The 72,089-nt window shown below is 34.8% G+C and overlaps 3 protein-coding genes across 5 annotated transcripts in view; all 3 read left to right on the forward strand.

Moving 5' to 3' along the window:
- Window positions 1–3,383: 3,383 nt before the first annotated feature.
- LOC109806465 (uncharacterized) lies at window positions 3,384–9,580 on the forward strand. Of its 3 annotated transcripts, none has more exons than XM_020368884.3 (15): window positions 3,384–3,725; window positions 4,436–4,538; window positions 4,658–4,769; window positions 4,877–5,032; window positions 6,030–6,134; window positions 6,618–6,701; window positions 6,838–6,953; window positions 7,056–7,157; window positions 7,241–7,354; window positions 7,689–7,745; window positions 7,965–8,031; window positions 8,120–8,173; window positions 8,261–8,335; window positions 9,069–9,104; window positions 9,269–9,580. In XM_020368884.3, the coding sequence occupies exons 2-15, from the start codon at window positions 4,480–4,482 to the stop codon at window positions 9,365–9,367; spliced, it is 1,236 nt and encodes a 411-aa protein (XP_020224473.2). In that variant the 5' UTR covers window positions 3,384–3,725; window positions 4,436–4,479; the 3' UTR covers window positions 9,368–9,580. The 3 variants fall into 3 exon arrangements, with proteins under 3 accessions (XP_020224473.2, XP_029128785.2, XP_082928492.1); XM_029272952.2 differs by lacking the exon at window positions 3,384–3,725 and adding an exon at window positions 4,119–4,258; XM_083072366.1 differs by lacking the exons at window positions 3,384–3,725; window positions 4,436–4,538; window positions 4,658–4,769 and having other exon boundaries at window positions 4,893–5,032; window positions 6,605–6,701.
- Window positions 9,581–26,879: 17,299 nt separating this feature from the next.
- On the forward strand, window positions 26,880–46,746 carry LOC109806153 (uncharacterized). The gene is made up of 12 exons (XM_083073446.1): window positions 26,880–26,904; window positions 27,049–27,383; window positions 27,470–27,740; window positions 27,825–28,065; window positions 28,168–28,417; window positions 28,894–28,956; window positions 29,783–29,886; window positions 30,638–30,641; window positions 30,965–31,060; window positions 41,486–41,714; window positions 42,251–42,340; window positions 46,472–46,746. Exons 1-12 carry the CDS (start codon window positions 26,880–26,882, stop codon window positions 46,744–46,746), a joined length of 1,983 nt encoding a protein of 660 aa, XP_082929572.1.
- A 24,428-nt stretch (window positions 46,747–71,174) lies between these two features.
- The window catches only part of LOC109793597 (SUPPRESSOR OF GAMMA RESPONSE 1), a 4,371-nt gene continuing 3,456 nt past the window's right edge, over window positions 71,175–72,089 (forward strand). The window contains exon 1 of the mRNA XM_020353070.3: window positions 71,175–71,406. Within this exon, the coding sequence (XP_020208659.1) occupies window positions 71,399–71,406 (8 nt within the window). The 5' untranslated portion in view covers window positions 71,175–71,398. The remainder of the gene's footprint in view (window positions 71,407–72,089) is intronic.

The following is a 72,089-nucleotide window of genomic DNA, read 5'->3' on the forward strand; positions in this document are numbered from 1 at the left end:
CTTTTGTGTATTAATGTAGGATAGGAAGGTAGTAGCCTATGCGTCTAGACATCTTAAGACTCATGAACAGAACTATCTTACCCATGACTTAAAGTTAGTGGCTGTGGTTTTTGTACTTAAGATGTGGAGACATTACTTTTATGGTTCTTGGTTTGAAGTTTTTAGCGATCATAAAAGCCTTAAGCACTTATTTGACCAGAAATCACTTATTTGACCAGAAAGCACTTAATATGAGGTAGAGGAGATGGTTAGAATTCCTTAAGGATTATGATTTTAGCCTAAATTACCACCCAAGTAAAGTTAATGTTGTAGCAGATGCCCTGAGTAGGAAGATCATTCACCTATCATCTTTGATGATTAGAGAGTTGGATTTGATTGAGTAGTTTAGAGACTTTAGCTTGGTGTGTGAACTTACCCCTAGGAGCATTATATTGGGTATGTTGAAGGTGACTAGTGGATCAATAAATGAGGTTAAAGAAGTCCAAAAGTTAGATCCTTTCTTAGTAAGCCAAGTGGAGAAGATTGATAGAGGTGTAGATAGCCCTTTCTGAGTAAAAGTTGATGATGTTTTGAAATTCAAAGATAGAGTTTGTATGCCTAGTAATCTTGAACTTAAGAAGATGATCTTAAAAGAAGGACACAAGAGTACTCTTAGTATTCACTATGAGTTACTAAGATGTATCAAGACCTTAGGAAGATGTTTTGGTGGCCTAAGATGAAGAGGTAGGTAGAAGAGTTTGTGTGCTCGTGTTTAGTATGCTAGAAGTCTAAGGTAGAACACCATAAGCCTTTAGGACTTTTGCAACCTTTAGATGTCCCTATTTGGAAGTGGGATAGTGTGTTTATGGATTTCGTGGTAGGTTTGCCTAGGATGTTTAAGAAGTATGATTTTATCTGGGTTATAGTGTATAGGCTCACCAAGTCTGCCCATTTTACTATTAACATTAGATATTTCTTGGAGAGGTTGGTAGAGTTGTATATTAGGGAGGTAGTGAGATTACATAGGATTCCCTCTAGTATAGTTTCAGATAGAGACCCTAGGTTTACCTCTAGATTTTGGGAGAGTCTTCATAAGGCCTTGGGTATGAAGTTTAGGTTGTGTTCAGCATATCATCCTCAGACTGATGGTCAAATCAAGAGAACCATACAATCCTTAGAAGACCTTCTTAGAACTTGTGCATTAGACTAGGGAGGTAGTTGGGATAGTTCTCTACCCTTAGTAGAATTTACCTATAACAATAGCTGTCATTTTAGTATTGGGATGACACCCTTTGAAGCTCTGTATGGTAGGAGGTGTAGGACACCCTTGTATTGGGTAGAATTGAAAGAGAACCTTATCTTAGGACACGAGGTTGTGTAAGAGACCACCGAGAAGGTGAGGTTGATTCAGGAGAAGATGAGAGTAGCCCAGAATAGATAAAGGAGTTATCACAATATGAGGAGAAACAATATTGAGTTTAATGAAGGCGATCACATATTTTTAAAATAAATCCTTGAACAAAATTATTATGTCAATAAGCATTTTATCCCTGTATTAACTAGTGTTAGTCATTTATTTCTTTTATAGAAATATATTCTTTAAATAAAGTTAATAATTACAAAATATTTTATATTTTTAATATTTATAACGATAATATTTTTAAAATTGTCTTTCATATAAAATAAAATGATAGAAAACATGCATAATATAAAAGTAGATATACTGATATTTATATTTTTAAATATATATGCCCACCTATTTACAAAAATTGATAACCCACTTTAGTAAATAAAAATATGAATATTGAAAAGAAAAATACGACGATTTCGCATAGCATCTACCTAAATTACAAAATATAATAAATAATAGATTGTATTGTAATATGATATACAATTAGATTTATATAATATATATATATATATTATTTGTACTGTTATTTGGTTGAATCGGAATATATATTTATCTTATTACTTTGAATGTTCAAAATTCAAATCATAAAATTTATTGATTATAGTTTCTTTAACTGCTCGAATTATATTTTGGAATATATATTACTACTATTAATTAATTTGAATTGAACTAATTTTATTAGTTTAAAATGATTAAATCATAAAAATATAATTTATTTATTATCATAATTATATATTGTATAAATAAAAATAATTCAATAATATTTTGACAGAAAAAAATGAATATCATAATGTGAAATTTGATCACGGAATCACACTTTAGTAAATAAGATGTAATAATAATCATTAATTATAAAATCAACTGCTAATATTATAATTAATTATAGATTTTATTATGCATGAATTTGATTTATGACAATTATGAATTGTTGCTTTTCTAATTAATATTTATGCGTGTACTTCATTCTCTAATATACTACCATTTTCAAAGAGCCAAATCTGGTGATGTTGGTCTTAAGTGACATTTGTCTATATGACAAACCTTTATTTTATAATAGATAATAATAAACAATAGATTTTACCTCTTAAAATAATCTTATTTAATTCAGTTTGTAATTTATTTTATACTTTTTTATGTAATTTAATTTTTATTTATCATAATTATTTATGAATTAAATATTAATATTTTAAAATAAATTATTAATAAATAAAAATAATTTTATACTACAATATAAATTATTTATCGTGAATTTAAAATATAATATATATGTTTAAAAATATCATTTTATATAAATTTTAATATAATTTATATATTTAATATAAAAAATATATTTTATATTTTTTTATAAAATATAATTTATATATTCAAATATAATATTCATTTATATATAATTTATTATAATTTTAATTATATACAATAAACATGTGCATCCTAAAATACTGATATTTATATTCATTCACTATTAAAAAAGATTAACTTGGTATTGTATCGTAGCATTTTCCAAATTGTATATAGTCAAACAATTTATTTTCGAAATTATTTAAGCATTAACTATTGAAAATTTTTTAAAACATGGAGAAACATTGATATGATAAGTAAAGTTTCAATTTCAATTTCTAATTGAATGAGAAATATTACAATTATAATGATTATAAAATTCAACTTATCTAGAAAAAACACATCTAATTGAATATATTATATTAAGATATAAATTTTAAGTCAATAATATTAAAATAATGAAATAATACCTTCTTTTTCGTGTCAAAAAAATCCCATATAAAAAATAATACTTTAAAATAAGTAAAAAATAAATTAAATACTCAATATAAAACTCATGTAATTTGACGAGGATGAGAAAATATCCAGAAATCAATCCCACCAAAATAAATATCTAAAAAAATATTTTCCTTAAATAGGAAAAACTTAAATTTATTATTTACAATATAAGAAATTTTTTTTTAAAAAAAAAGTACAAATACTCAAACAGACGTCCCAATGATTGGATAACGAGAAAGGTTGGTCCCGTACGGTAGTGGGGCCCACGGTGAAAACCCCTGCACCTGCTGCTGCGCCTAATGCCAATGCCATTTTGTGTTGCTTAGTCTCCTTTCTTCCCCCTCATCCAAGGACACTTCCTCTCCCACCACCAAACAACAATTCCGTGACATAACAACTTCAACATTATAAATTAATTTATTAATTAATTATCTTCAAAATCTGCAAAAATATTAAAATTAAAAAAAAATCCCAACCTCCTTCATCCTCTCTTTCTATATATTCATTCACCATTCTCTCTTCCATCTCATATTCTCTCATGCCAACACAATTCATCTAGGTATGCTTTATTATTATTATTATCATCTATATTGTTACTAATGTTATTAAAAAAAATAATTGGTATGTTATGTTATGTTATTTGATTATGGTGGTACAAGAATTATGCACTGATTATTCAATCAACGAAAAGTACCTTGGTTGTTACTTGTTGTTGTTGTTGGGTTTTGTTTCCCATTTGTGCATGTTTTCGTTCGGTCCTTTTAATTGAAGCCACGTATTTGCTTTGTGTAGTTCCATGTTTAATTCATGGTTTTGTTCGTTGGTACTAGATAAAAAATGTTGGGAGAGAGGGTGTAAGGAACCAATCATTACTCTTACTTGTAATCAAAGAAAATTTTCAGAGCGGAAATTGAGCCTAATGGTGTCTGAGCATATATTTGGGGTTATGACCAGTGGAGATTCCACAGCACATGATGACAATAATTTTTTGAAAGAAAAAAAAAATTAGTGTAGGTGTAGGTCTAGTGGAATTTCAGATGGGTGCTTAATGGTGAAATTGCAATCCCATAAGCTTCTTTCTGGTTTGTGAGGGTAATGTTTCATGTGTTGAAATTTATTGTTATGAAGCTGGTTAGGTTTTGTTAGGGGTTTGGCAAAGCATATGATGTTTTAAGAATTTAGGATTGTGCTATTGTATGGTTATAAGTTATAACTTATAAATGTCGCAAGTGATATTGAACATGGTTCTCTGCTTTTGACATGTTTCAGGGGGTGATCATTTGGCCATTCACTGATATTTAAACACTTGTTGTATGCTCAATGAGCGCAAACCTCAAAAGATATTGAGTACTATGGGAATTCCCATACGAAGGTGTGACATGATTGCATTTTCATGGCATGAATTGAGTTGCTCTCCCTGCAAGAGAAAGAGCAAAAAAATTTGCAATATACCTGATATGTATAATTTTTTTTTTCTTATTCTGGATGCAGTGGAAATACAAGAAAACAAAATGAAACAATGAGGCTCGCCATAGCAGCATTTGCTGGAATTATTGCTGGCTTCTTTGTGGGAGTATCATTTCCAACACTATCGTTGATTAGGGTGAATAATCTTTCCTCCATATCCTTAAACTCCTCTTTGCACAGCATATGAAGGGAGAAGTAACCTAACTAACACATGAATTTTTGTCCCATGTTATTAATTGACAGATGAATCTTCCATCCAGCCTTTTACCATCCATTGATCTCACTTATGTTGATGAAAATTACTCGAAAATTTCAACCAGGTCTTTATGGAATTCCTGGTCTTCAATTAGGAGTGATAGAAGCACGTACAATGAGCCTCACAATTTAAATGAGACAAAGGTATGGTTTTATAGTTTTTTAATATTTCATCACATCTCATTAATTTTTCACTTCATTTTATTATAAGGTTGGTCTTGTCCATTCTATTTCATAATATTGAGGTATTTAACCCGAATCCTGATTAAAAAAAAAAGACTAAATAAACAAATAAAACTTGAGATAGTTTTCTAGAATCCCCTGCTTACAATTATTGATTGAGGAGAAAATTGTGGATTGATGGAAATTTGTCTAATTTCTTCAGAAACTTATAGAAAATGCTTTAAGAAAAAGTTACTCTCAAGGTGAAAAGAATAACTTGATCAGCCTATTATGAATGTTTTAAGGAATTCATAATAGTTGGATCCTTTTCAGTTCTGTTTCTCAGTTTACCAAGATATAGTATGGCTACTTTATAAAAGGGATGATTAGTATTATGGCTCCCTCGCAGATATAATTTGAGAAAACAAATGTTAGAGACACTATTGTGCTTGGTAACTCTGCTTATTATTGGTTTAATCACTGTTATAATGAAAATGATGATGGTTTATAATGCAATTACCGGTTGAAATATGCCATTCGAAACTAATTACTATCGTGCAAACTAATTTTTAGTTCATTTAATACTCAAAACAAAGTTTATATATGTTTTTTTCAGTTGATTTTTAAATATTGCTTTCCACTATTCTTAAGATGATAATCACTCGTTTACCTGATGCAAAAAGTGACTAGTTTTGGATAGGCATTGTTGATCAGAGTTTTCAAAACTATTTACATTTTTGTCTGGCTGGTTAATGTGTAATCTTTATAACTCGCTTTCTAGATTCTTTAAAATTCCATTTGGTTGAGTGATACATTCTTACCAAATATTTAAATAATCTTTTGTCTCTTGTTTAATTTTTTCACAAGCTAGGATATATACATTTCTGTAATGCTATGCTTCTTGCCAGTAAACAACCATTGATTACCCTTTACAATCCTAGCCTCTTGCACTGAATAGATACATTTGATTTTGACGCAGATTTGGGTTCCTACAAATCCTCGAGGAGCTGAGATGCTTCCCCCAAGAATTGTCGAATCTCAATCAGATTTCTATCTTCACCGGTTATGGGGCATGCCCCATCAGGTGTGCATTTTCACTGGACCTTAATATAAAAGATGCATTTGAATAGACCATTATTTTTCACCGTAAAGGAAACTTGGTTAACAGTGTACGTGTCTACTATAGTGTCAAATTATTCAACCTTTTATTGAGAAAGTGAATTACATTCGTTTTGGGGGAGTGACTACCAAATATAACAAATATTTTGGTAGAGCAACAAGCATTGACTAATGGCTGGTCTAGTAAGCTTGAAGTTCACATATGAGCATTTGAAGAAACAATTTTGTGATATTAATGAACTCTTACAAAGATCAGCTGCATATACTAGCTTGTTGTATAACTAATGATTAATATTGGGTACAGTGAGACAGATATTCTCTGCATGCCAAAATAATTCATGCCCCTGATAAGGACAACAGGAATTTCTTAGATTTTTGTTATTACTGTAAGAGTTACAATTTTGTCTTGTCTAATCTGACTCTTTCCTTATGGAGGTGGCACTTGCAGGACCTAAGTATCAAACCGAAGTATCTTGTAACATTTACCGTTGGGTTAGATATGAAAGACAATATTGATGCTGCAATAAAAAAGGTCATTTCTGTTTTTGCCCTGCATCAATCTGTTCTTTGACTTGTCTACAGTCACTGATTGCCTTCTGCTTATTTTTCATATTGATTGATTTCTATTTGTTTAGCTCTTTATGTGACCCTTGGACTTTGTATTACAGTTCTCTGAAAACTTTACCATTGTGTTGTTTCACTACGATGGACGGGCTAGTGATTGGGATAAGTTTGAATGGTCAAAACGAGCAATTCATATCAGTGCCAGGAAACAAACTAAATGGTTGGTAGTGAATCTTCTAAGGATTTTTTACTCCATTTTGTAAATTGTAACAATTTTGATACGGTCACTTATTCATATGGAATCCATAAAATTCTGTTCAAGGTGGTTCGCCAAACGCTTTCTGCACCCTGACATTGTGGCTCCTTATGACTACATCTTCATTTGGGATGAGGATCTGGGTGTGGAGCATTTTGATGCAGAAGAGTGAGTATCTAAAGTCAAAACCAATCTTTGTGGGTATCAAGGTTCTGGTGAAAATTTTTCAAGCACTTGTCTCTTTGTTCCAGATACTTAAAATTGGTGAGGAAACATGGTTTGGAGATCTCACAGCCTGGTATAGACCCAAGTAGTAGTTTTACTTGGCAGATGACAAAGAAAAGAGATGGTCTTGAAGTCCATAAGTAAGTGAGAAAGTGAATAACTTTCTTATAAGTTTTAGTTGTGTATTATATGTTTTCACTTTTTAATCATCATCAACAAGAAGAACAAAGCCTATTCATGTTGTGTGCCACCGGTTACATGTATCAAAATATGCCCTTGTGCAATTGTGCTAAAAAATCAAAATTTTGGAAAGGATATTTAGATGAAGATCTTTTTTATTGGTTTATTTTGGAAATCTCCTGTCTTCTACCTCTGATTATCAGGATTTGCTCCATTAAACAATTATTTCTGTTTAGTCACTTTTGTAATTATTTCATCTTCTAGATTAAACTATATTCTGTCAATCTCTTGCAGGAAAGCTGAGGAAAGAAGTGGTTGGTGTCCTGATCCACATTTGCCACCATGTGCTGCGTAAGCAAATGATAACTTCTAAAGGATTCAGTGAATGTTTGGTTTAGCTTATTTTTGTAGAAAAAATTACTTAATTTTGTCAAAACCAATATTTTTTTTAAAAAATTGATTATTCCCCCCAAATGTGCACCATAACATGCACCTTCATTTTGTCTTGTGGGCTTCAAAAGAGGTCATATCATATGTATCTCACGCAGCTTTGATGTTTGAAATGCTCAGATTTGTAGAGATCATGGCCCCTGTATTTACCAGAGATGCATGGCGTTGTGTGTGGCATATGATACAGGTTGAGGGCTCATTTGTGTCTCCTATTTTTGTTTTCACCACATAATTCAATTCATACCTAACTCTTTTTTTCACATGCCACCTTGCAGAACGACCTAGTTCATGGATGGGGTCTTGATTTCGTTCTCAGAAGATGTGTGGAGGTTAGTAATTTATCTTTCTTTGGTAAGTATAGTACCCATTTTGCCACGATTGAACCTAATGAAATTTATTGTTTCAATTGGATGCAGCCTGCTCACGAGAAAATAGGAGTGGTTGACACTCAGTGGATTGTCCACCAAAGTGTTCCAACACTTGGCAACCAGGTAAATGAAGCTTAAAATATTTTTAATCAAGGGAATATCTGAAAGAACTAATAAACTTATTTAAACTTATTCTATCATATAAACACGCGAGATAAACATTAGAGGTGTTAGGGTAAGCTATAGAGGTAACTTGTAGAATTTAATTCTTATAAAGTGAAGATGTATACATTTGCTTTTACAACTATTATTAGAAAATTGAAAGAAAATTATATATATATATATATATATATATATAATAAAATTTAAAATTAATTATAATCTTAATTAATTTTTTTTAATAGTGCATTATTGTCTCACTTTATAAGAAATCTTTATTTGTAACTTTTTATAAGTCATTTTTTTTAGCTTTTTAAATAAGTTTAGCTGGTGATCAAAATAAACTTTTTGAAATTCCTTTATAACATAGAATTCATTTAGATAAACTTTTGCAGAAATACTTTTAGGAGAAAAATAAAAAAAAAATAAAATTAAAAGTATTTTTTAATAACTTAAAATTAATTTATACATGAGATAAAAAAAAGATTTTTAAAAAGTTTATAAAAAAGAACTTTTACAAAATAGTTTATACATACATAAGTTAATTTTAGTATATAAAAAAAATTCATTTTTCTTTCTTATTTAACTCTCTTAAGTGCTTCTGCATAAGTTTAACTAATCATACCATAATTACTCATGCATTAAGCTCTTATTGAATAAACACTCATACATGAATTGACTGGTGTTCTTTCAACAGGGGCAAGCAGAGAGGGGAAGGGCACCGTGGGAAGGGGTACGTCTAATTATTATTATTATTTTTTCTTTTTACCATAATCATGGTTTAATGTTCTTGTAATTCTTCATTGTTTTTTTAGCATTTTACCTTTTATACATGTGATAGAAACTTTTTGGCATTAATGTTAAAATCATTAATTTTAGGGTTTGCTTTTGCATCAGGTGAGAGAAAGGTGTAACAAAGAATGGACAATGTTCCAAGAGCGTATGGCTGATGCAGAGAGGGACTACTTTCAAGCAAGGGGGAATTATTCCCCTTAACTCCACAGAGTGTTGATTAAAAAAGATAAAAAAAAATAATAAAAAAAAAAACAAAAAAAAACTTAGAATTACCCGTACATGTAGCTTGAGCAGTAATAGCTAGATTATTGTTTCAACATTTTTGGATTGATCATATTTACATTGAAAATTATTTTTCCTTTGCTTTTATATATATGTTTATAGAAAAGTATATTCACTTTTTCTTCCCTTTTATTTTCTTCCTATTTCTATATTAATTCTTTACATCTCTATAAATTTATTTATTTTGAGGTCTACCTCAATATAATGGACAAACTTTATATATTTATTTTGAGGTCTTTAAATTTCAGTTAAATAAATTAAAGAAAAGCAATTGATGTTCAAGTTCACATGCTTTACTTTAAAATGAAAAAAAAAATGATTAGAGAAAAAAATGAGTTAAAGGAAAATGAAATTATTTTCTTTTTATTATTTAATATAGTAAAAAGGGAGAAAATATATCAAAGTTTGTCATCAAAATTCACAACATCTGAACATACAACAAATATCTAATACCACCAGAGTGGACCTAGTGGTATTTGATATTTGTTCATTTCCTTGGCAACATAAAGCAATGCAAGAGTTATAGATCCATTTCAAAATCCCTCATCCTACTACTCTGTTCATCCAAGTGATGGGATTTCTTCTGTTGCGATGACACCACCATTAAACGGGACAAATTATCATGCGTGGGTTAGATTCATAGAAGGGCATTGTCTTAACGATGGCACGGGGAATAAAAAGATTGAGAGAAAGAGAAATCTCATCTTGAAGTTTTTATCACTGAGTAGAGAAGAAAATGAATACAATATTATTTTTACTAGGTACTATATTACAATTTAGAGGCTACTATTTATATATGCAGAAACACAAGCAAAACTAATTACATTTATATTTATATTTCTATACCCCACTTAAGTTGGAATGTGAGGATTAAACATTCCAAACTTGCCACGAAAAGTAGCAAAAGGTACAAGCATTGAGAGGTTTAGTCAATATGTCTACAACATGATCAGAAGAAGAAATAGGAAATAGATGTAAGATTTCATCATGAATCTTATCACACTATATGACAATCTATCTCGATATGTTTAGTGTGTTACTGAAGAACAGGATTAGTGACTATGTGAATTGTAGCTTGATTGTCATAGTATATATTAATAGGACTGACATGATCAAAAGAGAAATCATGCAGTAAAGACAATAATCATTGGGTTTTATAACTGGCTTGAGCCAAGGCACAATACTCCACTTTAGAGGAAGATCATGACACAATAGTTGCCTTTTGCTTTTCCCAGAAATAAAGGAATTTCCCAAGAAAAAAATAGAAGCTAGTGATGGAATGATGAGTATCAAGACAAGCTCCCCAATTTGAATTAGTAAATCCTTTGATTGACAAAGAGGAAGTTTTGTAAGAAAGAACAAACCTTAACTTGGTGCTTCCTTTAATGAAACGTACAATTCACTTTACAGTTTGAAGATGAATATCAATCAAAGAATCTAAATATTGACTTAATCTACTAACTTGTGGAGAAAAGACACATAGTAGAAGAGGGGTTGAATAGTGTGTATAAAAAAAACTCACACATTTGTGTAGTAAAAAGAAAATAATTTAACAAACGAAGCACTGGAGAAGAGTTAGATGAAAAACTGAGGTTTTCATAGTGATTCATCTCAACCATCGAGACTACGTCCAATTCTCAATTCAAACAAATTGAGTTTCACTAACTTTCAACAAAGTTACAAGTATTCTTTTACCAAGCCACTTCTAACTCAATCCTAAGTAGTCTTTGACTTGTCTTTTTAAGCAACTACCCAAGTATTCTTTGAATAACAAGCATTTCTAGGCTCAACACCAAGTATTCTTTCAAACAAGGCTCTTTAGGCTCCGCACTAAGTATTCTTTCAAACAAGTCTCTCAAGCTCAATACTAAGTATTCTTTAGAACAAGGTCTCCTTAGGCTCAACCCTTACAATAAAGGTAAAAGATGATTACAATATTGTTTTGTCTCTTCCAGACCTGGTGTAATTGGCAATGCAAGCACAAATAATCTACAAAGAATTATATACAGAGTTTACAATAAGCTTTTCTTTGTATGCAACAAGATTTTTCTCTATGTTTTTTCATCGTTGATCATATCTATTTCTTGAAGGCACAATCCTTATATAGTAGCTTTAGAAAAGATGATTGTAACAACAATTTTTGAGTCGAGCTCACAAGTTGCTTCACGAGTTGCTTTGTTTGTCTTCTTTATTGATCCTAAAGATTATCGTTGATGCATTTAATGCAAACATTAAATGTCTTTCAATAAAGTGTGTATCTCTTATCTGATCTAGTAGGTTACTTATCATCATTTCCTTCTAAAATGGGCATAAAAAAAGTAATATTAGTGTAGAGCAGTTGAAGTCAACATAGAACAGTTCTTTGTAGAGCCCTTTTTTTGCTTTATCCATGATTTTTGGGATTTTGCCTTTTGTTTTTTATGGATAATTTGTCTTTTCTTTCTTTAACAGATTTTGAGAGTTTGAAGACTTCTTTCTTGTTCAATCTATTAAGGAATAAATTATTTAATGAAATTTATTGTTACTCTCATTTAAAAGATTACAATTAATGCATAATGAGACAGATTGTATGTTGAGCTTAGGAGAGCTTGAAGCTTAAAGGAGTTTTGATGATCACAACATGTGTGTACAACAACAACTTATGATCACAATGTGTGTGTACAACAACAACTTGGAAGCACAAAAACAAAGTCAAAGAAAATGTCAAAGAAAATGCTATGTAATAGGAATTAGTGTATAAATTGTTTAGTTTGATGTGTATGTTGTGTGCATGAGCAAATCTATATCTAAGCTAAGTAGAGAGTGTATGATGATGAGTTAAAAAGATTGGAAAAGTTATGTTGAGACTTAAAACGAAGTTTTGAAAGCTAACTCAAAATAATCGATTATCGTTAAATATAATCGATTATTCCAGCAACAGGCAAAATGGGATGCCTTGCTGCAATAATCGATTATTTTCCAAAATAATCGATTATCCCATAACTGACTCTCTAGAATAATCGATTATCCAGCACAATAATCGATTATATTGTTCTTGGTTGGTTTCCAGAAAACCTGAAGAACAAAATAATCGATTATTCTTTAAAATAATCGATTATCTGGGTCTGAGACTTTTATAAATATTTTAAACCTTTAGAAACTTCATATAAGAGTTAGAACTAATAATCAAATTGAGAAAAGCATTTTTGTGGAGTCTTTGTGACAATCTTGGAGAGTTTTCTTTGTGAAATCCAAGAAGAAAAACGTTTGTGAAAAACTTTGAAAGAGGATCATCATCATCATCACATTCTTGAAAGGGGAAGATTAAGATTTGCTTCTGAATTCCAGGTGAATTCGTTCCTTTATTCTGTGTGAATACTTGTAAAATCTTGAGAAGGGTTTCTCAAGTGGTAAGGTTTCTTGTAGTGGGTTTCTACAAGGGGTGCTTTCTTGCGGTCAAGAAAGTGGTTATCTTTAGTGTTGAAGTATATGCCTGTGTGTGCTTGTAAACCTTCTTCCTTGAGATAGTGGAACAAAATCTTGATCAGGTGCAGATTGAGGACTGGATGTAGGTCACATGTGGAGTGACTGAACTAGTATAAAAGACTTGTGCAATCTTCTTCTACCTTATCTTGTACTTTGAGTAATTTCTTGGTTGAACATTAAAGAAGATAATTCTTGATTAACATGTGTGTGTGAATATTGATGGTTTAATCTGAATTAGAGCATTGCATTTCAACCTCATTGTTTTGTAATCAAGAAAGCATATTGCATTCATACTTCCATAACAAGTCTTTAAAGAAGCTTCATTTGAAAATTCAGTCTTAAAAAAGTTTAAGTGAAATAAAGATCCTAAATACTCTGAAAAAATTTAAAAGGTCATAGAATCCAATTCACCCCCCTCTTGGATTGTGCCATTCTTTTCTAACAATTGGTATCTAGAGTAAGGTTCTTGAGAGTTATTCAAGATTTCAAAAATGGCCAACAACAACCTACCCTATGGTGAGGGTGTGTCTATTCATAGACCTCCTGTTTTCAATGGTGAAAACTATGTCTACTGGAAAATTAGGATGAGGATTTTCATTGAAGCTATTGATATTGCTGTATGGGATGCTATAGAAAATGGACCATATATCCCTATGAAAAAAGATGGTGATGAGCTTAAAGAAAAACATTGGAGTGAATGGAGTGATGAGGAAAAGAAAAGAGCCCAACATGATAAGAGAGCTAAAAACATCATAACATCTGCATTGTCAATTGATGAATTTTTTAGAATTTCACAATGCATATCTACTAAAGAAATGTGGGATACTTTTGCAAGTCACTCATGAAGGAACAAGTGATGTAAAGAGATCAAGAAAACATACTCTCATAAGAGAATATGAGCTGTTTAGAATGAAAAATGGTGAATCTATTTCTGATTTTCAAAAGAGATTTACACACTTGATAAATCACCTTATTGACCTTGGTAGGAAATTTGAGAAAGAATAGTTGAATTTGAAAGTGCTGCAATGCTTGGACAGATCATGGCAAGCAAAGGTGAAAGCCATTGAAGAATCAAAGGATTTGACCTCCTTGACACTAGCTACTCTCTTTGGAAAGCTGAGAGAGCATGAACAAAAGCTGCACATATTTGATGAACATGAGCAGCAGGATAAGAAAGGTAAAGGAGTGTCATTGAAAGCCTTGAAATCTGCCAAAGGAAAAGAGGTGTGTGAAGAATCAAGCTCCGATGATTCTGAGACTGAGAACTTCAATTTGCTGGTGAAGAAGTTTAGAAAATTCATGAGAAGAAAGAAAAATTGCCCCTACAAATTCAACAGAAAAATAAACAAGAAAGAGGAAGCAAGTACATCCTCCTTCAATTGCTTTGAATGTGGAAAACCGGGACACATGAAAGCTGAGTGTCCAAACCTCTTGAAGAAGCAACAAGAGTAGAAGAAAAGCAAGAGAAATGGAAAAGGGAAGAGAGCCTACATTGCTTGGGAAGATAATGACTCAAGCACAATAAGTGATGAATCCGAATGTGAGAAGAACAATTTGTGCTTGATGGCTGGAACTGACCAAGACACAATTGTAAGTGACTCTGACCTTGAATCAAATCCGGATTATGACCAACTCCAATAAGCTTTTATACAAATTCATAAAGAAGCTGTAAAATTGGATGCATTGAATTCAAAGCTGAAAAACAAGTTGAAATGGTATGAAAATGATTTAATTAAAGATGAACAAGAGCTTGAGGATTTAAAACATGAGCATGAAAATCTTCAAACTATTTTTAACTTTAGTGAAGCTCATTGTGAAAACTCCACCTCCTCAAAAGATGTTTGTGGAAATTGCAAGAATTTTGAAAAAGAAAATGTTGATCTAAAATCCACTCTTGCAAAGTTCTCCAATGGAAATGCAAATTTAAATATTCTTTTGGGAAAACAAAGAAACACTTTTGATAGGAGTGGACTTGGTTTTAATCAAAGCATGAGCATGCCATTTAAGTCAAAGAAAGAAGCTTTTGTGAAAAACCAAAACTTCAGAAAATTTAAAAGCAATTTTTCTAGACAAACAACCTGTTTTTATTGCTGTAAAAGAGGTCATATAATAAGGAACTGCTATTCTAGGAAATATGGAGTTCCAAATGGAGAGATGGTTTGGGTTCAAAAGAGTCAAAGGCTAAGAACTAACCTACAAGGACCCTTCACATGGGTACCTAAATTTTTTCTTTGAATCTTTGTTGTAAGAATGCTTGAGGGCCAAAAATCTACTTTGGTATCTTGATAGTGGCTGCTCAAGGCATATGACTGGGGATCCTTCAAAATTCTCAAGTCTGAAATTGAAGAATGAAGGGTATGTTACCTATGGTGACAACAACAAAGGGAAAATTCTTGGCCATGGCAATGTTGGTAATTCCTCCTCTCAAACATTGATTGAGAATGTATTGCTTGTTGATGGTTTGAAACATAATTTGCTGAGTATAAGTCAACTAAGTGATAAAGGTTTTAGAATTGAATTTGATAATACATGTTGCTTGATATGTGATAAAAAGACTAAATAAATCAGATTCATAGGAAAAAGGATTGACAATATATACATGCTTGACTTAGAACACTCTATAGCAATTTCAAACACTAAGTGCTTAATAACTCAAGAAGAAAACATATGGCTTTGGCATAGGAGAGCTGCACATATTCATATGGATCATTTGAATAAGTTGAGTAGGAAAGAATTAGTGATTGGTTTACCTAAACTCAAGTTTGGAAAGGACAAACTATGTGATGCTTGTCAAAAGGGCAAGCAAGTGAAGGCTAGCTTTAAAAGCAAAAATCAGATTTCCACAACTAGACCTTTGCAATTAATTCACATGGATTTGTTTGGTCTTTCAAGAACCATGAGCTTAGGCAGAAACTACTATGGTTTAGTGATTGTTGATGACTACTCAAGATACACATGGGTTATGTTTCTTGCAAAAAAAAATGATGCTTTTAATTCCTTTAGAAAATTTGCCAAGATTGTTCAAAATGAGAAGTGTTCAAACATCACCTCTATAAGAAGTGATCATGGAGGTGAGTTTCAAAACATAATGTTTCAAAAATTCTGTGAGGAACATGGTATAAACCATAATTTCTCAGCACCTAGGACACCTCAACAAAATGGGGTTGTTGAGAGGAAAAATAGGTCCTTAGAAGAACTTGCTAGAACAATGTTGAATGAAACAAACTTGCCAAAATATTTTTGGGCTGATGCTATTAGCACAGCTTGTCATGTGTTAAACAAAGTTCTGATTCGGCCTATATTAAAGAAAACACCCTATGAAATTTACAATGGAAGGAAGCCTAACATTTCATACTTTAGAGTGTTTGGGTGTAAGTGCTATGTGCTGAATAATAAGAAAGAGCAACTTGGAAAGTTTGATGCAAAGGCTGATGAGGCAATCTTTTTAGGATACTCTACAAATAGTAAAGCTTATAGAATCTATAACAAGAGAACTCTAGTTGTAGAAGAATCTGTCCATGTGGTATTTGATGAGTCTAATAAACAAGAGACAAGGCAAACTGAAATTGAAGATTTAACTGAGTTGCTTGATCAATCCCTATTGGAAAATGAACCAACTGAAAAACCTAAGGAGAGTGAGTTACATGAGAATACAAGGGAAACAAGTGAACAATTGTCCAAAGAATGGAAAACTTCTAGAGACTTATCAATGGATAACATAATTGGGAATATTGGTAAGGAAGTTTCAACTAGGAGTGTCATTAAAAATATTTGCAACACTATGGCATTTGTGTCACAAGTTGAACCTAAGAGCATTGATGAAGCACTAAAAGATGAACATTGGTTAATGGCCATGCAAGAGGAACTAAATCAGTTTGAAAGAAATGAAGTATGGGATTCAGTGCCATTACCAAAAGAATATCCAATAATTGGAACCAAGTGGGTTTTTAGAAATAAGCTTGATGAATCTGGGATAATTCTAAGAAATAAGGCAAGACTAGCGGCTAAGGTGTATAATCAAGAAGAGGGAATTGACTATGATGAGACTTTCGCCCCTGTAGCAAGGATAGAAGCCATTAGGTTACTTCTTGCTTATTCTTCTATAAAGAATTTCAAGCTTTATCAAATGGATGTGAAAAGTGCTTTCCTCAATGGGTTGATACAAGAGGAAGTGTATGTGGAACAACCACCAGGCTTTGTGGACTTTAAGAATCCTAATCATGTGTACAAGCTCAAAAAGGCACTATATGGCTCGAAGCAAGCTCCTAGATCATGGTATGATAGGTTAAGCAAATTTTTGATTGAGAATGACTATGAAAGATGAAAGGTGGATAATACATTGTTTGTCAAGAAATTTAAAAATGATACAATGTATGTACAAATCTATGTGGATGATATTGTATTTGGATCTACAAATACCTCTCTATGCAAAGAATTTGCTAAAACTATGCAAGGAGAATTTGAAATGTCAATGATGGGAGAGCTCACATTATTTTTGGGGTTACAAATCAAACAAATGCATGATGGAATTTTCATAAGTCAAAGCAAGTATTGCAATGAACTTCTGAAAAAGTTTGGTATTGAAGGGTGTAAGGAGGCTGCCACACCTATATCAGATAATTGCAATCTTGACTTAGATGAGAAAGGAATAGCTGTTGATAGTTCAAAGTATAGAGGCATTATTGGATCACTCTTGTACTTGACAGCAAGTAGGCCTGGTATAATGTTTGTTGTGTGCCTATGTGCAAGATTTCAAGCTAATCCTAAAGAATTTCACATGAAGAGTGTGAAGAGAATTCTTAAATATTTGAAAGGTACAACCAATGTAGGTTTGTGGTATCCAAAGGGTGTCTCACTAAGTCTGATAGGCTACTCAGATTCAGACTATGCTGGGTGTAGACTAGATAGAAAAAGCACAAGTGGAACTTGTCACCTATTAGGTAGTGCACTTGTTTCATGGCATAGCAAAAAGCAAGCTTGTGTTACTTTAAGTACAGCTGAGGCTGAGTATATAGCTGCTGGAAGTTGTTGTGCTCAAATTCTTTGGATGAAACAACAATTAAGAGATTATGGAGTTGAGCTGAATAAAATTCCTTTGAGGTGTGACAACACAAGTGCAATAAATTTGACCAAAAACCCAATTTTGCACTCTAGGACAAAACATATTGAGATAAGACACCACTTTTTGAGAGATCATGTTCAAAGGAATGATTGTGTTGTAGAGTTTGTAGAGACTAGTAAACAATTAGCTGATATTTTTACAAAACCTCTACCAAGGGAAAGATTCAACCAATTAAGAATTGAATTAGGGATAATCAATGAATCATGTTTGAATTGATTATGCTTTGAGAGTGATTGTTAGAGATGTAGGATGCAGTGATATAGATGTTTAGAAGAGAGTATTCAAGTGGCAAATTAGACTTGGTGTAACTTGAAAGGTTAAAATTTCTGAGAAACAAAACTTCTCTGGAATAATCGATTATCTTAATATATAATCGATTATGTTAAGTAAACCCATGATAATAATCGATTATTTGGGTAATAATCGATTATCTGGAACATGAAGAATTCTAAGAGCCACTAGAATAATCGATTATTTGGGGAATAATTGATTATCTGCTAAGAAGAATCTAAAAAGTCACTGTTATAATCGATTATCTAGGGAAATAATCGATTATCTGAGAAGTGGAATCTGAAGGGCCACTGGAATAATCGATTATTCTGCAAATAATCGATTATCTGGGCAATGTTAGGAGAAACTACCCTCTGTAATAATCGATTATCTTGAATATAATCGATTATCTATATCAGATTGTGTTTTCCAAGGGATTTTGCTGATGCAAATAATTGATTATTTGCATAAATAATCGATTATCTGGGCGGTTTTTGAAATTTCTGAAACGTTTAAACGGTTAAATACGCGCCAAACCCTTCGAACCTCCTATAACCCCCCATTCAGAAGGTGCTAGGGCATAACTTTTTAAAACCTCCTCTTCTCTCATTTTCTCTCAAACCCACAAACCCTAACTCTCTTAAATCTCTGATTTTCTTCATCTTCTTCAATACCCACTCATGGCATCTTCATCAAAGAGACCTAAGAAGCTTGAAGTGAGGGGGAGCAAACGTCCTCTACCCTCTGGGCAACTGATTTCAAAGTGGTTTCCAGATGAGAAGACTCAGGAATACTACTTTGAGTGGTACGCTGGACGGAGAATCATTCCTCCGAAGACTCTTAAGCTTGAATGGTTTAAGAATGAGGGTTTCAGTTTCCCAACCCTTCTAGAGCACCAAGAACTGGGCAAGTTTTTGGAAATGGAGGGCCCTTATTATCCTGAGCTGATCAGGTTATTTCTCTGTTTTGCCACAAGCAATGAGGGCATCATGCAATCGGTGGTGAAAGGAAAAATGATTAAGTTGGACAGGCCAACGTTGAAGGCTGCTGCGGGGCTAAGTGGTTCTGGACGAGAGAAACCCCAACCGTTCAATTTTGGGGATTTTGAAGAGCTAACTACCTTCCGGGACTATCAAAGGAACCCAGTGAACACCAACTATGAGAAGTTCCTGGCGGGAGGTATGATAAAGAATTCTCGTTTAATTTCTTTCATTATTGCCTGGATGTTAAAACCTCGGTTACATAATCATGCTCAAATGTCAAGGGATGACATTCTGTTGATGCATGTTATTAAAAAGAAAATCAAAATTGATTGGGTATCAGTCGTCAATGACTGTATGTGGAAGGCAAGGCGGAAGAAAGATGGCCCAATTCCGTATGCTCTGTTATTGTCAAAGATTTTTGAAAATGCTGGTGTAGATTTAACAGGGGAAAGAAAAATTGTTTTACATGCTTCGAACAAGATAGAGAAGTCTTCTTTGCATCACATGGGGATGCTTAAACAGGAAGACAAATAGGTGTTCAAAGGAGATGTACCCCCGACTCCTGAACCGGCAACCGATGAAGACGGTGTTCCGTCCCATGATGAGGATCATCCACCACAGGTGGAAGCTGAACCTGGCAGGGAGACAGAAGCAGAGCCAAAACCGTTTTCACCGTTTGAGAAAATCATGATTAATAAGATTGATGTGGTGATGGAAATGTCTCGAAGGCATGAATCTTTGTTTTCTGGTATTCTTGACAGGTTTGATGATCTTGATCATGAAGTGAAGCTGCTCAAGACTCACCTTGGCATACCGGAGGATGAAGATTGATTCCTGTCATGATTTCTGATAATTAGTTTTAATTAGGATTTTCAATTCTGTTTTTGAACAATTATTTTTGATTTGGTTGTAATTGTCTAAGTTTGGAACAATTTTAATGCTTTTTGTCATTGAACAATTTGAATTCTGATGAAATTTGGAGTTTGTTTTGCTGATTTGATGATTTGGAGATGGCATCATATTCTGTTTTTGTCTGGCAGATGCTATAATGCTCTGGTTTTGAGCACATGTGTGAATGTTCTATTTTTAAAATTTGATATCTTGAGAGCAGATTGAGTCATGGATGATTGATGCTCTGTTTTGAGTATAAATGATTGTTGTGATTTTGCTGATGATTTTGGATTGAACTATTCTGAATTGTGTATATAACTTGTGATCAGTTTGGATAAATTTTTTTTTGGATATTGCTGTTCAGAAAGATTGAATCTATGCATATGGCTTGTATTATGCAAACATAGCTTGACTTGTTTTTGATAATGCCAAAGGGGGAGAAAAGGTTGTGTGTGTATAGTTGTTGTTTTTGCAGGTATTGTGCTTGTGTGTGTGTATTGTGCAGGTTTTGTATGTTGGAATTAAAGGCACAATTGGAAAGGTTGGAGCACAATAGCTTGGATTGTTATGATTTGAGTCATGGGTTGTCATCATCAAAAAGGGGGAGATTGTTGAGCTTAGGAGAGCTTGAAGCTTAAAGGAGTTTTGATGATCACAACATGTGTGTACAACAACAACTTATGATCACAATGTGTGTGTACAACAACAACTTGGAAGCACAAAAACAAAGTCAAAGAAAATGTCAAAGAAAATGCTATGTAATAGGAATTAGTGTATAAATTGTTTAGTTTGATGTGTATGCTGTGTGCATGAGCAAAATCTATATCTAAGCTAAGTAGAGAGTGTATGATGATGAGTTAAAAAGATTGGAAAAGTTATTTTGAGACATAAGTTTTGAAAGCTAACTCAAAATAATCGATTATCGTTAAATATAATCGATTATTCCAGCAACAGGCAAAATAGGATGCCTTGCTGCAATAATCGATTATTTGCCAAAATAATCGATTATCCCAGAACTGACTCTCTGGAATAATCGATTATATTGTTCTTGGTTGGTTTCCAGAAAACCTGAAGAACAAAATAATCGATTATTCTTTAAAATAATCGATTATCTGGGTCTGAGACTTTTATAAATAGTTTAAACCTTTAGAAACTTCATATAAGAGTTAGAACTAATAATCAAATTGGGAAAAGCGTTTTTGTGGAGTCTTTGTGAAAATCTTGGAGAGTTTTCTTTGTGAAATCCAAGAAGAAAAACGTTTGTGAAAAACTTTGAAAGAGGATCATCATCATCATCACATTCTTGAAAGGGGAAGATTAAGATTTGCTTCTGAATTCCAGGTGAATTCGTTCCTTTATTCTGTGTGAATACTTGTAAAATCTTGAGAAGGGTTTCTCAAGTGGTAAGGTTTCTTGTAGTGGGTTTCTACAAGGGGTGCTTTCTTGCGGTCAAGAAAGTGGTTATCTTTATTGTTGAAGTATATGCATGTGTGTGCTTGTAAACCTTCTCCCTTGAGATAGTGGAACAAAATCTTGATCAGGTGCTGATTGAGGACTGGATGTAGGTCACATGTGGAGTGGCTGAACTAGTATAAAAGACTTGTGCAATCTTCTTCTACCTTATCTTTTACTTTGAGTAATTTCTTGGTTGAACATTAAAGAAGATAATTCTTGATTAACATGTGTGTGTGAATATTGATTGTTTAATCTAAATTAGAGCAATGCATTTCAACCTCATTGTTTTGTAATCAAGAAAGCATATTGCATTCATACTTCCATAACAAGTCTTTAAAGAAGCTTCATTTGAAAATTCAGTCTTAGAAAAGTTTAAGTGAAATATAAATACTCTAAAAAAATTTAAAAGGTCATAGAATCCAATTCACCCGCCCCCCTCTTGGATTGTGCCATTCTTTTCTAACATTGTATACTTTGTCTAATTTTCTTCATCTTATAGACGATATATATTTTTCACACTTTGTTTGATATAGAATATCTTATAGATAATTCATTTGATTAAAAGAAAATCTTTCATTTGTTATCATTAAATCTTAAGGGATCCAAAATCGTTTATATCTTTGCACATTAGAAAGAAAGAACAAATTCAAGTTTTGAGATGGAAGCATTGAAGTTCCTTTAGAATCATATTTGTACTACCAAGTGTAGGGGAGATGCGACAATCTCATCCACTCTTGAATCATGAGTTTTACCACACCATCGATTGCTCAAAGCATTGATTTTTTTGGAAAATGTTGTGGATGTATGGAATGACCTGAGATAACATTTTTCTCAAGGGGGCCTTATTTTCTTTAAAGTTGCAGCAAAAGATAAAAAATCTAAAACAAGATTTGTTGACTATGACTGATTTTTTTACTAAGTTAAAAGTTTTATGGGAAGAATTAGAAGGTTATATGCCCATTCCCACTTGAACTTGCTCAATTTGATGTTTATGTTTGTTTATGAGAAACACTTGTACGTGTAGGCTCCAAGATCAAGTCATTAAGTTTCTAACTAGGCAGGGTGACCAATTTTCAGTAGTAAAATCCCAAGTTTTATTGATAGATCCTCTTTCATCTTTGAATAAAGTCTTTTCCATGGTATTACAACAAGAAAGACATTTGGATGAGTCTAAAATTTTGATCAAAAGCATAGATACTAGGAGATCTCAAGGTTGAGGAAAAGGAACTTATGGTGGTTATGTTGGTAAAAATTCAAACAAGGTTTGCACATATTTTGGAAAAATTAATCACATGATTGAAATAAAAATTTTCCCCCAAACTATGGAAAAGAAGTGTAATCAACAACAAATTCTACAAGCAGAGATTTTTGAGTTGAAGTGTAATGCCTTTCAAATTTGACTTCTCAACAGGTCCATTCCATAACATTTCACATGATGACACTTTACACAACTTTTCATTAGTTAGAATCTTTCACAGGTTAGAACCCTCTGTGCGAAACCCTTTTTGAGATGTTTGATCGCCTTTAAGATCAATGACATCCTCCCATAAACCAACACACGACTTTTCAACATGATATTTTCTCATTCACACACTTTTTGAGAAACTTCCTAGAAGGTCACTTATCTCTAAATTGCTTCAAGTCAACCATATTTAACTATGAAGTTCTTAAGTGATAAGCTACCAAAAAGTAGATGCATCTTGTTGGTATATGTAGTAAAAACTATTCCTTTAATTCATCCTTAACTCCATAATCTCATATTTATATAAATCTCTAGATCATTTTCATTCCAATGTATTTGAGATTTTACATGAAGGATGCCATTGTTATCAGTGAGGAGCCTTAGGGTAGCCTTCCTCTTATGTTCACTCAAGAGTAGTATGAAAAAATTATGGCCTTAATTCAACACATAATCCACATAATCATGTCTTACCCATTCCTATTCATACTACAAATAAGGTCAACTTGTACACTTATGTTAGCCATAGGCCAAATGAGTATCCTAATTTAGGTACTCATTTTGTCTTGTCATGTTCTACTTGTGTTAGTGTTGGTTCCTGGATATTAGATTCAAAAGCAAGTGATCATATATATTGCTCTCTTAAATAGTTTAACACATATAATAAAATTAATCCAATCAATGTTATTACCAAATGGTAATTTTGTGACTATAAGGTATGCGAGAATTTTAATTTTCCCATCACTCTTCATCTTAAAAATGTCCTTTAGCTACAAGATTTTTCATTCAACTTAGTTTCATATGACTTCATGCCCAGGGGGTCAATCTAAAAGTAGTCAAGAGTAATGAGCTAGACTTGAAGGAAGAAGGCTCAATCTCATGTTGAACTTTAGGTCACTTTTAGTCATTTACTTTCTCTTCTTTGTATATATTTTTTATTTTAAATATTTTCTTAATTTTGACCTTGTATTTTTGGGTCAAATAGTGTAGGGATTTTTTTTCTTAATTTTCTTTTAGAGGGTGTATTTAGTGTTTTAGATGGGTGCAACTAATATTTGACATATGTGTTTATTGGGCTTTTTGGCTCATGAGAGAATAGAGAGTCATATCTCCATCATGGTGAACGAAAATTATTGTCACTCACACTCTCTCGTTGGTTCACACATTACTTACCAAGTCACATGTTAGTCACACTTTTGACATGTTTGCTTCTACACGCCTTTTTCTATTAAACACCTTTGTCACACCTTTTGCACCTTAACATGTGGCTAGATCTTATTTGCTTTTTTAGATCTAGGATGTTGACAATTTTAGGAGGGAAGTTCAAATTTGAATTTCAAAATTAAACTAGAGTTAGTTGACTTGAATACCAATTAACCTAACCTTAGTTACACTATTACATATAATCTTAGTTAGCTTAACTTACATCATAAACTACCAAACTTTATATATACATGTATTCAATCGCTTTAATTTGTTAAGAGAAGAATTGTAATGGAGATGTTTTCAATCACTTTAATTTATTGTTTCTTTAATTTTTTATTTTTTATTTTTCTTCTCACATATCATAGTGTGAGACCCCTTCTCCTTTTCTTTTCCCTCTCCACTCCCGCTCACTCTCTTTTCTACTCACTCACTCTCTACTCTCCCTTCTCCTTTCTCTCATTTGAGCTTGTGGTTTTTGGTGGCTGAAGGTGCTGATTGAAGGATTTAATTTCTTGATTGAACCCATGTGGAGCTTCTTCCCTTCATCTTCTTCTCCTCCGTTCTTCATCTTTTCATTCCCAGAAGCTCGGAATCTTGCCCGAGGTAAGGGAAGCTGGTTATTTTCGCTGTGTTTGGCTGTGATTGAGTTCAGAACTCATTTGTTGGTTGATGATTGTTGAATTTCGGGCTAAGATTGTTGAAAATGGGGTTTTTGGGGGTTTCAGAGTTTTGATAAAATTTTGAGATTTATGATGAAATGTGGTTGCATGTTGAAAATGAGACGTTTTTGTTGATGTTGGATGAAAGAGGAAGCTTTTGGATGGTTTGCATGTTGGATTGCTGGTTGTTTTCGCAAGATTTAGTTAAGTTTTTCGAACTGGTGAGGTTGCTGCTGAGCTTCGCGCTGAGCGCAGTTCTTTGCGCCCGGCGCGTGGCCACCAGGGGACCCCATTTGGCCAAGCTCGCCGGGCGCAATGATGATTGCGCTGGACGCGCTTGAGAATGTGGGTCTCTGGTTGGCCCGCGCTGGGCGTGACTTGGACCGCGCTGGGCGCGATACCTGTTGTAACATGTTTTTGGGGATTTTAAGGCTGCGCTGGGCGCGACCCTTGTCGCGCTGGGCGTGAGACTCCTTGGGAGTCTCTGCCTTGTGGGCGCTGGGTGCAATTTAAATTGCGCCTGGGCGCGAGACCAAGGGGAGGTCTCTGCCTTCCCCGCGCTGGGCGCTGGGTTAGGTACGCCGGGCGCGTGAGACTCCTTAGAGTCTCTGCCTGGCCTGCGCTGGGCGCAATTGGTATTGCGCCAGGCGCGAGAGAGCCTTAGGCTCTCTGGCTGAGTCCCGCCGGGCGCGAGCATGCTTGCGCTGGGCACGCTGGCCCCCTGGGGCTCTCTGGTTGTACTGCGCTGGGCGCAACTACGAGGGCGCCGGGCGCGGAGATGAGCTATTATTATGTATTGAATTATGTTGTTTTATGTTGAGTTGAGTTGAAATGGATGAATATAATGTGATGACTAGTAGATGATGTTGGTTGTTTGATGTTGAGTTGTAAAGTTGTGTTGTGTTGCAAGTTGATGTTGAGTTGTATAGTTGTGTTGTGTTGCAAGTTGATGTTGAGTTGTACAGTTGAGTTGTGTTGCAAGCTGATACGTTGAGTTGTAAAAGTTATGTTGTGTTGAATGTTGATATAAATTGTTGTAGGCCAAAACGGCTGAGTTGTTGTAGGCCTTGAGGGCTGAGTTGTTGTAGGCCTTGAGGGCTGAGTTGTTGTAGGCCTTGAGGGTTGAGTTGTTGTAGGCCTTGAGGGCTGAGTTGTTGTAGGCCAAAACGGCTGAGTTTTTGTAGGAGATCTCCGAGGTGGGCTGAGATGGTTTGTTGTGTAACTGATGAGATGTAGACTATTGTTGTGTTGATAGTTGAAATTGTTTCTGAGTTTTTTTTCCTTGTTGTACGTTGTTCTTTTTATACTAGCTTACCCTTTGTTGTTTCCTTGTGATTGGACTGCTATGATCGTACTATGTACGGGAGCAGAGCAGGGATAGGTGTGTGGCCTGTGGTGAGTCTGCAGTTGGCAGGCGAAGCTGACTTAGTTGCTATTTCGTTGTATTAGCTACTAGGTGTAGCGGTTGACGTTGTATTTTTGTTTTTGGTTGGATGTTTTTAGCACACTCTAACTCTCGTCGGATTGGGACTTTGTATATACTTATATTCTAGATCCTATAATTATATACTCGCTCTTTCTGTCTGGTGTTTTCGGTGTTCAGCGGTGTGTGTGTAGCAACCAGTCGGGTCGTTATACTTTAGTGGTATCAGAGCAGTTCGAGTCTAGTGGACACTCTTTGGGGGTGGTTCCTTTAGGCTTCTGTTGTGTTGAACTCTGAGTTGTGATGTCTTAATGTGTTGATTGCTGTGTTGATTGTTGTGGTGTTTTGTTGTATTGTTGAATTGTTGTTTGGTTTAGATATTGTATACTAAAGATGTTGTTGCTTTTGTAGACAATGTCTAGAGCCAATGAATAGATAGCCCGGGCCATGGAGATGATGGCCATGGCTATGCAACAGCAAAATGCCTATTTTGCTAGGATGGAGGCAGAGAGAGCTGTAGCTGGTGCAGCAAGGCCCACTGGGTCACAGGAGAACTGGGACCTGGCTCAGTTCCGGAAATGCCATCCTCCTTAGTTCAAGGGAGAGGCAGATCCAGAGGTGGCTGACCACTGGATTTGTGAGCTTGAGAAGATCTTCACTGTACTAGGATGTTCTCAAGAGAGGAGGCTAGCATACGCGGTGTACATGCTTGTTGGAGAAGCCGAGCATTGGTGGAGGGGTACCCATCATATGCTAACTACCAGAGGGGTGGTTATGGACTGGGAGTGCTTCAGAAGGATGTTCTTGGAAAAGTATTTCCCTGAGTGTGTGAGACATGCCAAGGAAGCTGAGTTCATGCGCTTACACCAAGGAGGGATGACTGTTTCTGAATATGCGATGAAATTCGAGCACCTAGCTCGTTTTTATTCGCAAGGCATAGCTGAGGCTTGGAAGTGTCGGAAGTTTGCTGAGGGTCTGAAATATGATCTGAAGAGGGTGGTGGTGCCTATGGCCATCACGGAGTTTCCAGCCTTAGTGGAGAAGGCAAAGGTTGTTGAGCGATTGGAAGGTGGTAACCGCGGGTGAAGACTGCTGAAGGGCCATCCGGGTCCAAGAAAGGAGGGAACCAAAGGAAGCCGTATGATAGGCCCCAAACTCAACAAGGGGGTCCTGTCATTAAGCAACCTTCTGGTGTTATTGGTGGAGGAGGACAGGGTGGAGGTGCTGCCCTGAGATGTTACAGGTGTGGAGGGCCCCATATGATTAGGGACTGTCTTCACACAGAGAACCGTTGTTTCAGGTGCCAGCAGATGGGCCATGTGTCTTTCAACTGTCCCGCCAGGAACAGACTGGAGAGGAGTACTCAGAGGGGTGATGCTTAGAGAGGAGATGCCCAGAGAGGTGATAGACCCACCGCTGCCGGTAGGGTCTTTGCTTTGACAGGTGTTGAGGCTTCGACTTATTCTGATCTTGTAAAGGGGAAGGGCAGAGTTGCTGGTAAGGATGTGGTATTTTTGTTTGATTCTGGAGCTTCTCACTCCTTTATCTCTTATGCTTGTGTTGCTATGTTGGGTGTACCTGTATGTGATTTGGGGTTGAGACTGCTAGTGTCGACGCTCGCTTCTACTTCAGTAGTTGCTTCTGAGTTGTGTGCTGGTTGCCCTATTGATGTGAATGGGAAGAGGTATAAGGTAAACTTGATTTGTTTGCCTTTAGTTGATATTGACATAATCTTAGGGATGGATTGGTTATCTGCCAATCGTATCCTTATAAATTGTGCCAATAGGCGGTTGATTTTTCCTCAAGAGGAGGATGAGTTGTTGATTTTAGCTAGCCAAGTTGAATCATTGTTGAGGGGTGGAGTAGAGTGTTGTCTTCTGCTTGCTGCTATGAGTGTGGAGACTGAGAGAGTTGTTGAGGAGATTGATGTTGTGCGAGATTTTGTCGAGGTGTTCCCGGATGAGGTGCCTGGGTTGCCTCCTACTAGGGAGATGGAGTTTAACATTGACTTGGTACCAGGTGCGGGGCCAGTGTCGGTGGCTCTCTACAGGATGGCTCCTGCTGAGTTAGTTGAGTTGAAGGGTCAGTTGGAGGACCTATTGGAGAAACAGTTGGTGCGGCCGAGCGTTTCGCCGTGGGGTGCTCCTGTGTTGTTGGTAAAGAAGAAGGATGGAGGTAGTCGACTTTGTGTGGATTACCGGCAGTTGAATAAGTTGACCATTAAGAACAAATATTCACTGCCACGGATAGATGACTTAATGGATCAGCTTAAGGGAGCATCCATCTTCTCGAAGATGGACTTGAGGTCGGGCTATCACCAGATAAGGGTGAAAGAGGGTGACATACCGAAGACTGCTTTCAGGACTAGGTATGGTCACTATGAGTATGTCGTGATGTCGTTTGGTGTGACCAACGCCACTACAGTGTTCATGGATTACATGAACAGGATCTTCCGACCGTTCTTGGATAAATTCGTGGAGGTATTCATTGATGATATCCTGATTTATTCAAGGACCCGGGAAGAGCATGGCGAGCACTTAAGGATGGTGCTGGAAATTTTGAAGGCGAAGCAGCTGTATGCTAAGCTTTCAAAATGTGAGTTTTGGTTGGACTAATTGAAGTTCTTGGGCCACGTGATTTTAGCTGAGGGGATTGTTGTTGATCCGGCTAAGGTGGAGTCGGTGTTACAGTGGGAGCGTTCGAGGACTGTCACTGACATTCAGAGCTTTATGGGTTTGGCGGGTTACTATTGACGGTTTATTGAGGGATTCTCCAAGATAGTAGCGCCTCTGACCCAGTTGACAAGGACGGAGCAGCCGTTCATCTGGACCGATGCCTGTGAATGGAGTTTTGAGGAGTTGAAGAGGAGATTGACTACTTCGCCTGTGTTGGTGTTGCCAGATTATGGTGAGTCTTTTGATGTGTATTGTGATGCCTCTCACCAGGGTCTTGGGTGTGTGCTGATGCAACACAGGAAAGTGGTGGCATATGCTTCAAGGCAACTGAAGAACCATGAGAGGAATTATCCCACTCATGACTTGGAGTTGGCAGTTGTTGTTTTTGCCTTGAAGATATGGCGACATTATCTGTATGGTGCTTAGTTCAGCGTCTTCAGTGATAACAAGAGTTTGAAGTATCTGTTTAATCAGAAGGAGTTGAACATTAGGCAGAGACGGTGGATGGAGTTTCTGAAGGACTATGACTTCCAGTTGATGTATCATCCTGGCAAGGCCAATGTTGTGGCGGATGCGTTGAGTAGGAAATCCATCCACATGTCTGGCATGATGGTGAAGGAATTGGAGTTGGTGGAGAAGTTCAGGGATTTGAATCTCTGTGTGGAGTTAGCTCAGGATCACATTAGTTGTGGGGCAATTACCATAACTAATGAGTTCTTGAGGCAGGTTGGACTCAAGCAGTTGCAAGATGTAAAGTTGGTGAAGCTTCTGGGTTTGCTGGGTACCGAGAAGGCGGTTGGCTTTGAGTTGCGAGGAGATGGAATCTTGAGGTTCAAGGGCAGAATTTGCCTACCTCAGGATGCTGAGCTGAAGAGAGTTGTGTTGGAGAAAGGCCACAAGAGTAAACTTAGCATACATCCAGGTATGACTAAGATGTACCAGGACCTCAAGAAGACTTTCTGGTTGTCTGGTATGAAGAGGGAGGTAGCTGAGTATGTGGCGGCCTGTCTGACCTGTCAGAAGGCGAAGGTTGAGCATCAGAAGCCGAGTGGGTTGATGCAGCAGATTGAGATTCCAAAATGGAAGTGGGATAGCATTACCATGGATTTCATTGTGGGGTTGCCTAGGTCAGCTAGGAATAGTGATGCTATCTGAGTGATTGTTGATCGGTTAACCAAGTGTGCGCATTTCTTGCCTGTCAACATCAAGTGGTCCTTGGAGAAGCTGACGTAGTTATATGTGAGGGAAATAGTACGGTTGCATGGGGTGCCTTCCAGTATTATTTCAGACAGAGATCTGAGGTTCACTTCCAGATTTTGGCAGAGTCTGCACCAAGCCTTAGGCACGAAGTTGAAGTTGAGTTCTGCTTATCATCCACAGACAGATGGTTAGTCAGAGAGGACAATCCAGTCCTTGGAGGATTTGCTGAGGGCTTGTGTGTTGGACCACTTGGGTAGCTGGGAGGAGGTCCTACCACTGGTGGAGTTTACGTACAATAATAGCTTCCATGCTAGTATTGGGATGGCGCCGTTTGAAGCCTTGTATGGCAGGAGATGTAACACTCCTCTTTGCTGGTATCAGGATGGTGAGTCAGTGGTTGTGGGATCGGAGCTGATCCTACGAACTACTAAGAAAGTGAAGATGATTCAGGAGAGGTTGAGGATCGCTCAGAGTAGGCAGAAGTCGTATGCTGACAAGAGGCGAAAGCCTTTGGAGTTTGCTGAAGAGGAGCATGTGTTTCTGAAGGTGACTCCGACTTCTGGTATGGGTAGAGCGCTGAAGGCAAGGAAGTTGACACCGAGGTTTGTGGGTCCCCATCAGATTTTACAGCGTGTGGGTCCGGTTGCTTATCGGTTGGCTTTGCCACCGTCTCTTTCAAACCTACACGATGTGTTTCATGTCTCCTAGCTGAGGAAGTACGTTCATGACCCGAGTCATGTAGTGGAGCTGGATGATGTGCCAGTAAAGGAGAATCTGACCTTTGAGAAGTTACCAGTAGCTGTGGTTGATCATAAGCTGAAGGAGTTAAGGGGCAAGTCCATTGCTCTGGTGAAAGTATTGTGGGATGCAACTACTGGTGAGGCTACTTGGGAAGTGGAGCAGCAGTTCAGGGAGCGGTATCCATTTCTCTTCCCAAGTAAGTCTGTTTTCAGGGACGAAAACTCTTGTTGTTGGGGAGGTTGTGAGACCCCTTCTCCTTTTCTTTTCCCTCTCCACTCCCGCTCACTCTCTTTTCTACTCACTCACTCTCTACTCTCCCTTCTCCTTTCTCTCATTTGAGCTTGTGGTTTTTGGTGGCTGAAGGTGATGATTGAAGGATTTAATTTCTTGATTGAACCCGTGCGGAGCTTCTTCTCTTCATCTTCTTCTCCTCCGTTCTTCATCTTTTCATTCTCGGAAGCTCGGAATCTTGCCCGAGGTAAGGGAAGCTAGTTATTTTCACCTTGTTTGGCTGTGATTGAGTTCAGAACTCATTTGTTGGTTGATGATTGTTGAATTTCGGGCTAAGATTGTTGAAAATGGGGTTTTTGGGGGTTTCGGAGTTTTGATAAAATTTTGAGATTTATGATGAAATGTGGTTGCATGTTGAAAATGAGACGTTTTTGTTGATGTTGGATGAAAGAGGAAGCTTTTGGATGGTTTGCATGTTGGATTGCTGGTTGTTTTCGCAAGATTTAGTTAAGTTTTTCGAACTGGTGAGGTTGCTGCTGAGCTTCGCACTGAGCGCAGTTCTTTACGCCGGGCGCGTGAGACTCCTTAGAGTCTCTGTCTGGCCTGCGCTGGGCGCAATTGGTATTGTGCCAGGCGCGAGAGAGCCTTAGGCTCTCTGGCTGAGTCCCGCCGGGCGCGAGCATGCTTGCGCTAGGCGCGCTAGCCCCCTAGGGCTCTCTGGTTGTACTGCGCTGGGCGCAACTACGAGGGCGCCGGACGCGGAGATGAGATATTATTATGTATTGAATTATGTTGTTTTATGCTGAGTTGAGTTGAAATGGATGAATATAATGTGATGACTAGTAGATGATGTTGGTTGATTGATGTTGTGTTGTAAAGTTGTGTTGTGTTGCAAGTTGATGTTGAGTTGTATAGTTGTGTTGTGTTGCAAGTTGATGTTGAGTTGTACAGTTGAGTTGTGTTGCAAGCTGATACGTTGAGTTGTAAAAGTTGTGTTGTGTTGAATGTTGATATAAATTGTTGTAGGCCAAAACGACTGAGTTGTTGTAGGCCTTGAGGGCTGAGTTATGTTAGGCCTTGAGGGCTGAGTTGTTGTAGGCCTTGAGGGCTGAGTTGTTGTAGGCCTTGAGGGTTGAGTTGTTGTAGGCCAAAATGGCTGAGTTGTTGTAGGAGATCTCCGAGGTGGTGTGCGTGACGACGCATTATTTTGCTAATGGCTGGTTTGTTGTATAACTGATGAGATGTAGACTGTTGTTGTGTTGATAGTTGAAATTGTTTCTGAGTTTTTTTTTCCTTGTTGTACGTTGTTCTTTTTATACTAGCTTACCCTTTGTTGTTTTCTTGTGATTGGACTGCTATGATCGTACTATGTACGGGAGCAGAGTAGGGATAGGTGTGTGGCCTGTGGTGAGTCTGCAGCTGGCAGGCGAAGTTGACTTAGTTGTTATTTCGTTGTATTAGCTACTAGGTGTAGCGGTTGACGTTGTATTTTTGTTTTTGGTTGGATGTTTTTAGCACACTCTAACTCTAGTCGGATTGGGACTTTGTATATACTTATATTCTAGATCCTATAATTATATACTCGCTCTTTCTGTCTGGTGTTTCCGGTGTTCAGCGGTGTGTGTAGCAACCAGTCGGGTCGTTACACATAGTATTTGAATTTATACTTCTTTAATTAATTATTTTTTGATAGAACCAATTATAGATTGAATTTTTTTAGTAACTAAAATCCAATCAATTTTTTTTATATAAAATTATAATGGCAATAGATTATGTTTAGTACAATTATTTTTAAGTTTTAATAATTATGATAAATTATTTAAGAAGTGTTTCTAAACAAGTATTTTTTGAAAAAAAATATATTTAAGAAGTAGATAGGAGTTGTTTCTTAAAAAAATAGAAAATTACTTATTTTTTTTAAAAAAAAATTAGACAAACACATGAAAAAATATAAAAAGTGTTTCTTTTATTAAAAAAGGCACTTTTAGAAGAAAAAAGTTTTAACAAACAGACCTTATTCATATCATTACAATTTGTATTTGTTTCGACTGTAAGTCCACTATTATCGTTAGGATCACCGCATCTAAGATATTGTCCTTTTTAGTACTTGTTGGACCGTCACTGTTTTATCCTTGAAAAAGCATCTCAAGGGTTTGTTCTAATATGCCTAAAAAAGTACATGGCTAATTATTATTATTATTATTATTATTATTTAATAAAATTAGTTAATTTTGTAGGAAAAAGAATGAACGAGATTGAATTTTTTTAGTAATTAAAATCCAATCAATTTTTTTTATAAAGTAATAATTGCAATAATTCTTGTTTGCTTTCGCTAAACTTATTAGACTTAAAAGTAAGTAAATATAACCAAAGATTATTTCTACGGTATTACATGAAAAATTTAATCTTAAATGCAATATATTAACAACTTGTATGAACTCCTTATTTAATTGCAACATATTATGTTTAATACAAATATTTTTTTAAGTAACTAAAAATTTAAAACTGTAATTAATTTGAACATATATATATATATATATATATATATATATATATATATATATATATATATATTAATCATTATGTTAATAAAAAACCAAGAGATTAAATTTGATTAAAAATTTAATTATAAAAGATAGTAAATATAATGCAATTATTATTAATTATAAATTAAAAGATTTGACCGAAATTATAATATTTCTAAAATTAATATTTGAATAAAACTAAAGTAGACGATGTTGATATCCTGTCCACTCAAACAATAATTGATGTTGTGGTAATATTTCCAAAAATCATAATTTATCTATCAAATTAAGTATTAGAGAAAATACACATCATTAAACTCTACAAAGTTTCTACTGGATATGAAATTATATTATAGAATAATTGACATTGATAATATTAAATTATATTTATATATATAAGTAATTTTATAATGGGATTAAACTTGATTAAATTACTAGTCAAAAAGTAATAAATAATATAATAATTATTATTAATTTTTAAACAACAATAAATTAATATTAATTTTAATTTTAAGATAAAGTAATTGATAATTTAAAATTACATTAAATTAGTATTTTTATATATTAATGATTACATTAATTAAGAGATTGAATTTGATTAAATTCCTAGTTGTAAAAAATAATAATTGTACACAGTGAGTTTTTTTTTATCAAAACCTTATAATTAATTATTATTAATTATAAGAAAAATAATAATTTTGTTGGTCAAAACTCCAAAGTTGTTGATAATTTGATAGTATATCTAGTTAGTGATTATATATATATATATATATATATATATATATATATATATATATATTTATATTTTAAGATGAGTATAATTACAAAATGAATAGATTATTTTTTTTAAAAATAAATTGGATTCCAATATAAGTTATTTGTATACATAGTTGCTAAAAGATGATAATATATAATATATTTCTAAATTTTATTTGTATTAAAATATTTTTGGCTTTGCATTTTAGGTCATGTAGTGTAAGTAATTTTATCCTTGTATTATTTGGGGTATAATTAGTAGATTATAGGAGGTGCAATTAGTAAAGTCTTATTAGACTTATTTGGGTTTGGATTACTCAAATCTTTTTATGACCCATAGGTTTGGATGTCTACTAGCTTATGCAAGTGGTTTGTATGTCCAAATTGTGTCAAGCTTGCCATCCAAACTACAAATTAAGTCACATGGCTTTGATAGTGACATCTCAACAACTTGTCAAAAGTAATAATTAGTCTAATAGTTATAATTATTAGGTTAGATAGTTGGAGTTAGCTTAAGCTATCATATGTTATTCTTAAACTTGGATTAGCTGTAACACCCCAGCAACCCGCATGTGGATATTGTCCGCTTTGGCCGCAGCCCTCACGGTTTTGCTTCTGGCAATGGCACACATGCCACCCCAAAACGCGTCCACACAAGGAAGGTATCCACACCCATATATATGGCATGCTTCGTTCTCCTTCCTAACCGATGTGGGACTTCACAATCCACCCCCCTCAAGGGAGTCCAGCGCCCTCGCTGGCACACCGGCCCGGGTCCAGGCTCTGATACCAAATGTAACAGCCCAGCAACCCGCATGTGGATATTGTCCGCTTTGGCCGCAGCCCTCACGGTTTTGCTTCTAGCAATGGCACGCATGCCACCCCAAAACGCGTCCACACAAGGAAGGTATCCACACCCATATATATGGCATGCTTCGTTCTCCTTCCTAACCGATGTGGGACTTCACAATCCACCCCCCTCAAGGGAGTCCAGCGCCCTCGCTGGCACACCGGCCCGGGTCCCGGCTCTGATACCAAATGTAACACCCCAACAACCCGCATGTGGATATTGTCCGCTTTGGCCGCAGCCCTCACGGTTTTGCTTCTGGCAATGGCACGCATGCCACCCCAAAACGCGTCCACACAAGGAAGGTATCCACACCCATATATATGGCATGCTTCGTTCTCCTTCCTAACCGATGTGGGACTTCACATTAGCTTAACTTGTTCCATGATCTTCTGGAAAACTAACTAGACTTGTAAACATTTAACTAGAGTTAGTTAGCTTAAGTACAAGATAGCTAATCATGAGTACATTTAACCATATGGTTAATCTAGCTTGCACCATAAGCAAACTAAACTCTATATATTGTATCTTTATACCCATTTTGTGGTAGTTTTGTGTATTATATATGATTTGGATGAAATTACTCTCCAAAATCTCTCTCAAAACTTGTTTCTCTCGTTAAAAATTCTTCCTTTTCTCTTATCCTCTCTTTAGTGTGGTGAGAATTTGAAGAGACTTATCACTCTTCAAGAGTGTTATGGAGAAAAGACACATACTATAAAGGGGGTTGAAAGGTGTGTATCAAAAACTCATGTTTAAGTAGTGAAGAGAAAAGAACTTAACAGATGAAGGGCTAAAGAAAAGTCATATAAAAACACAGGAATTTTTATATTGGTTCATCTCAACCACTGAGACTATGTCCAGTTCTTAATCCAATTAGATTGAGTTCCATTATCTCTTAAACAAGATACACGTATTCTTTCAACAAGTCGCTTCTGGCTTAATCTTAAGTAATCTTTGACTTGCTTCTTCAAGTAACTACCCAAACATTCTTTGAACAACAAGCCTCTCCAAGCTTAGCACCAAGTATTCTTTCTCAAACAAGCCTCTCTAGGCTCAACACCTACAACAAAGGTTACAAAAGATTATGAGGTTGTTTCGTCACTTTCAGACGTGTTGCAACCAAAAAGTAAAAGTATAGATAGTTTATAAAAAAGTATATACAAAATTCATAATGAGTATTTCTTTGTATGCGTGTCTCTATATCTTCTTTCTTGAAGGCTTGATCTTTATATATAGCTTCAGAGAAGATGATCATTGCAACACTTTGAGTTGAACTCACAAGTTGTTTCTTCTATCTTTACTGTTGATCATAGAGCAAAAAGAGGTTACCATTGCTTCATTAAATGAGAGCATTAAATGTTTTCAATAAAGTGTGTATCTTTTATCTGATCTAAGAGTCTACTTATCATTATTTCTTCTAAGATGGGGATAGTAGAAGCAATGTCAGCATAGAGTAGTTCTTGTAAAGCCTTTTTTTGCTTTTCTGTGATATCTAGGATTTTGCCTTTGGTTTTGACAGATAGTTTGACTTTTATTTCTTTAACAGATTTTGAGAGTTCGAAGACATCTTTCTTGTTTGATCTGTTAATGAATAAAACATTTAATGGAAATTATTGTTAGTCTCACTTAAAAGTATAGATTTCATACATAATGAGATAGACTATATGCTACGTCTGATTCTCTTCATCTTACAAACGATATACATTTTACACTTCATCTGATATAGAATATCTTATAGATAATTCATTTTGTTTAAAATAAAATGTTTCATTTGTTATTATTAAAACTTGAGAGATCCAAGATCGTCTTATGACTTAACAAGTGTGACATCACCTAAGAGAGATCCTACATTTCCTTGTGTGTTAGAATTGACTTCTAACTTCATTGGAAGCCATTGAAGAAGCTTGAAGGAGTCCAAGAAGTTAAAGATCCATCCAAGAAGCTTTAAGAGAAACTACATCAATCAAGTCTCTCTTAAGGTTTCCATCAATATATCTTAATCATAATTAAGACTTGTGCAATGCATGCTCCTAACTCTATATACATATGGTACCAATCTCCTTATCATTATCAAGAATACAAAATAGCTTAGGAGTAATGGAATGGGACCACCCATCAATAATGATCCCCTGAACTACTTCAACTAGGGGATGTGTATTAGGATATTGTTGAAGTGTTACAATTGACCATGGTAGTCTCTCATTCTTGTTAGAGGTTTACCCTCCACAACACCCCCTAGGCATAGGTAGATGACCTATTATATCCCACCCAGATAGACTTGAACTATCCTATGAAACAAAGCATGAATGCATGGATTCAATACACTCAAACAACAAAACAATATGCAATGCTCAACTCCTTGAGTTCTAGCCCGTGACACTAAACTTATTCATCATATCTCATCATTAACATTCATAGTGACTCATCATATCATATATCACTATAATTTCAAATACATCATTATTATCATGCATTCTCATCATTCATTCATCACATATTATCAATATCATCATATCACTATAAATATGGCATAACATTTTGTAAACATACATATTAATACTCACTAGTTCCTTCCTTTTATATGCATTATCAACCCTCATCAACACATTTACGCTCGACATGGAGAGGTTAGGAATCTCTCTGCCAAACTCATACCTAATATAGGATCACCCATGCCTGGCGTGGAGAAGTTTGGCACCTCTCAATCTTAGTCTCGTTTAGTGCCACCTTCTTCCTGAAATCGACATCAAATGGCACTAGGCATAGCACCACATGCCCAACATTGAGAGGCTTGGGACCTCTTTGGACACTTTGTGCCCAACATGACCATCTTCCTACCCGACGAAGTCATAGAATTTTCTCCTCGTAGCCTCGCGATTTGCACAACTTTTCTCATCCAAATTCCACACACACATAATAATTACTCATATCTACAATCTATGTAACATCCCAGTTTTCATACTTTTTATTGAGGGTGATTTAGTAATTTTCATAAAATTTATTTAGGGTATTTTAGTAGCCTAGAACGGGTCGTTCACAAATTGGAATGGACCGTTCCAAGCTATTAAAAAGTTTGATATTTAGTAGTTTAGAACGAGTCGTTCTTAAACTAGAACGAGCCATTCCAAACCACCAAAATAGCCTATAACCCTAGTTGGGAACGGGTCGTTCCAAATGTGGATGTTGTGAGTTAAAACTCATCTCCGGAAAGGGCTGTTCTGGTTTGAGTATGGGCCGTCCCAAATGTAAATTTTCCACATGATGAAAGGATCCAGAACGGGCCGTTCTGGATCTGAAACGGGCCATTCTGGCCACTCTTGAAATCTATAAATAGAGCACTCTGGCACTGTTTCTGGACACACTTTCTGGAGACCAAGGAGAACCAAGAGAAGGAGATCAACCAGATTCCACTCTAGCTTTGCCTTCTGCTTATCCAGGTAAAGGGGGAGTGAGAAACCTCGCTCGGGGGTGTGGAAATAATTGTTGGGTAGTAGGATTGGTCCCCAATCCCTTTCCTGATGCATGCTTTTATGAACAGACAAAATATGAATGTTTTTTATTTTGCTTTCTAAATGTTCTGTTGCATTCCATATGTGATGTAGAGTGTGAATACATATTTGATTTCAAAATTAAATATGTTTTGATATGAATTAGAGAGCTCTGTGGGTTCTTGAGAGAACCCTATGAGAAACAGGTTTTGATTTCTGATTCTTCTGTTGTATTCCTTGTTGAATGAGATGTATGAATATGTGATTAATTTTGAAAATAGACAAGTTTTGATATGAATTAGAGTGCTCTATAGGTTCTTGTGGGAAACCCTATGAAGTTAAATTAGGAATATGATCTGTGGATGGTTTGAGGCATTATATGTAAAGTTGATGATGGCTTCATGTTTTGGATAAGTTCTTGGTATGATTTATGTACTATTTTGATGTATATAATTACAAGAAGTTTCTTATATAAGACTATGTGAATATGATGTGAGAATGTGAAAGGTGAATATATGATCTATGATATGACATTGTGAAATAATGCGATATGAGATATGATGAGATGTGAAACGTGAAATGTTGAGTCAATAAAATCGTGAATGTATGACATGCATCATTTGCATTTATGAGCTAATCAAATGTACCTTTTGGTCACCAAGTGATGTAACAAGCTAATCAGGTGTACCTTTTGGTCACCAAGTGATATAACAAGCTAATCAGGTGTACCTTGTGTCACCAAGTGATGTAACAAACTAAAAAGGTGTACCTTGGGTCACCAGTGACGAAATGATGAGAAATGAGATTATGAGACACGTGACTGGCGCCACATGCATTTATGAGCCGAGTCCATGAGATCATTGCTTGATAAATAACTGTGCATGTGTTACTGTTGTATGTATAATTGGAATTTGTACTTAAATAATGTGTAGTTATGACTGTGCTTGTATGATTTGTGTGTGTGTTTCCTAACTGTTATTTCTACACTTGGAACCGAGTGAGATGTTTCTCACTCCCTTGTTGTCCTTTGTTTGTGTTTAAAATTGTGTTGCAGGTGATCATCAGCATGAGGATGTTGGTGATGAGGCTTAGGCTTCAGTTGGGCATGCTCTGATAGGATATGTGACATCGGGGCATAGCTAGGCGTAATTAGGATTTCATTATTGTTTTGGAAGAACCCATGTTTCATTTTTCCGCATTTGATCATGTTTTAAGTTTATGAATGTGAATTCTCTACTCTTATGTTAATGGAACTATTGTTTTTACTCTAAAGATTTTATTTAACCCAAGAATATGTTTTATAATTTTTCTGTATGTATGTTGGGGTAGAAGGTGTCACAATCTAATTAGTGGTTCATCGAATCCATATTCAAACAACATTGCTACATCATCAAATTATCAAATTTCAATCCAAAACTCTTAATATTAATACATGTTAACCCTAACCCTCATAATATACAAACTCAATGTCAATTTAATCAATTTAAAATGCATAAAAACCTTAGCATAAAACAACAATAAATTCTCAATTAACATCATACTTGTTAAGTCAAAAGACAATGTTAGACTCCCTCGGTCTTAAGTTTTGTTGTTAACAAAAGCTGAAGTTTTTGATCAATAGTACAAAGCTTTCAAAATGACTAAGACAAATCTTACTAGACGAAACTCACCTAGTAAGACGAATCTTTTTATAAGACGTTAAGTTCATTAACAAGAATCTTTTAGAGAATACGATGTGCCCTTAGTCATTAAGAGAGATATATATTAAATCTTTATTATTTAGGATCTCTAAACCAGATACTAACTACATTTGAACAATTCCTTAATAGATCATTTTTCAAAATGCTTCCTTGGTACCAATGTTCTACAAAAAGAAAAGAAAGACATGATTTTCATTAGAAAAGGACAAACAAATATTTACAAACACAGAAAGTTGTAGCCAAAAGCTATTTCATCACCACACAGAGAAAAGTGGAAGTTTTTTAGTCACACTATTCAACCCCTCATCAACTGTTCCTCTTTTCTCCATAGTTTGGGAGCACCTAACAGTGCCAAAGCAAAAGATCCCAACATGGAGAGTAGTGAAGAACAGTGCCTACTAGAAGGAGCTTCTCTTACAAGGCCTCTAACCTTCAATAAAGAAGGTTAACCATATTGGAAGTATATAATGGAGATGTTTGTTAAATCCACCTAATAAAAACTTTGAAAGATCATTGTAGAAGGAGATGTCGTTGTAACAAATCCAGAGAACCAGTTTACTTAGGACAACTACAACATATTACAGCTTAACACCAAAGCCATATACATCTAGGGTTGTTCATTTTCTAGAACTAAATACAACAATTTCTATAGCTACAAAATAGCAAAAGAAATGTGGAAAGCCATCAAGGTAATTCATGAGGGTGCTAAGGATGTCAGATTTAGATAACTTGTCACTCTTTAGAGACACTATGAGTTATTCTCCACGAAAGAGTATGAAACTAGATGAAATGTTTGGAAGATTCCAAAAATTATTAATGGGCTAAAATCTTTGGGAACTAAGTTTTCCAAAGTTAAGAATAATCTTAAGATCTTAGATAACCTTCCTAAGATCTAAGAACATAAAGTCATAATCATATCAAAAATATGTTATCTGAAGACTTTTACCCTTGATGAGCTTCTAGGAGATCTAAGAGTTCATGAGGTTGACCTAAATAATAGAGATCATATTAAAGAAAATGATTTCGTTGCATTAAGAGATGGTGAATCCAAAAAAAGAAGAGAAAAAGGTAAAGCTCTAAAGGTTGAATTTGAGCATAACAACTTAGATGAAAGTTCTAAAGACTCAACGGACAATGAGATAACTCTCATGTCTAAAAAGTTCAAGAGTATGCTAAAGAAGAAAGGAATATTAAGAAGCCTCCAAAATAAAAGGACAAGTACAAGAAACCTGTTTGGAAAAATAACAAGGAATTCATCTGCAATAGTGTAGGAAACCCAAACATATGAAAAGTGAATGTCCTACACTTAGGAAGTGATGAAATAACAAGGAAGAAGTCCAAGAAAAGTTTGATGGTCACATGCGAGGATCTAGAAAGCAAAAATAGCAACAATTCAGACAATGAGAAAGCTAACATCTACCTCATGGAAGATATAGACACAAATAATACAAAGATTGTAACACCCTAAGATTTTTCTAATAATAATAATAATAATTAATTAGGGAGATGATAATGATTTTATTTTATTTATGAGATTAATAGTTTTTACTTTATACGTTTTAATATATTCAATCAATTAGGGGGGTATTAGTAATAATTAAGATAAGAGGGGGTTTAGAGAATAAAAGTTATATATATTAGAAGAGAAGGGAGAAAGGGGGAGATTATTATTCATTTTTCGTTTCATGTTCTCTAACGCTCAGGTGTTCTAAAGAGAAAACATTTGGAGAGCAAGAAGAAGGGATCACCGGAGAATAGGAAGAAGATTAGGTTCATACGTTGCATAACTCCAAGTAAGGGGGGAGTAAGTTTAACTCCAAAGTAGTTAAAGGCATCTTCCTTGGATATTCATACACTTCAAAGGCATATAGATTTTTTAACTTTAGAACCTCTATGGTAGAAGAATTTATCCCTATGAAGTTTATTGATACTCAAACAACTAATATGAAACTATCAAATCTTGAAGAGGAATTTGTAGATTTGTAGATAGACTTTGAAAATAGGAAGGAGCTAGATGCACGTAGTCAGTCAATAACTAAGCTTGAAAGACAAATGACTTAGTTAGACGAAGTAACTAGATTTAACAAGGATTAGAAGTTCGTCAACTATCATTCACAATATCATATTATTGGAGATAAGATTAAAGATGTCAAAACCAGGTTTGCTCTTAGAGATAATGCATCCTATGCTTTGGTATCAGATATTGAACCAAAAGACATAGACGAAGTTCTATGTTCATCTAAATAGATCATTGTTATTACATGCTCATATGGTCTATGATTGGTTGTCTTGTGTTTTGATTCATGCCATGACTATCTTGTGAATCATCTTGGTGCCTTAGAATTCTTGTCAAGATTCGTCCATTTTATTTTAAGTTTGAGTGGCTGGAAAATTTTATTTGCATGAGAAAAGATTGATAAACATGTTTTTGATTTTGTAATCCATTTGGTTTTTTTCCAGAACCTAAAAGGAGGTGGCGGCTCATGCTGGGTTGCAATCCCAATCTCTTTACCTAAAAACCCTACTTGTCCCTACTTGTTCCCTTACAACAATAAAATAACAAATTCAAATTCATGGTCTGGCCCAACTGGCCCAACTAGCCCATACAAACAAACAAAAAATAAGACTGGAATAGGGTGCTGAAGTAAGTCCACGTGGTAGTGCTCCCAATTCATTAAGTGCTCCAAAATCTCCACAAGTAATTATGAAATTAATTAGGCTAATAAATCCAATTAAAGGAAATTCAGAATTAATAGCCTAATAAACCTCAAAATAATAAAATATGGCAGGAGACAATAATTAGGCACTAACAGCATTTAATAAGAGCTCACAAAGGTAAGAAAATTCATGAAAAATATGATTCATCAACTATTTCCCTTACTCATCTCTTTTGCACTTTTACTAATATTCTTGTCTCTTTATTTTCCATTTTTGTAAAAGGCCTTTATAAGGGCTGTCTTGGGTAGTCTTTGGTGTGAACCCATCTCCCCTTAGTTAAAGTTTTAGTAATAGTTTTTGTGTAATACTTGTGGGAGTGTATTGAATACCACCAAGGTCACTTCAATCTTTCATCATAGGGCAATGACTAGTGCTTTATTGCTTTCCATGTTAATATAATTGTCTTAGGAAGTTTAGATTTAGTTCTTTTCATTTAAAAAGATTTATATTTTGCCTACTCGAGGTATGTGCACACACAACACTAGAAAACTCTTTGTGAAAATCATTTTATCACTCACTCTTTGTGAATATTTTAATCTTTTGAAAACCTTTCTTGATCAAATATGAGTGATCATTCATACCATTCTAGTGTACATGGGCATAACTCAAATGGTAGCAAACCTAGTATAAGAGAAAGTTAAGAGGGCTAAAAGAATACATAAGAAAAAGAGAGGGTGAAAATATAAAAAGAGAGGAGAAACTTAGGAGAAAAGAAAATAAATGAAAAAATAATGAGGTAATTAAAAAGTTACTTGCCAAATTGGTAGTGAGGGGGGAGGGAAGCTAGTGGATCTAAACTCAAAAAAGGCCAACTAGGTCTCAAAAGGGCAAAGGGGTGAAGATTTATATGAGTAGGAATAAGAAGGAAAGTCAACTCACACGCCCTCCAAGTGAAAGCTTTTTTAATAGTCACCATGATGATGACTACTATCAAAGACCCCCTAGGAAATCAAGTCATAGGGAATCCTCCAATAAGAAACATAACATCAACCTTCCTTCTTTTCATGGAAAAGACATGGTTGAAACATATTTGGATTGGAAGATGAAAGTTGAACAACTCTTTTCTTGCCATAGGGTAAATGAAGAAAGAAAGGTTTCTTTGGAAACCCTTAGCTTCCAAGGGAATGCCATGTATTGGTGGACCTCCTTAGAAAAAAACAAGAATAATACACCATGAGCCCCTAATTCAATATTGGAATGAACTCCAAAGTGCCTTGAGAAGGAGACATATTCCTTCATACTATGATTGAGAGCTTATGGATAAGATTCAAAGGTTGAGACATGGTTAATCAAGTGTGGAGGAATATAGGTAACAAATGGAGTTACTTATGATGAAGGCTAGGATAAAGGAAGAAAAGAGGACCACTATTTCTAGATTTCAAAGTGGTCTTAACCTTGAAATAAGAGACAAAGTTAAACTTTTGCCTTATAAAGATTTCAGTGAACCTGTTCAACTTTGTTTAAGCATCAATTGAAAAGAAAAACTTTTAAGAACTTCACTCCCACTTATGCCAAGGATTTCAAGAAGGAGGGCCACTCTTCCAAATCTTATCCAAAGAAGTACCAAAAGAAAAACAAAAATCTATTCTTAAAGCACCTTCCTAGGGATCTAAGCCAAGTGACATTAAGTGCTTCAAATGTCTTGGTAGAGAACATATTGCTTCCCAATGTCCTATAAAGGAAACAATGATTTTAAGAGACCAAGATCATTATAATAGCCTTGATAAAGCTACTTCAACCTTTTCTACTTCAAGTAGTAAGGATGAAGCCATAGAATCCAAGAAAAAAAACCTTTCCTTGTGAAAAATACCTACTTATGGTTAAGAGGCTCCTAGGAATTCAATCTAGTGACATTGACCAATCACAAAGAGAGAACTTGTTTCATACAAGGTACAAAGTTTTAGAAAACACTTGTTCTCTCATTGTAGATATTAGGTCAAGTTGCAATTGTTGTAGCACTAGATTGGTTGAAAAGCTAGCGTTGCTTACTATGCCCCATCTTGAACAATACATGTTACAATGAATTAATGAGAAATGAGGCATTGTAGTATACCAAAAAGTAAATATACCAATCTCTATTGGAAAATATAAAGATGAAGTATTGTGTGACATATTGCCATTGGAGGCTAGTCATGTTTTACTTGGGAGGCCTTAGAAATTTGACAAGAAAACCATCCATGATGGCCTCACAAATAAGATAAGTGAGTGAGAACCAACACAAAATGAAAAACAAAAAAAAAAAACAAGAGAGAAAAAAAACAAAATTTTTTTTATAAAAAAAGCCTTCCTTTAAAGAGTAAGGAAGGGGAAGAGAATGTATTAAGTTTAAAAGCTAGTATCTCCTCTAAAATAGTTGTTCATAAGAGTCATCTTTCAATAAAAATTGACATCAAGAAAACACTATTACTTGAACAACCTTTATACCTTATCTATTGCCAAAAGATAATTGCTTTCGCTAACCATGAACTTGAGTCTCTTTCACAAGGAGTTCAAAAGCTTTTAAAAGAATTTGATGACTTATTTTCTTAAGAAATCCCAAGTGGACTCCCTCCCTTAAGTAGGATTGAGCATCAAATAGATATAATTCCTAGGGCCAACCTACCCAATAGGTTAATCGGTAAGAGCAACTTAAATGAGACTAAAAAGATAGAAATTCAAGTTAATGACTGTTGAAGAAGGGATGGGTTCCAAAGAGTCTTAGTCCTTGTGTTGTCCATGTCCTATTAGTTCCCAAAAAGGATGATAAATGGAGAATATGTACTAATTGTATAGCCATTAATAACATTACTATCAAGTAGAGACACTCTATCCCTAAGCTTGATGACATGTTGGATGAACATCATGGTTCATGCATATTTTCCAAAATTGATTTTAAGAGTGGTTACCATAAAATAGGGATTCATGAAGGAGATAAATAGAAAATTGCTTTTAAAAACCAAATTTAGACTTTATGAATGGTTAGTCATGCCTTTTTGATTAACCAATGCACCTAGTACTTTCATGATATTAATGAATCATGTCCTAAGGGATCATATAAGAAGGTTTATTGTTATCTACTTTGATGACATACTAATGTATAACAAGACTTTAGGCGAGCATCTTGGACACCTAAGACACGTTTTGTCTATCTTGAGGGATAACCACCTCAATGCCAACTTGGAAAAATTCACTTCTTGCAAATAAATGTAAACTTTTTGGGTTCATAGTTGGCAAAGATGGTGTTCATGTTGATCCCATGAAAATAAAGGCTATCCAAGAGTGGCCTACCCCAAAAAATGTTGGAGAAGTAAGGAAGTTTCATGGTCTAGCTAGCTTCTATAGAAGATTTATGAAAGACTTTTCTACACTTGCTTCACCTTTGTATGAGCTTGTCAAGAAAGATGTTCCTCTTATTTGGGGTGAAGCTCAAGATGAAGCTTTTAAAAAACTAAAAGAGAAACTCACGAATGCACCGATTCTAACTCTACCAAAATTTTCTTAAATCTTTAAGTTAGAATGTGATGTATCTAGAATTGCCATAGATGTTGTGTTGCTTCAAGGGGCCATCCCATTGCTTATTTTAGTAAAAAAAATTATGGCCTTACCTTGAACTATTCCACCTATAACAAAGAGCTTTATGCTTTTATTAAAGCCCTCCAAGCTTGGGAACATTACTTAGTGAAAAAGGAATTCATCATACACATTGATCATGAGTCACCTAAGTACATTAGAGGGTAAAGGAAATTAAACAAGAGACATGCTAAGTTGGTTGAATATTTTGAACAATTCCCTTTATGTTATCAAGAATAAAAAAGGGAAGAGTAATGTAATGGATGATGCCTCATCTAGGAGGAATTTTTTACTCTACACCTTAGGATCCCAAATGTTTGGATTTGATAACTTAAAGGAATTGTATGAGCATGATCATGGCTTTCAAACCACCTATGCTCAATGTCTTCAAAAGCTTTTCGATAGATTCTATCTTAGTAAGGGATACCTCTTTAAAATAGGCAAACTTTGCATCTCTCAAGGATCTATTAGAAAAATTTTGGTTTGAAAAAGTCATGAGGGAGGTCGCATGGGTCACTTTGGAGTTGAGAAAAATCTTAATTTTTTAAAGAAAAAATTTTATTAGCCTCACTTGAGATTAGATGTATAAAAGCATTGCTCAAGATGTATAGCTTGTAACAAAGGGAGGAAAAAGATGACTTTTAAGGTAGGGGATTGGGTTTGGCTTCACTTGCAGAAGGATAGATTTCCTAGTTAAAGGATGTTAAAACTAAACCCTAGAGGAGATGGTTCATTCTAGATCCTCCAAAAGATTAATGACAATGCATATATGCTAGATCTTCCCTTTGATTATGGTGTAAACCCTAATTTTAATGCTTGATATCTTGCCCCTTTTGTAAGGAAAACTGACATTGAGGATGAAGGTGTTGATCTGAGGTAAGATCTTTCTTAAGAAGGAAGGGATAATGGAAGACCATCCTTGAGGATGCATGTGGGCCACATCACAAGGTTCATGGCTAGGATAATGGAAAAAGATAAAGGAGAGATTTCCCATTACCCTTATATTTTGGGATACCCTAGATGATAGGTTTTTATTTTGTTTTGTTTAATAAGTAGGGTAATACATTAAGGTTTGAGAAATATGCCTAGATGTGTTCTTGGTGTTTATTAGTGTTAGTTTTGGGCTTGGTGAAGTTTAGGTCTAAAAGGAGGGCACTTAGGTTGCATAATCTTATTATGCACTTATATGTAGCTTAGTCAAAACAAAGATTCCATCCTTGGCCACCAAGTAGGCATGACATTTAGGATAAATGTGGCTTACATTTGTGATGAGTTTCCTTCACATTTAGCATGGAAATGCACACGTTGCTTAAACCTAGCTACCACTCTATCATTGATCTATGATCTCATATCTAATCTATAAATACCCTAGGCTATTCTTCATGTTATTGCCTTGGATTATATTGATATTGAGTGAGACTTTGTGCCTTAGTATCCACCCTTAGTCACCTTGGTCTATTCAACCACCTTCCCTTTTCTTTCCTGTAACACCCCAATTTTCACAAATTATATGAAGGCTCAAAACCTAATATGAGTGATTTAGTAGCCCAGAACGGGCCCCTACCAAACTAGAACAGGCCGTTCCAAACTACTAAAAAGGCCTATAAACCCTAGATTGGAACGAGTCGTTCCAACACAGGCAGTTATGAGTAAAATTCGAACCCAGAACGGGCCGTTCCACTTTGAGAACGGGCCGTTCCAAACATGGCCATTATGAGTTAAAACCCAACTTCAGAACGGGCTATTCTGATTTAAGAACGGGTCGTTCTAGATGTGAATTTTAAACATGACGAATGAATCTAGAACAGGCCATTCTTGATCCGAAACGGGCCATTCTGGCAACTTCTAATGTCTATAAATAGCATACTCAGGCACTGCTCCCTGACACACTCTCTAAAGACCAAGGAGAACCAAGAGAAGGAAATCAACTAGATTCTGCTATAGCTTCATTTTTTTCTTATCCAGGTAAGGGGGAGTGAGAAACCTCGCTCTGGGTGTGGGAATGCATGTTGGGTAGTGGGATTGGCCCCCAATTCTATGTTTGTTGTATGCTCATTTATGAGGAGTTTTTCCCAATTGTATCTGTTTCATTTATTGCTCTTATTATATGTAATTAATTGTATGATTTGAGATCTTTATGGGTTCCTATGGGAAACCCTAAGGGAATGCAATGGTGGTTGTAAGAGGAGATTGTTTGAAGAGGTAATTATATGAGTAAATTATATTGTTTTAAATGTTTATCGTATGATTTAGAACATGTTTTTCGATTGTATGAAGAGATCTATGATATGCAATGGTGTGAATCTCTTGTGTTACTCGATGTTATCCTCTAATGAATAGAGTTGATGAGTATGTGATGTGAGACAATTTGATACGGCATAACGACATGATAATGTAATATGATAATGAGACATGATAATATTATATGATAATGAGACATGATAATGTGATATGAGAATGCATAGAGTCTTGAATAACATGCATCATTTGCATAAATGTTTTAAGGGTACGATATGGAATAAATCGCCAGGGAAGGCCCCCTTGTGTAAAAGCTTGGGGATTAGTCCTTTGGGATATCTCGGTTTGTAAGTCCCACTCTCGCCCGTTGTGTGCATGGGATGTATCTTGCGCAACTTAACTATCCCGACTAGACCCTCGTAGTATGTCTTTCTAGTGAGAGTGCGCAAAGGGTGTGACTCGGCATGTACTCCTAGACTACTCTACGTGTGTTGCTAGCAGCAATACACCATGTGATGTGTTACTGGTTGCGCCACATGCATAATAATATGTAATCTGTGTCCATTACATGTGCATTTTTAATGTTATATGTTAACTTGATTTTTTTATGTTTTTTGTGAGTGGGATGTGATATTGTTGTTAATCTATCTATGCTATGTACATATACATGTCTTGTTTGTATTTGGCTATCCAGTGTGTATTCCTACACCATGAGCTAGAGTCAGATGTTTCTCACTCCCTTTTCTTTTGTGTTGTTTTCCTTTGATTGTTATGCAGGTGATCATCAACATGAGGCTGAGGATGTTGGTGATGAAGCTTAGGCTTCAATGTTGGGCTTTGCTATGGTAGGACATGTGATATCGGGGCGTAGATAGGATTAGATTAGGATGTTGTTCTTATTAAATTATTTTGGAAACCTTAGCATTAATTCTTTGTAATTTTTGATGATTATGTTATTTGTTTAAGTCATGGATGTGGTACTCTCTATCTGAACATGTTTGATATTTTAATTATGAAAGATTATGTTCTTCAAATTTTGTTATCTATGTTTTATGTTATGCGGGGTAGAGGGTTTCACATTTAGTGGTATCAAAGCCTGGTTGATTCAAACTGGACGTGTGTGTTATGTGCTTATCATAATTTTGTTGTGTATTCTGATGATGTTTTCTTTATGTTGTTGTTGTTATGTTTAATTAGGTGTTTCTCTTCTGAAAATAGGGCTGATAGACATGATATAGCTTAATTGATCCTATTAAGATTATTTTCTTCATTTTCATGATTGCTTATTTGTTTTGATACTTCTTGCTTACGTAAGAAGTAGTGGTTGGGTGGTATCGCTCGTGTTGCAAGTATGTGTAAGTAGTAGTGGACGAAGCATCGTGCTAATCAACTAGAACTATTGGAGTATTGGATGCGGTTGAAACATTGATCTGTTGAGTGTATTAAAATTTTATTGTCAATGGAATTTTAGAAACCTATAGTTATAGAGATTGAATCCAAAGAGGTTATATGTTGAGAATTGGAGTTTTGAGTGTTCTTGATGAAAGGATGAAATATTGGTGATTTATTTGAGTTTTGATGCTTGCATGTTAACCTTTTTTATGGTTTGGGTTGCATGTGGATTTTCATTTAGTTTTAAGTCTTTTGTTTTGAATATATGAGTTGCTTGGGTTTAGGATTATAGTGGGAAGTTTGGATATGAGTTTAAGGTGGGAAGGAGTGAGTTGGGAGGGTTGAGGTATTTTTGTGGGATGTTAGTACACTATTGTTGTCTGGTGTAGGGGATGTTTTCGCTGCAGTTTTTTTGTGCCCGTATGAGTACAGTATTGCCAGATTTAAATTTTGTGGTCTTAATGAAAGTTGTAGCCTTGGATGTTATCTTTTCAATGGCACCAGAATCAGGTAAAACGGAGTTCTAGAACTCTAGTTATGACTGTTTTAGTGAACAAAGGTATAGCTGTTAGCGCTGATTATATTAGTTACGGTTTTTCAAATTTTTAGCTAAGTATATGATCTCTTTAGAATTTCGTACCTTCACAAGAGTTGTATATTATTCTCTTAGCTTTATTTTGAGATAGGTTTGAGATCATTTGGATGAGTATAACTCTCTGTGTGTCACTTTCTTTGACAGTTGTTGAAGGGAGATGTATGATGTCATGATGTTTTGAGTTATTAGGTAATGCAAGGATAAAAACTAATTTTTTTATGATGTTCTGAGGTGTTGTCATGTGGATTGAAAGTTTCTTTAAGGTTGTATTATGCTATGTGGTAATGTTGGTTTATGTACATGCTATATGGGGTAAACGGTGATTGGTTCATACATGCTTAGAGATGGTATATATATTAATGTTTTAAATAGGTATTCTAATATGATTTGATATGCATGTATGTTGATATGAGGATAGATGACCTTATGGATCAATTAATGGGTGTTTATGTGTTTAGCAAGATTGAACTTATGGTATCGTCATATTGGAATTAAGGGTGATGATATATCGAAAACAATTTTATACTAAGTTATCTAAGTATGTTTTTGATTGTATGAGGTGAGTTTCTAGGTCCTGTAATTTCTAGCAAAGGTATGACGTAGATCTATCTAAGGTAGAAGTTGTACTTAAGTGGGAGATACCAAAGTCAATTAGTGAGGTTAGGAGTTTTCTTGGGATAGTTTATTATTATAGGAGATTTATTGAGGAAATTTCTAAGATAGCATTACCTTTGACTAGATTGACCAGGAAGAGAGTTGTCTTTGTACAGGATAGTAAGTGTGAGAGTAGTTTCCAAACTCTTAAGGAAAGATTGACTAGTGTTAATGATGGAAAACTTGTTGAAGAATCGGATTGATGTTGATTCCTCTTCAAGCTTCTCCCTAGATCTTTGCCTCCTTGATTCTTCTAAAGCTTCTCCAAGGCTTCCAATGAAAGGAGAAGCCTTGGAATCACCACGGTTGGTGAAGAACACCCTTCAAGAGGCGCCACTCCTTGGAAGGAAGATAAGCCCCTTCAATCCTCACCACACTCTTCTATGAAAAGGATAAGAGAATTGGATGAATATCAAAAAGGTTTAAGACTTTTGGAAGAGAGAATTTTCGTGCAAATTCTGATCTCACTCAATCAATATCATCAAAAGTGATTACAAAGGTAAGAAAAAGGTTTATATATAGTGGGAGAAACTTATGGTGCAAGCTAGGCTAACTATGGTTCAAGAGAACCATGATTAGCTTAGCTTGACCATCCTAGATGGTTTAGGAGGCTTGTAGAGCAAGCTTCTAACTTAGAAGCTTGGGAAGCAAGCTAAGTTAGAAGCTTGTAGCACAAGCTTCCCAAGTGTACAAGCAACTAAGCAATTTCGGCCAAAGGAAGGCAAGCTAGGCGGCCCACTTGTTTTTCCATATTTAATCCAATCCAAAAACTTGGAGTTGGTTTAGTTAGGTTTACCATATGATGGTGAGACCTAGCTAAATCAATTCCTTGGAAAATATGGAGCAAAACAAGCCCAATATGTAAAATTTGGCCTAGGCCTAATTCTGGCCCAATTACTAGTTGTACCTACACTCTTTGCTATTTGTCACCCCATTTCTGTTAGAAAAGAATGGCACAATCCAAGAGGGGGGGTGAATTGGATTCTATGACCCTTTAAATTTTTTTAGAGTATTTAGGATCTTTATCTCACTTAAACTTTTCTAAGACTGAATTTTCAATGAAGTTTCTTCAAAGACTTGCTTATAGAAAAATGAATGCTATATGCTTTCTTGATTACAAAATAATGAGGTTCAAATGTAATGCTCTAATTCAGATTAAACCATCAATATTCACACACACATGTTAATCAAGAATTATCTTCTTTAATGTTCAACCAAGATATTACTCAAAGTAAAAGATAAAGGTAGAAGAAGATTGCACGTCTTTTATACTGGTTCAGCCACTCCACATGTGACCTACATCCAGTCCTCAATCAGCACCTGATCAAGATTTGTTCCACTATCTCAATGAAGAAGGTTTACAAGCATACCACACATGCATATACTTCAACACTAAAGATAACCACTTTCTTGACCCCAAGAAAGCACCTCTTGTAGAAACCCACTACAAGAATCCTTACCACTTGAGAAACCCTTCTCAAGATTTTTACACGTATTCACAAAGAATAAAGGAACGAATTCACCTGGAATTCAGAAGCAAATCTTAATCTTCCCCTTTTCAAGAATGTGATGATGATGATGATCCTTTCTCAAAGTTTTTCACAAACGTTTTTCTTCTTGGATTCACAAAGAAAACTCTCCAAGATTGTCACAAAGACTCCACAAAAACGCTTTTCTAAATTTGATTCTCAATTCTAACTCTGTTATGAAGTTTCTAAAAGTTCAAACTATTTATAAAAGTTTCAGAACCAGATAATCGATTATTTTAAAGAATAATTGATTATTTTGTTCTTCAGGTTTTCTGGAAACCAACTAAGAACAATATAATCGATTATTTTGCTGGATAATCGATTATTCCAGAGAGTTATTTCTGGGATAATCGATTATTTGGCAAATAATCGATTATTGCAGCAAGGCATCCCATTCTGCCTGTTGCTGGAATAATCGATTATATTTAATGATAATCGATTATTTTGAGTTAGTTTTCAAAACTTCATTTTAAGTCTCAAAATAACCTTCTAGTCTTTTTAACTCATCATCACACACTCTCTAATTAGTTTAGATATAGATTTTGCTTATGCACACAACACACACAACATATAAACCCATTCAAAACAATTTATATACTAATCCCTATTACATAGCATTCTCTTTGACTTTGTTTTTGTCTTCTAAGTTGTTGTTGTTTGTTGTTGTCCTTGACACACATTTTGTGATCATCAAAACTCCTTTAAGCTTTAGAGATAATCTTGACCTCATCAAGTTCAGGCTCCTCTAAACTCAACAATCTCCCCCTTTTTGATGATGACAAACCATGACTCAAAACATGACAAACCAAGCTAGGCTTCAACCATTGTGCTTTCACTTTCAACATACAAAACCTGCAAAATCATACGCACACAAGCACAATACCTGCAAAACAACAACCATATACACACAACAACCTTTCTCCCCCTTTGGCATTATCAAAAACAAACCAAGCTATGTTTTACAATATAAGACATATGCACATTCCTTAAGTGCTCAGAATCATACCAAAACAAGATTCAATCTTTGTGAACAACACCATCTCAGCCAGAGTTATTTGATCAATAAAAAATTACAAGATACACCTCAGAATTTTTACAACCAAAACATCAACAATATATCCACAACCATTCATGCTCAAAACAGAGCATTCTAATCAGCAATCAACCAAGCTCATTAAAAACATTGCAATTAAAAGACATAACATCAACAAATATGCTCAAAACCAGAGCATCAATGCACCAGCCATCCAAATCACAATTAGGTACCACAATCAAACCATCATATTAGCAATATAACCTTCAAATTTCACCAGAAATTAATTGTTCAACAGCACAAAGCAGGTAAATTGTTCCAGACTTAAACTATTACAACCAAATTGAAAATGATAATTCAAAAACAGAATTTAAAAACCTAATTAAAACTAAGCATCATAACAGAACAGAAATCAATCTTCATCTTCAGGTATGCCTAGGTGAGTCTTGAGCAGCTTCACCTCTTGATCAAGATCATCAAACCTCTCAAGAATACCAGAAAATAAAGATTCATGTCTTCGAGACATTTCCATCACTGCATCAAGTTTATTTAGCATGATTTGCTCAAAAGGTGAGAATGGTTTTGGCTCAGCTTCTGGTTCTCTACTAGGTTCAGCTTCCACCTGTGGCGGCTGATCCTCATCATGTGACGGAACACCATCTTCATCAGTTGCCGGCTCAGGGGTTGGGGGTACATCTCCTTTAAACACCCATTTATCTTCCTGTTTAAGCATCCCCATATGGTGCAAGGAAGATTTTTCAATCTTGTTCGAAGCATGTAAAACTATTTTCCTTTCCCCTGTTAAGTCCACACCTGCATTCTCAAAAATCTTTGACAACAACAGAGCATACGGAATTGGTCCATCTTCCTTCCGTCTAAATTTCCGCATACAATCATTAACGACTGATACCCAATCAATCTTAATTTTCTTCTTAATCACATGCATAAGTAAAATGTCATCTCTTGACATTTGAGCATGGTTATGTAAGAGAGGTTTCAACATCCAAGCAATGATAAAAGAAATTAAGCGGGAATTCTTTTTCATACCTCCCGCCAGAAACTTTTCATAGTTGGTATTCACCGGGTTCCTCTGACAGTCCCGAAAGGTCGTCAATTCTTCAAAATCCCCAAAATTGAAGGGTTGGGGTTTCTCTCGTCTCGTGCCGCTCAGCCCCGCAGCAACCTTCAATGTCGGTCAATCCAGCTTAATCATTTTCCCTTTTACCACAGATTGCATGATACCCTCATTGCTTGTGGCAAAACAGAGAAATAACCTGATCAACTCAGGGTAATATGGTCCCTCCATTTCCAAAAACTTCCCCAGTTCTTGGTGCTCTAGAAGGGTTGGGAAACTGAAACCTTCATTCTTAAACCACTCAAGCTTAAGAGTCTTCGGAGGAATGATTCTCCGTCCAGCATACCACTCAAAGTAGTATTCTTGAGTCTTCTCATCCGGGAACCCCTTTGAAATCAGTTTCCCTGAGGGTAGAGGGCGTTTTCTCCCCCTCACTTAAAGCTTCTTAAGTCTCTTTGATGAAGATGACATGAGTGGGTATTGAAGAAGAAGAAGAATGAGAGAAAATGAGAGAGTTGAGAGAGTTAGGGTTTGTGGGTTTGAGAGAAAATGAGAAAATGAGAGAAGGAGAGGTTTTTGAGAAGTTTTGCCCTAACAACTTCTGAGTGGGGGAGTTATAAGAGGTTTTAAGGGTTTGACGCATATTTAACCATTCAAATGCTTTAGAAATTTTAAACGTCACCCAGATAATCGATTATTTATGCAAATAATTGATTATTTGCATCAGCAAAATCCCTTTGAAAACATAATCTGATATGGATAATCGATTGTTTTCAAGATAATCGATTATTACAGAGAGTAGTTTCTCCTAACTTTGCCCAGATAATCGATTATTTCCCAAGATAATCGATTATTCCAGTGGCCTTTCAGATTCCCCTTCTCAGATAATCGATTATTTCCCTAGATAATCGATTATTACAGTGGCTCTTTGAATTCTTCATCTCCTAGATAATCGATTATTACCCAAATAATCGATTATTATCATGGGTTTACTTAAAATAATCGATTATATTTTAAGATAATCAATTATTCCAGAGAAGTTTTGCTTCTCAGAAATTTTAACCTTTCAAATTTCACCTAGTCTAATTTGTCACTTGAACACTCTCTTTTATGCATTAATGTATCATACATCTCTAACTATCATTCTCAAAGCATAATCAATTCAAACATGATTCATTGATTATCCCTAATTCAATTCTTAATTGGTTGAATCTTTCCCTTGGTAGAGGTTTTGTAAATATATCAGCTAATTGTTTGCTAGTCTCTACAAACTCTACAACACAATCATTCCTTTGAACATGATCTCTCAAAAAGTGGTGTATTATCTCAATATGTTTTGTCCTAGAGTGCAAAATTGGATTTTTGGTCAGATTTATTGCAGTTGTGTTGTCACACCTCAAAGGTATTTTATTTAGCTCAACTCCATAATCTCTTAATTGTTGCTTCATCCAAAGAATTTGCGCACAATAGCTTCCAGCAGCTATATACTCAGCCTCAGCTGTACTTAAAGCAACACAAGCTTGCTTTTTTCTATGCCATGAGACAAGTGCATTACCTAGTAGGTGACAAGTACCACTTGTGGTCTTTCTATCTAGTCTACACCCAGCATAGTCTGAATCTGAGTAGCCTATCAGACTTAGTGAGACTCCCTTTGGATACCACAAACCTACATTGGTTGTACCTTTCAAATATTTAAGAATTCTCTTTACACTCTTCATGTGAGATTCTTTAGGATTAGCCTGAAATCTTGCACATAGGCACACAGCAAACATTATATCAGGCCTACTAGCTGTCAAATATAAGAGTGATCCAAGATACCTCTATACTTTGAGTTATCAACAGCTATTCCTTTCTCATCTAAGTCAAGATTGCAATTGTTTGATATTGGTGTAGCAGCCTCCTTACACCCTTCCATACCAAACTTTTTCAGAAGTTCATTGCAATACTTGCTTTGACTTATGAAAATTCCATCATTCATTTGTTTGATTTGCAACCCCAAAAAGAATGTGAGCTCCCCCATCATTGACATTTCAAATTCACCTTGCATGGTTTTAGCAAATTCTTTACATAGAGAGGTATTTGTAGATCCAAATACAATATCATCCACATAGATTTGTACATACATTGTATCATTTTTAAACTTCTTGACAAACAATGTATTATCCACCTTCCCTCTTTCATAGTCATTCTCAATCAAAAATTTTCTCAACCTGTCATACCATGATCTTGGAGCTTGCTTCAAGCCATAGAGTGCCTTTTTGAGCTTGTACACATGATTAGGATTCTTAAAGTCCACAAAGCCTGGTGGTTGTTCAACATACACTTCCTCTTATATCAACCCATTGAGGAAAGCACTTTTCACATTCATTTGATAAGGCTTGATTCATTATAGAGGAATAAGCAAGAAGTAATCTAATGGCCTCTATCCTTGCTACAGGGGCGAAGGTCTCATCATAGTCAATTCCCTCTTCTTGATTATACTCCTTAGCCACTAGTCTTGCCTTATTTCTTAGAATTATCCCAGATTCATCAAGCTTATTTCTAAAAACCCACTTGGTTCCTATAATTGGATAATCTTTTGGTAATGGCACTAAATCCCATACTTCATTCCTTTCAAACTGATTTAGTTCCTCTTGCATGGCCATTAACCAATGTTCATCTTTTAGTGCTTCATTAATGCTCTTAGGTTCAACTTGTGACACAAATGCCATAGTGTTGCAAATATTCTTGATGGCACTTCTAGTTGAGACTCCCTTACCAATATTTCCAATTATGTTATCCATTGATAAGTCCCTAGAAGTTTTCCATTCCTTAGGCAATTGTTCACTTGTTTCCTTTGTGTTTTCATGTGATTCACTCTCTTTAGGTTTTTCATTTGGTTCACTTTCCAATAGAGGTTGATCAAGCAAATCAGTTAAGTCTTCAAATTCAGTTTGCCTTGTCTCTTGTTTGTTAGACTCATCAAATACCACATGGACAGATTCTTCTACAACTAGAGTTCTCTTATTATAAATTCTATAAGCTTTGCTATTTGTAGAGTATCTTGGAAAGATTGCCTCATTAGCCTTTGCATCAAATTTTCCAAGTTGCTCTTTTCCATTGTTCAGCACATAGCACTTATACCCAAACACTCTAAAATATGAAATGTTAGGCTTCCTTCCATTGTAAATTTCATAGGGTGTTTTCTTTAATATAGGTCGGATCAGAACTTTGTTTAACACATGACAAGTTGTGTTAATAGCATCAGCCCAAAAATATTTTGGCAATTTTGTTTCATTTAACATTGTCCTAGCAAGTTCTTCTAAGGACCTATTTTTCCTCTCAACAACCCCATTTTGTTGAGGTGTCCTAGGTGCTGAGAAATTATGGTTTATACCATGTTCCTCACAGAATTTTTGAAACATTATGTTTTGAAATTCACCTCCATGGTCACTTCTTATAAAGGTAATGTTTGAACACTTTTCATTTTGAACAAGCTTGGCAAATTTTCTAAAGGCATTAAAAGCATCATTTTTGTTTGCAAGAAACATAACCCATGTGTATCTTGAGTAGTCATCAACAATCACTAAACCATAGTAGTTTCCACCTAAACTCATGGTTCTTGAAGGACCAAACAAATCCATGTGAATTAATTGCAAAGGTCTAGTTGTGGAAATTTGATTTTTGCTTTTAAAGCTAGCCTTCACTTGCTTGCCCTTTTGACAAGCATCATATAGTTTGTCCTTACTAAACTTGAGTTTAGGTAAACCAACCACTAATTCTTTCCTACTCAGTTTATTCAAATGATCCATATGAATATGTGCAGCTCTCCTATGCCAAAGCCATATGTTTTCTTCTTGAGTTATTAGACACTTAGTGTTGGAAATTGCTATTGAGTATTCTAAGTCAAGCATGTATATATTGTCAATTCTTTTTCCTATGAATCTGATTTCTTTAGTCTTTTTATCACATATCAAGCAACATGTATTATCAAATTCAATTTTAAAGCCTTTGTCACTTAGTTGACTTATACTCAGCAAATTATGTTTCAATCCATCAACAAGCAATACATTCTCAATCAATGTTTGAGAGGAGGAATTACCAACATTGCCATGACCAAGTATTCTCCCTTTGTCGTTGTCACCATAGGTAACATACCCTTCATTCTTCAATTTCAGACTTGAGAATTTTGAAGGATCCCCAGTCATATGCCTTGAGCAGCCACTATCAAGATACCAAAGTAGATTCTTGGCCCTCAAGCATTCCTACAACAAAGATTCAGAGAAAAAATTTAGGTACCCATGTGAAGGGTCCTTGTAGGTTAGTTCTCAGCCTTTGGCTCTTTTCAACCCAAGCCATCTCTCCATTTGGAACTCCATATTTCCTAGAATAGTAGTTCCTTATTGTATGACCTCTTTTACAGCAATAAAAAAGAAGTTGTTTGTCTAGAGAAATTGCTTTTAAATTTTCTAAAATTTTGGCTTTTCTTAAAAGCTTCTTTCTTTAACTTAAATGGCATGCTCATGCTTTGATTAAAACCAAGTCCACTCCCATCAAAAGTGTTTCTTTGTTTTCCCAAAAGAATATTTAAATTTGCATTTCCATTAGTGAACTTTGCAAGAGTGGATTTTAAATCAGCATTTTCTTTTTCAAAAGTCTTGCAATTTTCACAAACATCTTTTGAGGAGGTGGAGTTTTCACAATGAGCTTCACTAAAGTTAAACATAGTTTGAAGATTTTCATGCTCATGTTTCAAATCCTCAAGCTCTTGTTCAGCTTTAATTAAAGCATTTTCATACCATTTCAGCTTGTTTTTCAGCTTTGTATTCAAGGCATCTAATTTCACAGCCTCTTCATGAATTTGTATAAAAGCTTCTTGGAGTTGATCATAGTCCGGATTAGATTCAAGGTCAGAATCACTTACAATTGTGTCTTGGTCAGCTCCAGCCATCAAACACAAGTTGTTCTCCTCACATTCGGATTCATCACTTGTTGTGCTTGAGTCATTATCTTCCCAAGCAATGTAGGCTCTCTTCCCTTTTCCATTTCTCTTGCTTTTCTTCTCCTCTTGTTGCTTCTTCAAGAGGTTTGGACACTCAGCTTTCATGTGTCCTGGTTTTCCACATTCAAAGTAATTGAAGGAGGATGTACTTGCTTCCTCTTTCTTGTTTGTCTTTCTATTGAATTTGTAGGGGAATTTTTCTTTCTCCTTATGAATTTTCTGAACTTCTTCACCAGCAAATTGAAGTTCTCAGTTTCGAAATCATCGGAGCTTGATTCTTCACACATCTCTTTTCCTTTGGCAGATTTCAAGGCTTTCAATGACACTCTTTTGCCTTTCTTGTCCTGTTGTTCATTTTCTTCAAATATGTGCAGCTTTTGCTCACGCTCTCTTAGCTTCCCAAAGAGAGTAGCAAGTGTCAAGGAGGTCAAATCCTTTAATTCTTCTATGGATGTCACCTTTGCTTGCCATGATCTGTCCAAGCATTGCAGTACTTTCAAATTCAGCTCTTCTTTTTCAAATTTCCTGCCAAGGTCAACAAGGTGATTTATCAAGTGTGTAAATCTTTTTTGAAAACCAGAAATAGATTCACCATTATGCATTCTAAACAGCTCATATTCTCTTATGAGAGTATGCTTTCTAGATCTTTTTACATCACTTGTTCCTTCATGAGTGACTTGCAAAGTATCCCACATTTCTTTAGCAGATATGCATTGTGAAATTCTAAAAAATTCATCAATTGACAATGCAGATGTTATGATGTTTTTGGCTCTCTTGTCATGTTGGGCTCTTTTCTTTTCCTCATCACTCCACTCACTCCAATGTTTTTCTTTGATCTCATCACCATCTTTTTTCATAGGGATATAGGGTCCATTTTCTATTGCATCCCATACAACAATATCAATAGCTTCACTGAAAATTCTCATCCTAATTTTCCAGTAGACATAGTTTTCACCATTGAAAACAGGAGGTTTATGAATAGACACACCCTCACCATAGGGTAGGTTGTTGTTGGCCATTTTTGAAAACTTGAATAACTCTCAAGAACCTTGCTCTAGATACCAATTGTTAGAAAAGAATGGCACAATCCAAGAGGGGGGTTGAATTGGATTCTATGACCCTTTAAAAAATTTCAGAGTATTTAGGATCTTTATTTCACTTAAACTTTTCTAAGACTGAATTTTCAATGAAGTTTCTTCAAAGACTTGCTTATAGAAAAATGAATGCTATATGCTTTCTTGATTACAAAATAATGAGGTTCAAATGTAATGCTCTAATTCAGATTAAACCATCAATATTCACACACACATGTTAATCAAGAATTATCTTCTTTAATGTTCAACCAAGATATTACTCAAAGTAAAAGATAAAGGTAGAAGAAGATTGCACAAGTCTTTTATACTGGTTCAGCCACTCCACATGTGACTTACATCCAGTCCTCAATCAGCACCTGATCAAGATTTGTTCCACTATCTCAATGAAGAAGGTTTACAAGCATACCACACATGCATATATTTCAACACTAAAGATAACCACTTTCTTGACCTCAAGAAAGCACCCCTTGTAGAAACCCACTACAAGAATCCTTACCACTTGAGAAACCCTTCTCAAGATTTTTACACGTATTCACAAAGAATAAAGGAACGAATTCACCTGGAATTCAGAAGCAAATCTTAATTTTCCCCTTTCAAGAATGTGATGATGATGATGATCCTTTCTCAAAGTTTTTCACAAACATTTTTCTTCTTGGATTCACAAAGAAAACTCTCCAAGATTGTCACAAAGACTCCACAAAAACGTTTTTCTAAATTTGATTCTCAATTCTAACTCTGTTATGAAGTTTCTAAAAGTTCAAACTATTTATAAAAGTTTCAGAACCAGATAATCGATTATTTTAAAGAATAATCGATTATTTTGTTCTTCAGGTTTTCTGGAAACCAACCAAGAACAATATAATCGATTATTTTGCTGGATAATCGATTATTCCAGAGAGTTATTTCTGGGATAATCGATTATTTGGCAAATAATCGATTATTGCAGCAAGGCATCCCATTCTGCCTGTTGCTAGAATAATCGATTATATTTAATGATAATCGATTATTTTGAGTTAGTTTTCAAAACTCCGTTTTGTCTCAAAATAACTTTCTAGTCTTTTTAACTCATCATCACACACTCTCTAATTAGTTTAGATATAGATTTTGCTTATGCACACAGCACACACAACATATAAACTCATTCAAAACAATTTATATATTAATCCCTATTACATAGCATTCTCTTTGACTTTGTTTTTGTCTTCTAAGTTGTTGTTGTTTGTTGTTGTCCTTGACACACATTTTGTGATCATCAAAACTCATTTAAGCTTCAGAGATAATCTTGACCTCATCAAGTTCAGGCTCCTCTAAACTCAACAATTTCTACTACTGAAAAATACAAAAATTAATGACCCTTAATACAAGGTCAAATGGAGCAAAAGTCTCTAAGTAACATACCCTAAATTCCTAAAGGATAACCTAAAATAAAAGAAAAAAGTGCCTCACAAAGACAAAGGCAAAATACACCTATACAAGTATCTACTATATACAAGGTACAAGAAATCAAACTATACAATGTATATACAATAGAGACTATGAGACTAAAAAGAGGAATCATACTCAATACTCATATTAAGCATAGGTCTAAGAAGCACCTCCTTTGTAGAAGCCTCCTCTAGCCTCCTAACCATGGACCTAGTTAAAGGCCCAATGGTCTTCAAGTGTGAGCCTCCTTAGATCAACCTTCACCCTTCTTGGTCTTACCTCTTCCAAAGGGATCCTTGGGGATTAGATTTCCATCAGTTAATATTACCGATTTTAGTAAGTCTTTTGTGGTACATAGTGATGCTTCTAAGATGGATTTGGGTGGAGTGTTGATGCAAGAAGGAAAGGTAATAGCTTATGTTTCTAGGCAATTGAAAATTCATGAGAGGAATTACCTTACCCATGAACTTAAGTTAGCGATTGTAATATTTATACTAGGATTTGGAGACACTACCTATATGATTCTAAGCTTGAGGTATTTAGTGATCATAAAAGTCTTAAATATTTATTTGACCCGAAGGAGTTAAATATGAGACAAAAGAGATAGTTGGAATTTCTTAAGGACTAGGATTTTAATCTTAGTTGTTATTTGGGTAAAGCTAATGTGGTGATTGATGCTTTGAGTAGGAAACCTCTACATTTAACTTCCCTTAAGATTAGAGAGATGGACCTTTTGGCTCGGTCTAAGGATTTAAGTTTGACTTGTGAGATTACTACTAGTAATGTGAAACTAGGTATGACTAGAGTAACAAATGGATTGTTGACGGAAAATAGAGAAACATAATTAGTTGATTCATTTTGGTGACAAGACTTGGAGATCGAGTATGAGTACGTAGTGAACTTACACTTAGGCGCTTAATTCTTGGAGAGGGTCATAAAAGTAAAACTAATATTGTGGTAGATGCCTTGATTAGGATGACCATTCACCTATCATTTTTTATGATTTAAAGGTTGGATTTGATTGAAGAGTTTAGAGACTTAAGCTTAGTGTGTGAGCTTACCCTTAGGAGCATTGAATTGAGTATGTTGAAAGTGACTAGTGAATTAATGGATGAGATTAGAGAAGCCTAGGAGTTAGATCCTTTCTTAGTGAACCAAGTGGAGAGGATTGGTACGGGTATAGATAGCCCTTTACGAGTGGAAGTTGATGGTGTTTTGGGGTTCAAGGATAAAATCTATGTGCCTAGTAATCCTGAATTAAGGAAGATGATCTTAGAGGAAGGACATAAGAGTACTCTTAGCATTCATTTAGGAGCTACTAAAGATGTATCATGACCTTAGGGAGATATTATGGTGGCCTAAGGTGAAGAGAGGAGTAGAGGAATTTGTGTACTCGTGTGTAGTATGCCAGAAGTCTAAGGTAGAACACTAGAAGTCTTTATGATTTTTACAGCCTTTAGACGTCCCATTTTGGAAGTGAGATGGTGTGTAGATAGACCTTGGTTGTAGATGTGAATCCAGAATGGGTCGTTTTAGATGTGAATTTTACATATGATGAATGAATCCAGAACGGGTCGTTTTGGATCTGAAACGGGTCGTTTTGGATCCGAAACGGGTCGTTCTAGCTACTTTTGACATCTATAAATAACATACTCAAGCATTGCTTCTTGACACACTCTTTAAAGACCAAGGAGAACCAAGAGAAGGAGATCAACCAGATTCTGCTCTAGCTTCATCTTCTACTTATCCAAGTAAAGGGGGAGGGGAGTGAGAAACCTCGCTTTGGGTGTGGGAATGTATGTTGGGTAGTGGGATTGGCCCCCAATCCTATGTTTGTTGTATGCTCATGTATGAGGGGTTTTTCCCAATTGTATTTGTTTCATCTATTGCTCTTCTTATATGTAATTAATTGTATGATATGTGATCTTTATGGGTTCCTATGGGAAACCTTAAGGGAATGCATTGGTGGTTGTAAGAGGAGATTGTTTGAAGAGGTAATTATATGAGTAAATTGTATTATTTTAAATGTTTATCATATGATTTAGAACGTGTTTTCTGATTGTATGAAGAGATCTATAATATGCAATGATGTGAATCTCTTGTGTTACTCGATGTTATCCTCTAATGAATAGAGTTGACGAGTATGTTATGTGAGACAATTTGATACGGCATAACGACATGATAGTGTTATATGATAATAAGACATGGTAATATTATATGATAATGAGACATGATAATGTGATATGAGAATGCATAGAGTCTTGAATTACATGCATCATTTGCATAAATATTTTAAGGGTACGATATGGAATACATCGTCAGGGAAAGTCCCCTTGTGTAAAAGCTTGGGGATTAGTCCTTGGGGATAGCTCGGTTTGTAAGTCCCACTCTCGCCCATTATGAGCATGGGATGTATCTTGTGCGGCTTAGCTATCCCGACTAGACCTTGGTAGTATGTCTTTCTAGTGAGAGTGCGTAGAGGGTGTGACCCGGCATGTACTCCTAGATTACTCTACGTGTGTTGCTAGTGGCAATACACCATGTGATGTGTTACTAGCACCACATGCATGATAATATGTAGTCCGTGTCCATTACATGTAAATTTTTAATGTTATATATTAACTTGATTTTTTTATGTCTTTGGTGAGTGGGATGTGATATTGTTGTTAATCTATCTATGATATGTACATATACATGTCTTGTTTGTGTTTGGCTATCCGGTGTATTCCTACACCGTGAGCCAGAGTGAGATGTTTCTCACTCCCTTTTCTTTTGTGTTGTTTTCCTTTGATTGTTATACAAGTGATCATCTGCATGAGGCTGAGAATATTGGTGATGAAGCTTAGGCTTTAATGTTAGACTTTGCTCTGATAAGACATGTGACATCGGGGCGTAGATAGGATTAGATTAGGATGTTGTTCTTATTAAATTATTTTGGAAACCTTAGCATTAATTCTTTGTAATTTTCACTGATTATGTTATTTGTTTAAGTCATGGATGTGGTACTCTCTATCTGAACATGTTTGATATTTTAATTATGAAAGATTATGTTCTTCAATTTTTGTTATCTATGGGTTATGGTATGCAGGGTAGAGGGTGTCATATTTCCACCTTAAGTGATTAAACCCTAAGAATGGCCTTCATCCACTATGAAGCGAGCCAAACCCTAGAGTACTTCTTAAACCTTTCATCAAACACCATGCCTCCGTTACCATTTTCAACCATTACTATTATACAAGTGCTAGAAGACTTAAAGAATATCATGATCCTTGGAGAAATGAAGACCTCCCATTAGTATCTCTCATCTATCAATGGTTGAAGGGTTCCATCACCTTTACCATGTAATTTTATTAAATAAATAAACCTAAATATGAAGAAAATACCTCCCGCTAGGCACTTTCTTTTAGACTCCTTTATGAAAAGTCACAAATAACATGTATGAAAAATCACAAATAATGTATAAGAGGTAGGTGTTTTCAGTTTAATCACTGGTAACGCCTACCCCTAAGGGCGTTCTCTTTTTAACAAAGTCTACATGGCAAAAATAATTTCTTTTGGTAATTAGTTTTTTAAATTATTTATTTATAGTATTTTATTAATTTTTTATTTATTTTTGCTGAAAAGCTCCACTAGTACCAAAGGTGGCACCTTTGTGGGTCTCTTGCCTAATAAAAGTTGTCATTACCAAGGATGGCTTCTAAGGATGTCACAACATCATTGTAAGCATTTTCTCCTAATGAAGACGTCATAGGAAGTGACAACTTATCTCTTAGTCTTATCATTGTGGCCAAATCAATTTATTTTGATAAATTGTTTTTTAAAAAATTATTTTAGTAAATATATATATTTTAATTTATTTCAGTAAAAAGGCCCTCACTCACATTGTCATTTTTTTAAGCCAATTGAAACAACAAAAATGTCACTGAAGTTGAATGTGTTTAAGTTGTCTCTCTAATGCATTCTCTTTACACTCGCTACAATGGATAGGTGTGCTTAAAATCAACGAATCCTAACATTGCAAATGAGGTTTTCATTTTTGATGTTGGAAAAATACATTTTGTTTCCAAAGTTTCTTCTTTTGATTTTTTTTTCTTAATAGCCCTTTCAACCTTTTTTGGTTTAGGCTCTAACATGGATATGGTTGAGTTTTGAGAAAAAATGGGGTTTTGTGTAGTGTGGGGTATGAGATTGCGCAAATTCTTTAAAGAAGTTGTGATATTACAAGGATTTCCTAAGACTATAGTGTTTGATAGAGATGTCAAGTTCCTTAATATGTGTTTGGATATTAGATTGAAATCACATTCAATAGAAAGACACACATCCCAATGCAAAAAAAGTAAAAGCTTGTGAGTGTAATTTTTTTTTTCAATCTAAGTTTGAGTTGAACTCAATTAGTTCCCAAATATACCCTTAGTCATTTATGGAGATCTCTTTGGGGGGGGGGGGGGGGGAATTAGGAACCAAGCTTGTATTTCTACTACTTAATACCCACAAATTGGTGGCGAAAATAAATAGTGAATAGATCTACTTCCACTGTGTTAAGGGCAACATTAAATGGCAACCATAAGTCTTGGGATTAATATCCTCCTCACATAGAGTTTGCATATAACATGGTGGTTCACAAACTACTAAGTTTATCTCCTTTTGAAGTTGTATATTGTTTTAATCCTTTCACACCACTAGATTTATCACCTCTCTCAGATGTTATTTCTTTCTCACATGAAGATGGAGTATCTTAAGAAAACTTTGTGAAAAAAGTTACATGAGATATGGTAAAAGATCAAATACAACAACAAATAAAAAGATATACTAACTATAACCATAAGAGGAAGAAAAAGATGATCTTTCAAGAAGAACATTGGGTTTAACTTCATCTTACAAAGGATAGGTTTCCTTTCTAAGAGGAAATCTAAACTCAACTCAAGAGGAGATAGTCCCTTTTAGGTCCTTCAAAGGATATAAATGATAATGCATATAGGTTAGACCTCCCTGATGATTATGAAATAAGCAACACCTTTGATGTATGCGATTTGATTCCTTTTGCAAGTGTTAAAGATGGGGAAGAGGAACCTATGTATTTGAGGTTAAATCCTTTCAAAAGGGAGAGGATGATGAAATACTACCCTTTAAAGGACCTATCACAAGGGTAATGTCAAGAAGAATGCAAGAGGAATGAGCTAGAGAAGAAGGTAGAAGGCCTAAACTCATTTTGAGTTATAGGTTATTTATATAGTCCATGTCTTCTATATATATATATATTTTTTTTTTTCTGTTGATCTTGTATTTTGGTCTTTCAGTTAGGAATTTATTTTCCTATGGGTATATTTAGTATTTTAGGAAGGTGTAACTAGTATTTGAAAAATCTAGTTATTAGGCTTATTTGGGCCAAGAGAGAGTGGGGAGCCTTTTACCAAGAATGGATGTCCACTTTATTAAACCCCACACTCTCATTAGCTTCGCACAACACCCATCTAGTCACATATTCCACGCATTAGTCATAATTTTTGCATGTTTGCTTCTACACCCCATTTCTTACTATTATATCCCTATCACGCTATCTACACCATGTCATGCATCTAACTCTCATTGGATGGATTAGATCTAGACATATTGCACCTAAATTTTGAATTTCAAATTTTGGGAACCATAGTTAGTTACAAGTTAATCTAACATTTGTTAGCTTAACTTGCACCACAAGTTAATAAACTCTATATATAGACGAGAACCCCCATTTACTTGTCACTTTTGAGCATATATGAGATTAATATTGAGTTTTCTCTCAAATTCAAGAGTCTTTGAGTTCTTCTCTTAGAGTGCAATTTCATATGCAACTTTTATCAAGGATCATTCCCTTGTGATGAGTCACCTTCAAGGCTTATCTTTTCTATTGAGAAGTGACACCCCCACTCCTATTTTCTTTCATGTTTTTGGGTTCTTCCACAATATACCTCATGGATGAAAGATATTGGGAAAAGAAGAAGCTTTGAAGAAATTGTCCATCATTCTTGAATTTTGTTTCATTACAAATTGATATAGATGAGGTAAAGGTTAATGAATAAGTGATATGTTATGCTATTTCATATAAAAAATAGTAACTACATATTAGGTCAACTGTTCTTTGTTGGTTACTATTTTTTTTTTAATTACCAATATTAAAAAAGTTCCTTATGTGACTTAAGTATTCACATAATTTTTTACTTTTACAATGTTTAAATTTGCCTTTTGTTGCTTTCCCTATGTTACATGTGTTTTGAAATATGAAGACATTGGAACATGGTCATGCAATTTAAGGTGAACAAGAGAACATCAATAAGTGTTTGTTAACTTTTGGATGAAAAAAAAATGTAAAAAAATTGGGGTTATAAAAAGATATAATTGAGACAGAAAATATTATTATACCTTTTCAATAACATTTATTATTAATATTATTGAATTATTAAATAGAAGATTTTCAAGATAATTGAAATTCTTTTAAAAAATTATAATTTTTTGAATTACATTGTTGAATTAAGTATTAATTTGATTTCGTTTGAAAAATTAAAGTAACAATACAATTACAAAAGCATTTTATATATTTTTTTTAAGAATTAAATAAATATAATTGAATTGAAGATTTTCAGTAATAATTTGATTTCGGGTTAATTCATACTATGTTTTCTTCTTAATCGAAGATGAATACATGTTAAAATTACTCATAAAAAAATATGTTGAAATAATTTGTTTTTTAGAGTTTAATGGTCATATATGAATAATATAAAATAATTTAAGCTTAATTGTATTTTTGATCCTCTAATATTATAGTTGTGTAATTTTGATTTCTAACATTCTAATAATTGAGTAGTTTTAGTTTCTCATATATCATAATTGTTCAATTTGAGTTCTCAAATATCATAATTATACAATTTTCGTACATAGATTATAATTTTCATTTATGTATTAAATGATATATATTTATTATTATTAAAATTACTAATATATGTAACTTAAATAGGTAAAAATTTGTGTAATTACGATATTTGAGATATTAAAATCATAAAATTGTAATACTTTAAAGACTAAATTTCTCAAATAAAAATTGAAAAATAAAAATTGCACAAATATAATATTTGAGGGTTTAAAATTGTTCAATTAAATTTAATGAACTAAAATCATATAATTATTATACTTGACGGACCAAAAGAGTATTTAAGCCAATAAATTTACACAATCAACCAAATAAATATAACTATTAAAATAACTTCTTACTTATTTATTATAAAAGTTAACAACTTATTATTAAATCAAAACTTTTTGACCTAACTTGATTTCAATTAAAAATTTATATTTTTTAATTATATTATTGAATTAAATATTAATTATTTTTTATTTAAAATAATTAAAGTAACATTACAGACTTACAGTCACAAAAATATCTTATATTTCAGTGAACTTTTAAATTAATAAAGAAACATTAAGAATTTAAATTCACAAAATTGCAAAGATGTAAAAAAAGCAATGTGATATTATTTAGTCTAATTTTAAAATACTTTAAATCTTGAATATATCATTTTCTAATTTTTTAAATAAAATAAATATTATACCTTAAGGAGAGTACATCAGTAATTTAGTGACTTTCATCCCCATCTTATAAAATTTTCTTCTTGATATTCTTTTTCTCATCTTCAACTAATCTTAATCGGATTGTTTAAAATACTTTACTTATTCCCTCAATAATATGAATGACAGTCTTCACTTAGAAAAAAAAAATATTTACAAAAAATACTTTAACATTCAAGTTAATCTTTAGATTTAGATAAATCTTATAATAAATATAAAATACACCTTTTTCTTTAAATGTTATTATTTATATTAATGTTAGTGGACTTAAGCCCATAAAGTAAATTCATTAATAATTATAACACTTTAATAATCTTTTAAATTTTATTAATCATCAAAACATACCAAAAAGTTAATAACTTTTGATAATCTTTTCTTTTTGTCATGCCTCATCGATATAAATATTATTTCATAAGCAATTTTATTTTCAAATAAATAATGTTAATTTTATTAAAAAAATTAAGTCCAATTTAAAAAAGGAAAAAGCTAATCGAAACGTCTTGGCCGTTTTAAAATGAAACATATTTAATTCGAAGGGTGCTTGAATCTTGTCTTAGGTATATGATTAAAAATAATGATGAGAAATGATAAGGGTAAAATGGAAAATGAAAAATAGAAGGATACTTAACATTTCCCCATCTTTAACTTGATGAGCAAGGTTCTCGTAATGACATTTACTCGGTTTTCGATGCTTCCTCGTCCGAACCAAAGGTCTGGTGTTCCGTTGGGTCAACCGTGGGGCCCATCCAAGGCACAGGCTCGTCTATCCGTTCAGTGGAAAATGCCCATGCCGAGGCACAGGTTCGGAAATCCACCCTCTTCCATACCCATTCCAAGACACCTCTTTCCCGCTCACTCACACTGTCGCTTTCGCATTGCCGACTGAAACAACAGAAACAGAAACGTTGTCAAAGTTTAATAATAAGCTGAACTTGTCTCTCGAATGCGTTCTCTTTGCACTTCTTCGCTACAATGGCTAGGTGAGTTTAGAATCAGCGGTTCCTAACACTGCAAACGGGGTTTTCGCTTTTGAAGTTGGAAAGACACGTTTTTTTTTTTTTTTTTCAAATCTTCTTCATTTTTTTTCTTAATGGCCCTTTCAGGTTTTTTTTTGTGGGTTTAGGGTTTAACATGGACATGGTTGATTTTTGAGAAAAAGGTGGGGTTTTGTGTTGTGTAGGGTGTGAAAGACAAGGTTTGAGGTTTTTTTTTTTTTTTTTTTTTTTTTTTTTTTGGGGGGGTGGGGGGTTGACGATGGTCAATGATGGATATGGATGGTTTTATTTTTTTTTATTTTTTTTAAATGATTGTGTGTGGGTATTTGGACATTTCCATTTTGGGGGTTTGTGTGTGTGTTTTGGTAATAGAGTGGAAATAAAGAGAAACATAAGTGGAAGTAAACTGAATGGTGCAGGGAAATTTGTTGTAACTATTTTCCCTTGTTAGCATGGAGGTTGATGACATTTTTGGTGCTTTAGTTTTACTACAAGTGGAATTTGGGGAGTGCTGGACAGTGATTGGGGATTCTTTTGGAAGTTTGAAATGCACCCATTTGAGATAGAGAATGTGTCAATGAAGTAGTGGTGAAGACCTACTTGCTGGGGTTTCATAGTTACTTATTTCTGGGGATATATAAGGGTGGCCTGTGATGAGCTTTGTTGTT

This window comes from Cajanus cajan, chromosome 4 (genome assembly GCF_000230855.2).
Source record: "Cajanus cajan strain Asha chromosome 4, NIPB_CcT2T_4, whole genome shotgun sequence".
Lineage (NCBI taxonomy): Eukaryota > Viridiplantae > Streptophyta > Magnoliopsida > Fabales > Fabaceae > Cajanus > Cajanus cajan.

Excerpts from the sequence above, each read along its gene's own strand:
- LOC109806465 (XM_020368884.3), top strand. The coding sequence starts at position 4,480 with ATGCTCAATGAGCGCAAACCTCAAAAGATATTGAGTACTATGGGAATT. Across the intron at positions 5,033-6,029 it reads ACAATTTAAATGAGACAAAG|ATTTGGGTTCCTACAAATCC; the intron begins GTATGGTTTTAT and ends ATTTTGACGCAG. Across the intron at positions 7,355-7,688 it reads GATGGTCTTGAAGTCCATAA|GAAAGCTGAGGAAAGAAGTG; the intron begins GTAAGTGAGAAA and ends AATCTCTTGCAG.
- LOC109806153 (XM_083073446.1), top strand. The coding sequence starts at position 26,880 with ATGGAGGCAGAGAGAGCTGTAGCTG. Across the intron at positions 31,061-41,485 it reads AGAAGTTACCAGTAGCTGTG|ACTTTTACCCTTGATGAGCT; the intron begins GTTGATCATAAG and ends TGTTATCTGAAG. Across the intron at positions 41,715-42,250 it reads CATGTCTAAAAAGTTCAAGA|GTGTTCTAAAGAGAAAACAT; the intron begins GTATGCTAAAGA and ends TCTAACGCTCAG.